Source organism: Capricornis sumatraensis, chromosome 18, assembly GCF_032405125.1.
Source record: "Capricornis sumatraensis isolate serow.1 chromosome 18, serow.2, whole genome shotgun sequence".
In the NCBI taxonomy this organism is placed as follows: domain Eukaryota; kingdom Metazoa; phylum Chordata; class Mammalia; order Artiodactyla; family Bovidae; genus Capricornis; species Capricornis sumatraensis.
In genome coordinates this window covers 51,767,651-51,839,739 of record NC_091086.1, presented here as the reverse complement: position 1 = coordinate 51,839,739, position 72,089 = coordinate 51,767,651, and positions in this window count along the sequence as shown.

Below are 72,089 nucleotides of genomic sequence, written 5' to 3'. Positions count from 1 at the left end.
TCTACAGTCTTCTTAACTTATTATAAAATGTATTTCCTAAATCACCAGTCTTATGGAGGATGAAACATATCTGTTTACATAATTGTACTTGCTCAGTTTTAATCAGTCATAAGTGCGTGTCTTGGCAACAAGTTGACAGTATGAGAAATATATTTCTAGTAATATTTATTTCATGACACAATTATGTCTCACATAAATAAAATGAAAATAGTCAATAAAAGTTAGGAAATAAATACAAAATAAGCACAAATATAACATGTATAACCCAAAGAAACTCAGTGTTTTAGAATTGCTCTGGCAACTAATATAGATCAAATGCTAAATTCCCTCTCCCTTCATTCTGTGACTCAAGAGTATGGTAGTGTAGTGATGATGAGCCAAGTCTATCTACTATGACACTCTGTAACTTTCATTTATATAAATTTTGATCTCTGTCAAGTTTCTTAATTTTTTTCATCAAACTATTCACTGAAAACAGAGGAAACAACAGTTTTTAACTTATCTATTATAGTGATAATTAAATGAAAATCCAAATAAAGCACTTCAACACTACTTGGGTCAGATAGTTTGCATTAATGGTGGCAATCATTATCATTGTTTATATTATTACAATTACCACTATTGGTGTGGATTTTATTATTCTAATTATGTTTTAAATTTTCCCAAAGGAGTCCTATTCCAGTTCAACAGGAAATCACCAAATTTGAGGCTTATCTTTTGCAATTGTTGACATTCTACCACTAATGTGTCCTTACTCTCCAAATTGTTAAAAGCAAATTGATAACAACTTTGATTATATGAAATAAGGTTGGGGCATAAGGTATTGGGCTGCAGTCTGAAGGCCTGCAAAGGCTGTACTTGTTCAACTTCAAGATTAAAAAAAATAGAGTCCAAAATAAGTGATGGAGATGGCAACAGTTTTTGTTCTGAAGCAAAGTCCTGGAGCAACACCCCATCATGTGCAGTAGATAGCCAGCAGGACATGGTACAGTCATTGTTCCTGGGTGGGTGGGAAGGAGGGATTACAAGTTACAGGGAGAATTTACTTCAGTTTGGCTCGTTGATTATCAGTGAATCTAAAGTTAGGGCATGCATCCTCCCCTTTCCTTTGATAAGAACAATCTCTAGCTGGAGCCATTGTTTCCCCATGTATTTGCCGTGAAATGATGAGACCTGATGCCATGATCTTAGTTTTCTGAATGTTGAGTTTTAAGCCAACTTTTTAACTCTCCTCTTTCACTTTCATCAAGAGGCTCTTTAGTTTTTCTTTGCTTTTTGAAATAAGGGTGATGTCATCTGCATATTTGAGGATATTGATATTTCTTCCAGCAACTTGATTTCAGCTTGTGCTTCATCCAGATCAATGTTTCTCATGGTGTACTCTGCATATAAGTTAAATAAGCAGGTTGACAATATACAGCCTTGATGTACTCCTTTCCTGATCTGGAATCAGTCTGTTGTTCTATGTCCAGTTCTAACTGTTGTTTTTCGCCTGCATACAGATTTCTCAGAAGGTAGGTCAGGTGGTCTGGTATTCCCACCTAATGAAGAATTTTCCACAGTTTGTTGTGACCCACAAAGTCTAAAGCTTTGGCATAGTCAATAAAGCAGAAATAGATGTTTTTCTGGAACTCTCTTGCTTTTTTGACAATCCAGCAGATGTTGGCAATTAGACTTCTGGTTCCTCTGCCTCTTCTAAATCCAACTTGAACATCAGGAAGTTCATGGATCACATACTGCTGAAGCCTGACTTGGAGAATTTTGAGCATTACTTTGCTAGTGAGATGGGTGCAATTGTGCGGTAGTTTGAACATTCTTTGGCATTGCCTTTCTTTGGGATTGGACTGAAAACTGACCTTTTCCAGTTCTGTGGCCTCTGCTGAGTTGTCCAAATTTGCTGGCATATTGAGTGCAGCATTTTCACAGCATTGTCTTTCAGGATTTCAAATGGCTCAACTGGAATTCCATAACCTTCACTAGCTTTGTTCATAGTGATGCTTTCTAAGGCCTACTTGACTTTGCATTCCCGGGTGTCTGGCTCTAGGTGAGTGACACACCATCGTGGTTATCTGGTTCATGAAGAACTTTTTTGTACAGTTTTTCTGTGTATTCTTGCCACCTCTTAATATCTTCTGCTTCTGTTAGGCCCATCCTATTTCTGTCCTTTATTGAGCCCATCATTGCATTAAATTTTTAGTATCTCTAATTTTCTTGAAGAAATCTCTAGTCTTTCCCATTCTATTGTTTTCCTCTATTTCTTTGCACTGATCGCTGAGAAAGGCATTCTATGCTGAATGGAGGGTGAATTAGACAAATGATATTTTTAAATTAGCTGGTTAAATGAAAATGATTTTTATGATAAAATTCATAGAAGTCTTAAGCCATTTAACAAAATTTATCATTGGAGCAAAGATATTTTGTGTAGTAAGACAAGCACCACAAAGAGGAGAAACAAAGACTAAAGAATTGGGAGCCACAGTAATCCAGGCAGGCTCTACCAAATAGATGGGGGAAACAACAGAAACAGTGACAGACTGTATTTTTTGGGGTTTCAAAATCACAGCATCTGGTGAGTGCAACCATGAAATTAAAAGATGCTTGCTCCTTGGAAGAAAAGCTAATATCAATCTAGACAGCATATTAAAAGCGGAGACATTACTTGCCAACAAAGGTCCATCTGGTCAAAGCTATGGTTTTTCCAGTAGTCATGTACAGAAATGAGATTTGGGCCAAAAAGAAAGCTGAATGCTGAAGAATTTATGCTTTTGAACTGTGTTGTTGGAGGAAACTCTTGAGCATCTCTTGGACTGCAAGAGATCAAACCAGTCCATCTTAAAGCAAATCAGTCATGAATATTCATTGGAAGGACTGATACTGAAGGTGAAGCTCCAATACTTTGACCACCTGATGTAAACAACTGACTAATTGGAAAAGGCCCTGATGCTGGGAAAGACTGAAGGTGGAAGGAGAAGGGGCCGACAGAAGATGAGATGGTTGGAGGGCATCACCGACTCGATGGACATGAGTTTGAGTAGACTCCTGGAGTTGATGATGGACAGGGAAGACTGGTGTGCTGCAGTCCAGGGGATCACAAATCATCGGACACAACTGAGCAACTGAGATGAACTGATCAAGCTGGAACCTGAGGCCAATATGTAGGAAAATCACAGTCATCTGAGTGGAGTGTAGGTGAAGCAAGTACTTGTCTAGCTGGAAATAGCCAAAGAGCAACAGAAGAGCTGCCCTAGTGGCCTGACTACACAGGAGGGAACTCATAATCACACACAAAACAGCAAATGACTTAACTGTGGAATCTCTATTGTCCTTATCTTACTCAATTAATTTGTAGAACCTAGTCATCTCCTTGTAATCCATCACAGCCTTTTGCATTCATATATATATATATATTTTTTCTTATTTCAAGTTACTCCACATTCTAGGCTTCTCATTGGTTTTGTTCAGGCACTAAGTCATGTCCTATTCCTTACAACCCCCAAAATTGAAGCATGCCAAGCTTTCCTGTCCTTCACTATCTCCCAGAGTTTGCTCAAACTCATGTCCATTGTGTTGGTGATGCCATCCAATTATCTCATCCTGTCACCACTTCTCCTCTTGCCCTCACTCTTTCCCAGTATCAGGGTCTTTTCTAATGAGTTGGCTCTTTGCCCCAGGTGGCCAAAGTATTGGAGCTTCATCTTCAGAATCAATCTTTCCAATGAATATTCAGGGTTGATTTCCTTTTGGATTGACTGGTTTGATCTCCCTGCAGTCCAAGGGACTCTCAAGAGTCTTCTCCAGCACCACATTTAGAAAGCATCAATTATTCAGCAATCAGCCTTCATTATGGTCCAACTCTCAGATCCATACATGACTACTGGAAAACTTTGACTATGTAGACTTTTGTTTGACCTTAAGCAAACAATTAGCAGGAAAATGACACATCTTTTTGGAGATGGACTGGATATTAGATGAGTGGACTGCTGCTTCCCTTTCGCTCACCCTTCCTTGGAGATGGAGATAACTTCCATTGGGAATGCCTCAAAATTCTTGAGTGCAGGGCAGTCAAACAGCAGCTGGTAAATTCATGCTTTTCACAGACTAGAGGAAAAAAAAAAACTTCTTTTAGAAAGAAAGTTAATTTAATATGTATTATTTCTTCCAAACATTTTTCATTTCTTGATTTACTTAAAACAAACTCCCCCTGTCCCCCACCACAAAGGGTAGTACTGTCAGAAAGCAGGCTTTATTGGAGAGGAACACATCTCAGGAGCAGGGTGCCTGGGAGGCAGAGCCTGCCTTGATTACTATGGCTCCCAACTCTTTAGTCTTGGTTTCTCGTCTTTGAGGTGCTTGTCTTGCTTCTCAAAACGTTTTTGCTCCAATGATAAATTCTGTTGAGTGACTTAAGACTTCTATGAATTTTAACATAAAAATCATTTCCTTTAGCCAGATAATTTAAAAAATATCATTTGTTCTATTCAGCCTCCATTCAGTGTAGAACTTTTTAAATTTGAATTTTTATATTCATGTATTTTATTAGCAGCAATTGGTTCCCTTGAGATAAATCCAGTTCATGACAAGCATCTCAGGCTACAAGAAAACTGGCTACACTGTGGTAAAATGTTTCATCTCTACTGAGGTAAGGTATCAAAAACAAATGATTTCTCATGATGAAAATTATATGTAGGAACTGTTATAGCTTTGTTCCCAAATTCCAAAGCTCCATTCTATGAATCATTTATACCAGCCTGCAAAATGTTCCATACAACATCTGCCATAGGCACTTTTCTGCCATAGACACTTAAGCAGAATTGGATCTGTTGGGTCATATGGTCCAAGTAGCAGAACAGCTTTGTTGGCAGATGGACTTTTTTGCAGAAACTTATTCTTAGCCTCACTCAAAACTGGCAGCTTTTCAGGATACTCAGTAAATGGGCAAGAGTAATACAGCAAAGTGAGATATATATGGCATTGCAAATCTAAAGAGACCCATAGACTGCTAAAACTTTTCTTAATAATAGAAGAACAAGATAAAGCAGCTTATCTTTCATCTCAGAAGGGAGATTTCAACATACCTATGAGGTGGACCCCTCAGAAATGTAACCCAGGTGGCAAGGTCCCTGAATTTTGTGGGATGCATTTCCCAAACTCTAACATACATGTCTTACCAAAACCTCGAGAGGAGCTGTCACTTCCTGTTCACCAAATTATTGTATCATAAGTATAATGGATAAACATGACATCCTTTTGAATTGAGAGATGTTTCAAGTCTTTACAGACTGATCTATGATAGAAAGCTTACTAGTTGGTGTAACCCAGATCTAGAACAGTACAGTTGTATATCTGACTCTGCCTGCTGAAAGTAAACTACTTATTCTGTTCTTTCCTCAAAACTTAACAGAAAAAAAAAAAAAAAAACAGCAAAACTTTCCACATCTATCATTGACTATCAGTTGACAGGGGATATAATAGTTTGCTCCAGCAATGAAACTGCATTTTGATTCAGTTCAGTTCAGTCATTCAGTCATGTCCAACTCTTCACAACCCCATGGACTACAGCACACTAGGCTTCTCTGTCCATCTAGATTAACAGATAGAGTTGGAATCACTGCATGATTATATTTTCAAAAATCTCATTTCATAATAGTAATTTACATCTGTCCTCTGTACAAGCAAAATAGTTAAGTGGAATGAGCTGTGGTAGGAATTGACATCAACATTTTAGGAGCTTGACAGTGGTATTAATCTCTGAAATTCCTCATGGGATGTGGTGTTGTTTCTGGTCTTATATTGCTTATATAAAAGAAGATCTAAGGGTTTCCATTTTGCTTTCCCTTTCATAACAATGCCCTTTCCATGGTTGAAAGAACCAGGTCAGTTACTGAAAACGTTAGCCAATTATGTATTTTTGAATTCAGAAACTGGCCATAGAATGGGTTTTAGGTGCCTATTGGGTCTACTATGAGATGGTCATATGCCCGTGATTATTTGACCTTCATAAGCCTCTATTCTGACTAGCACATCACAGTGCTATTTTAATCACTAGGAGTCAGTGAGAGTTCAGAGTCAGTGTCAAATAACTTTGAACCATCTGATGGGTTCAGATCAGAGTAACTACAGTAAGTAATTGCAGATCTTTAGGAGAAAGCTAGGAGAAATATTAACAATATCCATGTTTGGCCATATAGCCAGGTCTTTCCTCAAGAAGACTCAATTTTCTCTTCATTAAAATAATTTTGGTTACTGTAATTTTGTTGAGTCTCATATGTAGCTGTATTGTGCTTTAACACTTTACATTTAACACACTTGCAGATTTTTACTTTTACAAAATTAATAAACTACTCATTTATTTTTGTTCTAGGTACCTGATAATAAACTATTCAACATCAAAACCTTTGCAGCGTAGACTATTGTGATTCCTGCTTCAGCTCTGCCCTTCATTAGAGCTACTATTATTCTTTTTAATCCAAGGATTAAGTGCCTCTGTTTGGAGTGCCATTATCCCCATTGAATTCTGGAAGCCCAGTTCCATTACAGTAGTTCCTGCTTATATTTCTGGCCTATAGAAAGTAATCACAAAGGAGTTCATTAAGAACACTGAGGACTCCCCATGAATACATTTCTTCTAGACTTAATGAAGGAAGTGTATTCTGGTCTACCTGAGGGGTAATTTTGAAGATAAATAATCATGAAATAATAAATCTATTCTACCATTTTGATCTCACTAAAAGGTTATATCCCTCAATAATATGATTGAGAGCTTCTAGCATTTAGTAAAATTAAATGTAAGCACTTTTTGGTCCCAGATGCAAAGCAAAATGCTAAAGCTATTTCTATTTTCTTGATTTAAAATATAGAATCCAGAATCTTTGCTAAGTGAGACCTTATTAATCTACTAAGTCTGAGCCAAATTTGTATTTCTTCTACCTTAATTGAAAAACTTTAGGATTGTTTCTCACTTGTTTACTTAGATTTTTAAATATAAATGTTAAAATCACACTTGAAAAAATTTTGATATTTATAATATATATATATTGCTTTGGTGAATGAGGCCCCAATAATTTTATTTTTTAAAAGGACTTTTATACCTTTCTCACAAATGATGTTGTGTACATTATCTTCTGGCCTTGAAGACCTGTGAAACATTTTAAGACCCTCTTTTGATAAAGGCTGCTCAACCAGAAAACTTATTTTCTCTTGAAGTGTTTTTTCTTTATATTTCTAATCTATGTCAGCCTCAGAAAGTATCAAACAAAGTTACATTTTCACCAAGCAAAGGTGCAGTAAGTTACAAGAAAGAAAGAACCAATTAGCTCAAAAGTCTGATGTGGTCAGTTTCAAGGCTACACTTGTTTTTTCTTACATTCTAACTATGTTAACGAATGTGCTCCCAGGTGCACAGTGGATAAGAGATATGGGAACTTAGCAACAAGTATTAGCTCAATAATGAAATCCTACACCAGCACTACTCTAATAACTTTTTTTTTGAAAGTCATCAAATTTTATTTTATTTTATTATTTCTTTTATATATTTTTTAATTTTAATTTTTACTTTATTTTACTTTACAATACTGTATTGGTTTTATAATATATATATATATTTATGTTACACTTTGTGCATTGCCTTCTAGGCCTTGTTGGAACTTGAGTCTGGTTATGGATCTATGAGTATTAACAATGGTTGGACATAGGATATGGATAGAACCAGCAGTTTCTTCTTGCAAGGAAACTGTCTGTGGGGAGGAAATTATAGTTTTTTTTTTTTTTTTTTTTTAATCAAGAGAAAGCTAATCTCCTCAGACAGAGGTTGAAGAGATAATTCTAAAAGAAAGAAAGTTTATGAGAGTTTAAATGTTTAATTTTCCAAGCATATTGGGAATCTTTCCATATGCCTCACTCTTAATATTTAAGGCCCTAATCCTTCCCAATCAAAGCTCTAAATGTTTTATCATAACAATTCTTGCAAACTTGGGAATTCAATTTACATTGTGATTCAGCCACCTGGAACTTTATAATTTAGGTATGATTTTCACAAATATAAACACTACAGCTATATAAGATGATGCTTTTTTATATGGTAGTCATAGAAGTTTTCAGTTCCCTTATAGGAGATGTGGGCAGGAAAATTAGTACTGTGAACACGTAGTTTTTTTTTTTTTTTTTTTTTTTTTATTTTTGCTCCAAGTTTTACAGTCTAATTTTGAGTCCATAAAAACGAAGAAACAAAAACAACAACAAAAAACTTCTTAGTGTAAAAGTAATAGTTTGCTACATAGTTCTGTATTCCAAATTTCTTGCCAACTACTTCATTTAGCTAAGCTATAATTATGTAGGGAAGAATTTTGGAAAAAGACAGTGTCAGTCCAGCTGAATTGGCACAGAAAAAATCCACTATGCAGTGGTCCAACTAGAAATACTATTTGATTGAAGAGATTGGTGGGGGGGGGGGGTTGTGGAAAAGCGTAGGGGCTTCAGGATTTTTTGATTTGTTACCATGAGTAAAGAATTATTTAACGTTTTAATTTCTTCTTTTGTTAATTTTTGTAGGCTATGTTTTTCCAGAAATTAACAAAAAATAATCTTAAATTGATTTACTGACCTAGGGCATTGGATCTTACATGGGGTGGGGCGGGGGGCTAATTTGTTCCCAAGACAACATTTGGTGGTGTCTGGGAACATTTTTATTTGTCACAACAGAATTTTTCCTGTTAACATTTAGCATATAGAAACCAGGACGAAGCTAACTTTCCTGCAGTGTGGAAGACATCCTTCCCATCAACCAAACCTTATTTTGATCCAAAGTGGTATAGTGCCAAGGTTGAGAAACCTCAGTCTAAAGTGTTTTGTGATATATTTCAATATAAAATTTTAAATCTACTGCATATTTGTATGTTATCTTTTTCTTTGTTATCTCTGTGGCTTTTTATTCTACTTAAATCTTTATCTAAAAATTTTTGATTTTTTGGAAATATAAAAACATCTCTGACTTTGTATTTATAGAAAAAACTTAATATAATATACACAGTTGTAAATGGAGTTATTGCTCTAGGGCTTAGATTCCGATAATTTTGTCACTTGAATCTCTATAGAAATTAATTTCATCTTGCTCTAAAAGGATTTCGTTTGTGTCAAAAGCAAATCCTACATGAATTGTAGGATATCTATGAAGGTGGATAAAGGCTAGAAGGCTAAGAACTTACTAAATCATTAGAACAGACTGTATAAGTTTTTTTGTCTTTTTTACTCATAAATATAGGTATGCGTGGTGGTGAGTTTTTCTGTTACTTGCTTTAATTTTAGTATCCACTTGGTAAAGTTTAAGGGAGAGAGGAAACATACAGCTCTCGTCCAACTATATCAGTGATACCATCTTCCACAAAGAACCTTGTAATTTGTTCCAGTTCAAATGTGTGTGCACTAGGAAGGAAGGTGGGGCTTGGGAAAGTATGCCAAGAAATGATTACAATATAAAGTAAGAAAGATAATATATTAATTTATAGTTTTCTATTGTGAAAGCAATGGAAAAAAAAAAAGTTTACTACTGGGGAGATGCATTTTAAACTGAGCCTTGAAATTTATTTCATTGGAGAAAGCTAGGAAGAATAGAGCAGTGTGAAGGAACAGATAATGAAAATGTATGAAAACATCTGAGTATTCTCTTTATGGTAGATTTCACAGATTCAAGCTTCCAACATTTTTTTTTTCTTTTTTCTTTTAAGTAGAGTTATAGTAAGTTTAATGCATATTCAGCAGTAAAACTGTTTAGATAGTAATATAACAGACAGATATCTACATTTTAACTTATGAGCTTACACCTCGATTTTAGTTAGAGTTCTGATGAAACTCTCTAACTGTATTCACTATTGTCCTTTCTGATTAGCATGAATTGGTGTTAGTGTTAGTGTATGCCCTGAATATTCTTTGGAAGGACTGATGCTGAAGCTCCAATACTTTGACCACCTGAAGTAAAGAGCTGACTCTGGAAAAGACCCTGATGCTAGGAAAGATTAAAGACAAAAGGAGAAGAGGATGGAAGAGGATGAGATAGATAGCATCACTGATTCAATTGACTTGAATCTGAGACAACCTCAAGAGATAGTGAAGAACAAGGAAACTTGAAGTGCTCTTGTCCATGGGGTTGCAAAGAGTTAGATGTTAGTCAGCAACTGAACAACAACAACAACAAATGAATGGAAATGACATAAAACCTTTCAAGAACTTCCTCCTTCCTTTCCCATACCTACCATTTCTTCCTTTCTTTCTCTCTCTCTCTCTCTTCACAATTTACTATAAGCAGGTAACACAAAACATGATAGGAAAAATGTAACTTCTATCTTGGGAAACATTTTCAAATCTCTTGGTTCAGCATTGAGATTACTTGCCATCATTTTCAGCTACAGCTCTAGTGTTCACTTCCACACTGTTATTCTATTTACACCCTGACTCTCAAGTGGTTTGTCAAATTCTTTTTTCCGTCTTCTTAGTTAGGTTTATGTCATTTGGGGGAATCTTACAAAAAAATTGTATTTAATGCTTCATTTGTTGTTGTTGTTGTTTTAATAATCTGGAAAGCAGCTCTGCACTTAGAAATTTTTGTTTTATCTAGAAAGATTTTTGGAGCATGGATTAGATGTTAGGGATTCTTCACAATTACTTTGACAACAATTAGATGCCCTTAATAAAGTGACTCTGATGCTGGGAGGGATTGGGGGCAGGAGGAGAAGGGGACGACACAGGATGAGATGGCTGGATGGCATCACTGACTCAATGGACGTGAGTCTGAGTGAACTCCGAGAGTTGGTGATGGACAGGGAGGCCTGGCGTGCTGTGATTCATGAGGTCGCAAAGAGTCGGACACGACTGAGCGACTGAACTGAACTGAACTGAATAAAGTGACATAATTTACTTAGAAATTCAATATCACCACCCAGGAATAGGATGACCAACCAAAGACACCATCCAAGACAGGAAAAACATAATTAAGTAAACCCCATTTATAGAGCATCCTTGAAGATTTTTGGCCTGTGAAACCTATAAAGATCCAGTAAAGTAGTTAATATATGTCTATTTGCAACTTTTTTCCCTCCAGAATTCTTTCTTTATTTTTTAGAATGATATTTTTGTATTTTTAATATATGTATTAGGTCACATGATTTTTCTTTTCAAAAACTGCAGTGAATTCTCATTGGAATTAGAACTTTATGAGAATTCTCAAGGAGATTAAAATTTAAACATATCTTCCAAGGCCCAATCCAACCTGATCTGACCTGTTTTACTTCTCTGTTCTCACTTCATTTCCCCTTTTCCCATGGTCATTGTTCAATATATTATTCCACTGTAAACATATATTTTCTGTATCCTTCTGATGGAATAGTCTGCCACCAGACCTTCCTAAGGCTGACTCCTTCATTTGTGTATCCACTTCACCTTTCCAGCAGGAACAGGTCTTTTTTTTTTTTTTTTTTTGATTGCAGTAAAGACATTCAACATGAAATCTACCTACTTAATAAATTTTTAAGTGCACAATACAGTATTTCTAACTATAGGAGATGTATTGTACAACAGATCTCTAGAACTAATTCATTTTACATAAACTATTCAGGCTTAAAAAAGGAGGAAGTTCTGCCATATGTGACAGCATGAATGAACCTGGAGGACCTTATGGTAAAGAAATAATCCGGTCACAGAAGGAGAAATACTGCATGATTTCACTTACATAAGGTACCTAAAATAGTCAGACTCAGAAGCAGAGAGTAGAACTGTGGTTATGAAATTCCAAGGGAAGTGGGAAATAGAGAACTGTTGTTCAACAAGTTTTTCTTAACTGTCAAACTTCTGCTCCTTTATCACTCTCTGGAATATGTGATAGTTTATTTTTTTCTCAGCATTTATGCATAGGTAATATAAAATTTAAAAATGTTTTTAAAAACCAGATATTTGAGAATTTGTATTTTATAATTTCTGTTCTAAGTAGAATTTGTATCTGATTTTTTAAGGTATGAAGCCTAATCAATTTATAATAAAAATGATAATCCCCTACTTCACCATTCCCAGCAAGTAGCCCAGTTTCCTAGAGGAAATGCTTTTAATAGTTTCTGTTTTCACTTCTTCCTTCTTCTAGTGGTTACTCAAATAATCTTTTGTACATGTGAAGACTTGATAGTACTAAAATGAACTATGATTTTTGAGAAACTTGGTGAGAAGGATAACTAATTTTTTTAAATATGAAAAGAAAGGAAAATATTGTGTTAGGTATTTGTTATACATTTTTCCTTACCAACCCAAAGCAAATTATTTATAATGTTTTTTTTTTCAAATATAAAGGAATATTTGATATCATATAACAAATATTCAAGCAGGTGATGAAATATTATCAGACTTTATCTCTAATATCCAGTTAAATCATGTTATGTGTCAAGAAAAGTAGCACTTAGGTGGAGATAAATTGAATTTAAAGAGATAAATCCAATCAACAAAGAGTTCTTGTAATAGACTGAAATTACCAAACCTAATATGATACATGAAGGAGACTAGCTTTGCAAATATAACAATATTATCTTCTTCTAGAGTGCTTAGGAATTTTAGAAATTTTATTCCAGCAGCTAGTTTAATGCCTTACAGGTGATTAAGAAAAAATAAATAAATAAACTAAGCACCCTATATTTAAGAATGTTGTAAACAATGTCATTATAAATATAGCATATTAATATCAAATGAGATCAACCATAGTATTGATAAAATAAAATGTAACTCAAGAATATGTATATTCATAGGTAGTTTTCATTATTTTTAAAGAGAAGAGTGTTTTTTTTTATTATTATTTCTCTAACAAATTTGTGAGTAATTTGTGGGACATTATAGTTGGAATTTAAGTGTTTCAGTTGGTAGTTTTGGGCTTCCCCGATGACTCACATGGTAAAGAACATGCCTGGCAGTGCAAAAGATGCAGGAGACGCAAAAGACACACGTATAATCCCTGTGTCAGAAAGATCCCCTTGAGAAAGAAATGTCAACCTGCTCCAATATTTTGGCATGGACAATTCTTTAGACAGAGGAGCCTGGCAGAATATGGTGTGTGGGATTATAAAGAGTCATTCAAGACTGAACACGTATGGTATGGTAAGTGTTAATCAGTAATTTAATATCACTTTAATTTAATATTAAAAGGAGCATGATATATTTCGAATGCGGAAGTAAAATATTAAATCTGGTTTAAAGTCTCAAGTCAGTGAATTTTCAATCTATAGAATTTTCTTTAGCTAAGAAGAATGGAACTTTTATTAATATAATAAATATGCATATGGCTTTACTCATAATTATTATTTACAAACATAAACAATGACAGGATAGAAATTTAACTTAACTTTATTTCAATAAAGATTATTGGTTATTTCCAATAGCATGCTTCATGTTTCAAATTAGAACAAATTTGAGCTCTTTAACTCTTGAGCTCTTTAACAGTTTAAGAATACATAAATGAAACATATTCATATTTATTTCAAAATATCAATTCAGGTTTATAGTGAAAGAATAAAAAAGATAAATCAAATTCCAAATTTTCAATGTTACACAAGACAGTTTTCAAAGGAGAGTTATTTAGTTTCTATAGATTATATTTTAGCAGGAATTCCAGCTCTAATGTTAGATTTATTTATGTATTTACCAATTATTATTCAGAAATAATTGTTAGATATATCCTGTTATCTGGTTAAATTTCCTAAGTACCTACTTTTTGTCAATTACTCTTGTAAATAATGAAACCATTGTCATTCAAATTCTTAGTCATGTCTGACTGTTTTGCTACCCCACGGCCTATAGCCCACCAGGCTCCCCTGTCCGTGGGATTTCCCAGGAAAGAATACTGGAATAGGTTGACATTTCCTTCTCCAGGGAATCTTCCCAACACAGGGATAGAACCTGTGTCTCCTGTATTACAGGTGGATTCTTTGCCACTAAGCCACCTGGGAAGCCAAATTAATGAATCTACAGTGTTTAAAAAGCCTAAAAAGAGAGAAAAATCCTGCTTTCATTGAGATCACAATTCTGGGAAACAATAAGAAATATAATTTGAAAGGTAATAAAATGCAATTCATAACAATTGCTTAGCAGAAGATTAAACACCTATTATAAATATCCAGTTTTTAACAAAATAAGCAAATTTCCATTAGAAGAAATTCTTATATTTTCCCATTTTTGAGTTTTTAAAACTTTTTATGTTTCAAAATTTACTTCATGACAATTAAGACTAAGCCTATGAAAGTACAATTATATGACAATAAAGTTATCATATCATGATATTCATAATATACAAAGGTGCAACTATGTTTGTTGATCAAATTTAGCTTACATGTGTTTAGTTAAATTTTTAGAAGGGAAGATCAAGAAATTTATGTGTTATATGTACAAAAGAGAATGAAAGGGAGAAAGGGAGTTGAAAGAAAGATTGATTTAAAAGGGCTAGGGTATAAAACTCCCAACAGTATTCAGGACTGATATCTATCAACCAAGGAAGTTGACAGATGTTTGTACCCTGTTCATGTCACTTTAATAGACTTCATTACATAGAACTAATAATAATGTATAAAGTAAATATAAGTGTGTAATGAAAAGTATAAAGAATTTCCAGATTTGACTTATTCCTGATATTCTTGAAGATAAATGAGATAGAGGTAATACAACTGGGGAGAAAATTCAAACAATGTGAAAATACATTTTTAAAAATAAGCCCTCAAAAAAAAAAATAAATAAGCCCTCTTAAGAAAATAATGCAACTAAATCCATGCAGCATAACATTTTGCAAAAGTCCTTTCATACAGGCAACAAGAATACATATTTGAGTATTAATGATGTTCTCATATTTTAAGTTATTAAAATTTCAATGTCATATTTAATATAGTTACAGTTGATTTCATATTTATTTCATATATATATTAAATTTATGTTTACATTTACTATTTATAATTAAAATTCATTTAAAATATTCTCATAATTTAATTTTTTGATTTCTGGAAATTAAAAAAAATCATATAAATAAAATTAAGTAAATTACTTCATGGCAAATAGATGAGGAAACAGTGGAAACAGTGGCTGACTTTATTTTTCTGGGCTTTAAAACCACTGCAGATGGTGATGGCAGCCATGAAATTAAAAGACACTTACTCCTTGGAAGAAAAGTTATGACCAACCTAGATAGCATATTAAAAAGCAGAGACATTACTTTGTCAACAAAGGTCCTTCTAGTCAAGGCTATGATTTTTCCAGTGGTCATGTATGGATGTGAGAGTTGGACTATAAAGAAAGCTGACTGCTGAAGAATTGATGCTTTTGAATTGTGGTGTTGAAGGCTCTTGAGAGTCCCTTTGACTGCAAGGAGATCCAACCAGTCCATCCTAAAGGAAATCAGTCCTGGGTGTTCATTGGTAGCACTGATGTTGAAGCTGAAACTCCACTCATTTGGCCACCTGATGCGAAGAGCTGACTCATTGGAAAAGACCCTGATGCTGGGAAAGATTGAGAGCAGGAGGAGAAGGGGACGACAGTGGATGAGATGGTTGGATGGCATCACTGACCCAATGGAAATGGGTTTGGGTGGACTCTGGGAGTTGGTGATGGACAGGGAGGCCTGGCGTGCTGCAGTTCATGGAGTTGCAGAGTCGTACACGACTGAGTGACAAAACTGAACTGAATGTCTTAAAACAAAGTTCTAATAGTACACAGTGTTTTAAATTTCCATGTCTTAGATTCTTTTTTCTTCAGTGCAAAATACCAATTTTTGCCTTGCAATAAATAATTAGTGTTTACTTCATGTTCAGGTAATAAGATATAAAAACATGAAAAATAAGACATATATTAGTGCTGCTGCTACTGCTACTAAGTCATTTCAGTCATGTCTGACTCTGCGACCCTATAGATGGCAGCCCACCAGGCTCCGCCATCCCTGGGATTTTCCAGGCAAGAACACTGGAGTGGGTTGCCATTTCCTTCTCCAATGCATGAAAATGAAAAGTGAAAGTGAAGCCCCTTAGTAAGTGTCTGACTCTTGCAACCCCATGGATTGCAGCCTACCAGGCTCCTCTGTCCATGGGATTTTCCAGACAAGAGTACTGGAGCGGGTGGCCATTGCCTTCTTTTGCCTTGCAATGAATATTTAGTGTTTACTTCATGCTTAGGTAATAGATATAAAAACATGAAAAATAAGACATATATTAGTAATTGACCATAATTTTAAATGAGTAATGTGTATTATTTGATATTGAAATTATGTCAAAATTATTTACATTACTATTATTATTTTAGTATTTCACCACTATCAATATCTTTGAGAAACTTTAATTTGGTTGAAAGAAGACTTTGTTAAAGTTGATACTTAAGTACTCAGCACAATTTCACTATTATGGAACAGTAAAAGTCATTAATACTTTCATTTGATTTTTTTCTTAACGTCTCTAAGTAAGTGTTAGTTGCTCAGTTGTGTCCAGCTCTTTGTGAGCCCACCAGGCTGCTCTGTCCATGGGATTCTCCAGGTAAGAATACTGGAGTGGGTTGCCCTTTCCTACTCCTCAGGATCTTCTGACTCAGGGATTGAACTCAGGTCTTCTGTATTCCAGGGAGATTCTTTACCATCTGAGCTACCAGGGAAGCCTGTAACATCTCTATCACCCCATTTGAAATAACACTGTATTTCTTCTTTTCACATTAAGTGTTTGTCATCATTACCTTATGAATTTTTTGGTTAATTGGTGTATTTGGTAGTAAATTCTTTTTATTTCAGAATCCCTCTCAATGTGGTTAAGTCAAATACTCCAAAAAAAATTTAGATTAGTAAATTTCATTAGCCTCCCTCTGTATGATTTATAGTCCTTCCTCTTGAATAATGTAGTTTGAAACAGTATGTAAGATCCTTCACAATGAAGGTACTTTTCTTCTCCTGCTACATATAAAGTATCATTTATTCCTTCTATGAATATTAAAACACTAGCTTAAATTATAACAGAAGTTTAGGGGTTATCATTAGTGTTTTAAGAACAAATTTAATATCTTTCATGGTAGATGATCACAATAAGAGAGACAGTAACTAAAGAATTCAAAAAAAAAAAAAATGTGTGCCATATCCAATCTGTGACTTTTGACCCTAAATCAATTCTTTTGCTCAGCATGGTAAGAACCGATTCACAGGCTTATGTAGGAAAACTGATACATAAGATGATCTTTTAAAATTCCATAATGATTTTGAGAAAATTTAGCTACAGTATCTATCTTCATATTCCCATGAAGCTTAGCTTTTGGAAACACAATCAAGTCTATTTCAAGCCTTGTTATTGCTTCCTATTCACTGTAATCCTGAACATGAATTTTGAGCTCTGTGACCTTCAATTTCCCCATTTTAAAAATAATGATAATTATCCTTTGAGTTTCTTTGATATTACATAAAGAAGGAAAAAAATGAAATGTAGGAAACAATACATGTGTTGATTATGAGTTTCTAAAAGGATGTACTGGCAGGTTCTCATTATTTGGAAGAGTTCCTTCCATAAAGACTAACACTTGGTAAAAAGACAGATCCGTTAGTGAGGAATTATGAGCCAAAGCATCCTTAATGACTAATTAGATGGCAAATTTTGCAACCAAGTCTACCATGTGCTTTTAAAATTTCCACATCAAAGTTTGTCTGTTTGTAATTTTAATATTCTTTTTATCAAGTAAGGAATCTCACAATAGAATAATGCTCTCTGAGAAGACTCTGTTAATGACTGATATTTTTCAAAAGGTGAAACAGACATGTGAAAATAAATGCTATGTCTGAAGAGACAGGCTGTTTTCTGATAATGAACTTGACTTGCTCTAACTGTGCATTTCTCTTTGAACATAACTTTGAAATGGCATACCTATGTAAAGTTCTAGATCATTTGGCTATTCTTTAGTGTTCAAATATCATTGTGGAAATATTTGATTATTTTCTTGCTATTGTTTTATGTACATAAGTCTACACTGCAAGCATTTATATAGCAAGTTCTCTAGGAGACTATACTTGATACTATTTCTATTATATAATTTATCTTCAAATTGATTTTTAAGAACAAGCTGAACCTGTTTTATTTCAATGCTTCCTGTTGTTGTTACTCGGTAAGTCCTGTCTGACTTTTGGACTCTTGTGGCTCCACTGACTATAGCCCATTAAGCCCTCTGTCCATGGAATTTATTAGGTAAAAATACTGGAACAGGTTGCCATTTCATTCTCCAGGAGATCTTCCTGACCCAGGGCTTGAACCCACATCTCCTTCATTGACAGGTGAGTTCTTTACCACTGAGCCACCTGGGAAGCCAATGTGAATGGTTAGGGACAAGAATAAGGATATATTATTTTGATAATAAAATATTTCTTTTTGAATATTCCATTTCTCAGGGGAAAAATGAATTTGTTTATAGGAGTAGTTGCATGAGATACATTTTCCACATTTGTAAGTATTCACTTGCTTTATTAAAATTAAGGGTCAAAATACATATAGTAAATTGAATGAAATGAATTAAATCTACAAATATAACATGATGATGTTTACATGAGTATTTTCCTATGTAACAACCATTCAGAAGATATAGAACTCTTTCAGCACCCCATAATGGCAGTTTGTTGCTCTTTTCAGTCAAAACTAGCCCCTAGTTCAGTTCAGTTCAGTCGCTCAGTTGTGTCCGACTCTTTGCGACCACATGGGGTATACAGTCCATGGAATTCTCCAGGCCAGAATACTGGAGTGAGTAGCCTTTCCCTTCTGCAGGGGATCTTCCCAATCCAGAGATTGAACCCAGGTTTCCCTCACTGCAGGCTGATTATTTACCAGCTGAGCCACAAAGGAAGCCCAAGAATACTGGATTGTGTAGTTTATCCCTTCTCCAGGGGATCTTCCTGACCCAGGAATCAAGTCGAGATCTCCTGCATTCCAGATTATTTTTATGATCTGAGTCCTACAAAATAAACACATAGCAAGTGTATAATTTCTTCCACTATTTCTTTGGTGTTTTCACTTTATTCATGAGGTTTTTGATAAAGGAAAAAATCTATTATAAACCCAATTTTTAATTTTTTTGTTTGTTTTATGACTAGTTCTTTATGTTTTTGACTCTTGTATTAGAGATCTTTATCTACTGAATGTGTGCATGTTCAGTTGCTCAATTGTGTCTGACTCTCTGTGACTTTATGATCTGTAGCCCATGAGGCTTCACTCTCCATGGGATTCTCCAGGCAAGAATATTGGAGTGGGTTGCCATCTCCTTCTCCATGGTATTTTCCCTACCCAAGGATTAAATCCATGTCTCCTATATCTCCTGAATGTGTAGGTGACCATTCCTTACCACTGAGTCACCTGAGAAGCCCTTAGCTACTGCAATGTCATATAGATATCCCTCTGTGTTTTCTCATAGATACTTTAGATTTTTTTTTTTCACACTTATCCCTATGAACTAAGTTTTGTCAGTTTCATTGAGTGGTATAAAATAGTTGTCAAGTTTTATTTATTTTTTTACAATTATAGAGATAAAATTACATGACTTGACATCTTTTAATAATTTAAAGCTTTAACATAATTTTCCCTGTTTAAATTTTTATAAAAATCAAGTGTCCAAATGTATGGAGAGCCTGTTATAGACAGTAAAGTCAGAAAGAGAAAGACAAATATTGTATATTAACATATATTTATGGAATCTAGAAAAATGATACTGATGAACCTGCTTGTGAGAAGCAGACAGAGAGAGCAGACTTGTGGACATAACAGGGGAAGGAGAGGGTGGGACAAATTGAGAGAGAAGCATTGAAATATATATACTATCATGTGTAAAATAGGAAGCTAGAGGGAAGCTGCTGTATAACACAGAGAGTTCAACCTGGTGCTCTGTGACAACCTAGAAAGAAGGGAGGCTCAAGATGGAAGGGATACATGTATGCTTATGGCTGAATCATGTTATTGTATAGCAGAAACCAACACACCATTGTAAAGTAATTATACCCCAGTCAAATATATATTTTTTAACATGAATAAAGCACATACTTTATTCACTGATTTGAGAGGACAACAGTAAGGCTGACAGTGGTGGGGAGGGGCAGACATTGATTTCAACAGGAGCGTGGAGCAGGTCAGCAGCACAAGCACAGCATCTCGGGCCCAGGGCCATCCCCACCTCTGTGCACTGGCATGTGGCACTCAGGACACCAACAAACACCCACACACTTTCACGGCAGACATGGTTCATCTTTTAAACAGCAGTTCTTCCAAACATTTGCTTTCATATTTCTTGAAGGGGAGAGACGGCAGGAAGAATAGCATGCCTTCCAACAAAGTTGCCAGAAAAAAAAAAAAAAATTTCCATCAATCCCAACTTCAAAATGAAAGAACTGCAAAAGTTTCAATGCAGGATTGTTGGCAACTCACAGAAACCACACACTGGTTTATTTATTACTGGACGGGTCTGTACAGAACACCCCAAAAGAACACCGATCCCGTGGACACTCATCTTATCTTCTGAAATATTAACTTAAACAATAACCAAAAAGGTAAATTTTGGTACTATTGATATTGTTTGTCTATTATTATGCCAGTACTTCATGATGCTAATAGCTAGATTTTTCAGTAATTCATTAAATCTGGGGTGTATGTCCTCCAGTTTTATTCTTCCTCAAGAATATATTGACTATTGTAGACTGCATTTTAAACTAAATTTTAGAATTACCTTCTCACTTTCTACAAAATGTTTAAAAATCTTAAATACTTTCATTGAGAAAATTTCTGTCATTTATGCTGCCAATCTATGTTATTTTCCTATTGTAGCCCCAGTATAAATAGGAGAGGAAATACTTTCCTTCTACCCTCATGGGTTCAATAGTTGTTGAAATAAATTAATGAGAGGCAGACTAATAAGACAAAAGATACATAAGTTTATTAATTTTTAGTACCACATGCATAAGGGAATTGCAGAAGGTGACTAACTGAAAAAAGCAGAGACATGGAAGAGCCTATATACCATCTTAGTAAGGGAATGGGTGTCCTAGTGGTAAAGAACCATCCTGCCAATGCAGGAGATGTAAGAGGCACGGGTTTGATCCTTGGGTAGGGACAATTTCCCTGGAGGAGGGCATGGCAACCCACGCCAGCGTTCTTGCCTGCGGAATCCCATTGACAGAGGAACCTAATGAGTTACAGTCCATAGGATCACACAGAGTCGGACACAACTGAAGCAACACAGCATGCAAGGGAGTGGGAGGGGAAATGGAGGCAACTCAAGAGACAGTATATCACTTTTAGGAAAGACAAATGGGCCTTTAGATGATAGGTGATATAATAGCTTGTGACAAAGCTTGTCTGCATGTGTGTTCAACTTCTAGCCCCCTCTTCTGTGATGAGTCACTCTTTCCTGTTGATGAAACTCCCAGAAAGGGTATTTGTGACATTTTTCTTCCAATAGAGAATTTGTCTTTGAACCAATAAGAGGAACTGAGAGAAAGGTTTTCCCTGTATTTGCTGGGTTTTTGTTTGTTTGTTTGTTTGTTTGTTTGTTTTTCAAATATCTTCAGCTAAAAATCACCAGTAAAGTAAAGCAGCAAGTTTTGAGGTGGCATATCATGAATTCTTGCCAGACTAATGCATGTACCTATGAGTATTTTCCCTATCTCTTATATATAAAATTTCTTCTGAATTCATATGCCATTTTTTTTTTTCATGAAGACTTCACTGAGTGTAGTCTATCTTCTCTATTAGTGTTAACCTTGCCTTCCTGTTTCCTTTATCTGAAATATTTTAAATTTTACTTGAGAGAATTATAATTGGGTCTGAAATGACTGTCTCAGCTCTTTCACTTTTAAACATACAGTTGAGTGTGAGTTATCAATTATAGAAAGTGAAACATGTCTGTTATAATTAAATTAGGAGAAACCTGTAATAATCTGATCTTCAACAAATGCATATAAATATATTTGTGGAATATTTTAAAGGTGCATGCCTACTCAGTTTCTCAGTCATATCTGATTCTTTGAGACCCCATGAACTCTAGCCAGCCAGGCTCCTCTGTCTGTGGGATCTCCCAAGCAAGAATATTGGAGGAGGTTGCCACTTCTTTCCCCAGGAGATCTTCCTGACCCAAGGATCGAACTCAGGTCTCCTGCATTGGATGGTGGGTTCTTTACCACTGTACCACTTGGGAAGTCATTTTAAAGATAAGTAGAGTTATATGCAAATAAAACTCTGTCATTTTAATGAGTACTCTATGCATTATGTTTATCATTGTATTAAAAATAAAATTTTATTTTATAAACTCAAAACTTAACCTATCAAACATTTTATAATCACTATCAAAATACTACAGATAGAAAAATAAGCCTGCTGTAAGTCTTTTAAAACAATTTTAAAAAATTTCCTTGACAACTCATGCTCAAGAGACTTACCCCAGGGTCAAGCCAAGCACTTTTATTTCATTTTTTAGGACTAGATACAAGTACATGCTTTAGTACAGTTTGTGTTACATTGATGTTCTATGTCATCCAAGGATTATTAGTGATTAGGAGCAATATTAGGTCAACATAAAGTTGATGTTTCACTTCAGAATGGCATGGCACACCTGAAATGCATCTGTCAAAGCTTGCTAGGTGTTCTATTTTAAAATGACAGAATCTTGGGTTTTGTTGCATACTTTTACAAGCAATGAAAAAAGTTGTAAACTAGTTTAAAATCTCCCTTGATCCCAGATCTATTCATTTCTTACATAATCTAAAATGTGAGAACAAAATGTTACTAGGGCTTCACAAAATATCAGAGGGCAAGTGATATATACCATCCTACTTTCAACATTTAAAAATAAATTCATTGAGTTGTCCTTGGTAAGGTTGAATGGTTATGATAGAACAATAGATAGAAAGAGCATGGAGCTCCTACCCTTCACAGTGACTGGATTCTATCATTAAAAAAAGAGCATGTGTGAAAAATGTGCTGCTCAGCATAAGTTTGTATATGGATATGTTAAGTATCATGGGTGAGCCTGGCAAAGACACAGAATAATGGACCTGTGCTAAGTCAGTTGATCCTCAAGAAATAAAAGGATATGGAAAAAATTCTTTATATGACCAAAAAGAACTGTAGTGAAGATGGAAAGTCTGAAGTCTGGGCAAACAAGACATCATCAAGAAGGACATGTAGTAAATAGGTGTTTGTAAGAAAAGATCAAAGATCTAAGGTGGAGATCAAAACCAAATTTCCCCTCTCCCTCCAAACACACAAACACAGACACAAAGCATACATCAAAACTAAGTAAAGTGGAGGAGGAAAATTTAGAATAGGGCAAAATTTTGATAAACTATTTTATTTAGGAAAGTGACCAAATCACATGATAGAATTTGAATGAAGTAAACAAAATGAAGCACCAAAATTAAAAAAAAAAAAAGATTCACTTGCAACTAACTTAGTAAAGAAGGAAGCTGATGAAAGTCTGTTTTCATATATCACACATGAACACAACATCAAAAAAGATTAACAATAATAAAAACAGTCTATAAAATTTTCCCAGAAAAAAGTTACATTATGCTAATAAAACAATCCAAAAGAATCTCAACAATTTACAAAAAAAAAGTAATCATCATTCATCCTATATGCCCATTTTGCAGTAGCAAATGGAGCTCCCTCTCAATACAGACTTCCATAATTTCAGAAAAAAAGGAAAACAAAATGTGGTAAATCATTCACTATTTCTTAATCCTCAGTCTGTAAATAACATATGTCATTTCTCCTCTCATTCAATTGGGTGAATTATGTTATAGCTGTGTGTAAGATTCAACACGGAAACATTGTATAATACTCTTATGTGGACTGGTACCACAGAAAGGGTAATGAAGATGAATGAGCACTAATATATTCTACCATGCTACAGGCAGAGCAAAATGATGAGCATGTATCCTTGGGCTTAGAGATTCATAGACCAAAATCAGTTGTAAAAATAAGAAATAACCTAACACTTTATGTAGTCTAAATAAGGGTACATGAATTTATTGTTGTTATTTTTGTTGATAATCAAACTATACTTATTGTCATTAAAGACCTTTTTTTGATATTATATTTTTGATAAAGAGAGTATTTTTTACATTTATATAAAGCAGTTTCTATATAATTGCATTTTCTTCTGTAACAAAGGGTCATATATAGTGCTTATTCAAAATGCAAAAACAATTGATATGTTTTTCAAAATCACCAAAAGGAACAATATTTAAATGTAGCTGAGATTAAATGGCTTTCTGGCTATTTTTCATTTTAAACATTCTATAAGGAATGTTTTGCAATCTGCCTCCTAATTCCCTGTCAAATATTATCTTTTAAGTAATGGTAATAACAACAGCTGTTGATAAAGCAGAACATATTTTCTCAATTAAAACACAATCAAACCAGACAAAGCACCACCTGCTACGTAAAAACAAAGGCAAGTGGAAAGTTTCTGAATCACCTATTTTAGCACTTGAAATCATATTTATTAGTTTAATAGTAGTTTTATTTTGTCTGTCTATCTGCATCAGGCAATGTTTTCCAAGCTCATCGTCATCTGTATTTGTATACACTTTTTTTTCTTTGCCATTTGAAGTTTTTTAACTATAATCTTTGAGAAACGTTTCAAGTTTTAAAAGATGTAAAGCTAAGCCATACAGAAACAGCTCATTTTTTAGCTTACTTCCTAGTGAATCGATACATAAGCCCACTCACAGAATTTGAGTCAACATGTTATGGCCCCTAAATTTCAGCTAAGCAGCCAAATTTAAGCAGCATCATAGTCAACTCTGGATTGATATGAAAAAATGAAAGTGAAAGTAGCTCGGTCATGTCCAACTGTTTGTGACCCCATGGAATATACAGTCCATGGAATTCTCCAAGCCAGAATACTATAGTGGGTAGCCTTTCCCTTCTCCAGGGTATCTTCCAAACCCAGGGATGGAACCCAGGTCTCCCGCATTGCAAGTGGATTCTTTACCAGCTGAGCCAGTGTTGACCAAAAAGCTGCAAAATATGAGAATTGAGAGTTGAGAATTAACTTTTATCTGGGGCAAAATGAGCACTGCAGTCCAGGAGACAGCACCTCAGATAGCTCTAAGAGACTGCTCAAAAGAGGCAGTGAGGGAAGGTCAATATATAAAATTTTGGTGAAGGAGGAGCTCGATGCAATCAAGTGCTTATTTTACAAAAGGTTTTCTGCTAGGAACTTACATCACCATGAATGAATTTACTGACTTTCTAATCATGAAGGGACGCAAGGACTAGGATCATTTTCCACCCTGAATTCCCCTTAGAAGCTATTGAAGGTCTGCAGCCGTAGCAGCACAGGGTTCAGTCTCTACACAGGCAAATGGCAAATGCCTTTGTTGTTGTTGTTGTTGTTCAGTTGCTGGCAAATGCTCTTGGCAAGTGCCAATTTGTAGTTAACATGAGAAAATGATCCCGTTTTGAAATTTCTTTCTTTCCACTCATTACTGCTGGTTAGTTCTTGTCAAGAAAGTCAAGTAGAGCTCTCTAGAGTTATTTACATAATTATGCTTTTTAGTCTATGGAAATTATTTAAGGGATAAGTCCTATGCCTGATTAATCCCTCTGGATTATGTCCACCTCCACTCTTGGCAAATCATTAGTCAACATCTGCATTGTGATCTTTCAGAAAAGTACTGAGATGTTTCTAGAAAACTGCAAGTTGTAATTCATATGTAAATTCCTAGGACCAAAATCAATATAAATCATAGAGCCCCAACAAGTATGACTTTAAGTCACACCTCTTTGCACTTCCAAGGTGGCACAGTGGTAACAAATCTTTCTGTCAATGCTGAAGACCCAAAAGACATGGGTTCAATCCCTGGGTTGGGAAGATCTCTGAGTAGGAAATGGAAACCCACTCCAGTATTCTTGCCTGAAAAATTCCATGGACAGAGAAGCCTGGTGGGCTGCTGTCCATGGGGTCACAAAGAGTCAGAAACAGACATGCCTAAGCACACATCTCCTCTCTTCTCTTCCACTTTAAATTTTGCTCTCTTGGACACGTTAATTAACATTTCTTAGACTATTTCCTGACTTATCAAATCATAAACTTTTAAGATGGTGAGTTTGACAAAAATGTTCAAAAGTATCATATACTTAGTCACTCCAATTCTTGCTTCTTATAGTTTCTGATTAAAAGTATCCATTGGTGATAGATTGAATATATTGCCAGGTTCCATCATGGACAATAAATGCTCTTTTGCAACTTAATATAGATGCAAGGCATCTTATTCAGTCTTCCTGAATTGTGGCCCCTAGAACTATGCAGTGCATGAAACCTGCATGGATACACAGAGCAGCCTTGGGAATGACTGATTCAGGAAAAAAAAAAAAAAATCATTTACTTTCCACTGAGCCCAAGTGACATTCTGAGTTGTGGAATTACAGACAAAGTAGAGTTACTCACTGCCTGTGATGTGGTCCAAGGCCAGCCCACGTGGCAGATGCTCTGACACAGTTACTGTTCAGAGTCAGGGGAGGAGGCAACCAGCTCTGTCAGTTGTACCTGAGCTAGAGTTTGAAGGTTAATTTATCATTATGCATGCAGAAAAAGCAAGTGAGCCATTTTGAGCAGAAGAAACAGAGAGGTAAATTCCATGACACATTGGGGAAACTATCACAGATATATATGGCAATGATTTAGGTAAAGCTTTTGGAAGAAATGAGATAATTGCTGATACTTCCCATAAATACAACCTGAAATATATTCAACTTTCAAATTAGCAATTATTAGTAATATTTTTCATTTATATTTGTCAGATCTAAATCAAATCCCTTGTGATTATACAGTGGAACTGAAAATAGATTTAAGGAACTTGATCTGATAGACAGAGTGCCTGATGAACTAGGGACAGAGGTTTGTGACATTGTACAGGAGATAGGGATCAATACCATACCCAGAAAGAAAAAAATACAGTAGGCATAATGGCTGTCTGAGGAGGCCTTACAAATAGCTGTGAAATGAAGAGAAGTGAAAAACAAAGGAGAGAAGGAAAGATATACCCATTTGAATGCAGAATTCCAAAGAATAGCAAGGAGAGACAAGGAAGCCTTCCTCAGTGATCATTGCAAAGAAATAGAGGAAAATAATAGAATGGGAAAGGTGAGAGATTTCTTCAAGATAATCAGAGATACCAAGGGAACATTTCATGCAAAGATGGGTTCAATAAAGCACAAAAATGGTATGGACTTAACAGAAGCAGAAGATATTGAGAGCAGACTTTTGCACTGTGGGAGAGGGAGAGGATGGGATGATTTGGGAGAATGGCATTGAAACATGAAAAGCAAGAGAGTTTCTTACTATCATGTAAGAAACAAATTGCTAGTCTAGGTTTGATACAGGATACAGGGTGCTTGGGGCTGGTGCACTGGGATGACCCAGAGAGATGATAAGGGGAGGGTGGTGGGAAGGGGGTTCAGGATTGGGAACTCACGTGCAACTGTGATGGATTCATGTCAGTGTATGGCAAAACCAATACAGTATTGTAAAGTAAAAATAAATAAATAAATAAATAAACCAAAAAGGGAAAAAAGAAGAGGTGGCAAGAATACACAGAAGAACTGTACAAAAAAGATCTTCATGACCAAGATAATCACGATGGTGTGATCACTCACCTAGAGTCAGACATCCTGGAATGTGAAGTCAAGTGAATCTTAGGAAGCATCACTATGAACAAAGCTTGTGGAGGTGATGGAATTCCTGTTGAGCTATTTCAAATCCTGAAAGATGATGCTGTGAAAGTGCTGCATTTAATATGGCAGCAAATTTTGGAAACTCAGCAGTGGCCACAGGACTAGAAAAGGTCAGTTTTCATTTCAATCCCAAAGAAAGGCAATGCCAAAGAATGCTCAAACTACCACACAATTGCACTCATCTCACATGCTAGTAAAGTAATGCTTAAAATTTTCTAAGCCAGGCTTCAGGAATATGTGAACCGTGAACTTCCAGATGTTGAAGCTGGTTTTAGAAAAGGCAGAGGAACCAGACTTCAAATTGCCAACATCCGCTGGATCATGGAAAAAGCAAGAGAGTTCCAAAAAACATATGTTTCTGCTTTATTGAATATTCCAAAGTCTTTGATTGTGTGAATCACAACAAACTGTGGAAAATTCTGAAAGAGATGGGACAAGACCACCTGACCTGCCTCCAGGGAAATCTATATGCAAGTCAGGAAGCAACAGTTAGAACTGGACATGGAACAACAGACTGGTTGCAAATCAGGAAAGGAGTATGTCAAGGCTGTATGTTGTTACCCTGCTTATTTAACTTATATGCAAAGTATGTCATAAGAAACTGTGGGTTGGATGAAGCATAAGCTGGAATCAAGATTGCTGGGAGAAATATCAATAACCTCAGGTATGCAGATGATACCACCCTTATCGCAGAAAGTGAAGAATAACTAAAAAGCCACTTGATGAAAGTGAAAGAAGAGAGTGAAAAAGTTGCTTAAAGCTCAACATTCAGAAAACTAAGATATTGACATCCGGTCCCATCACTTAATGGCAAATAAATGGGGAAACAGTGGCTGAATTTATTTTGGGGGGCTCCAAAATCATGCAGATGGTGACTGCAGCCATGAAATTAAAAGACTCATATTCCATGGAAGAAAAGTTATGATCAAACTAGACAGCATATTAAAAAGCAGAGAAATTACTTTGCCAAAAAAGGTCCATCTAGTCAAGGCTATGGTTTTTCCAGTAGTCATGTATGGATGTGAGAGTTGGACTATAAAGAAAGCTGAGTGCTGAAGAATCGATGCTTTAGAACTGTTGTGTTGGAGAAGACTCTTGAGAGTCCCTTGGACTTCAAGGCATTCCAATCAGTCCATCCTAAAGATCAGTCCTGGGTGTTCATTGGAAGGACTGATGTTGAAGCTAAAACTCCAATACTTTGGCCACCTGATTCAAAGAGCTACTCTTTTGAAAAGACCCTAATGATGGGAAAGATTGAGGGCAGGAGGAGAAGGGGAAGACAGAGCATGCTATGGTTTGATGGGATCACTGACTCAATGGACATGAGTTTGGTTTAACCTGGAAGTTGGTGATGGACAGGAGGCCTGGTACTCTGTGGTCCATGGGGGTTGCAAAGAAACAGAGATGAGTGAGATACTGAACTGAACTGAATGATCTGTATAGTGGAACAAATACTTCCCAAGTTCAAAGGTCTCTGATGATCAAAAGAGTTCATGTATCAAATAAGGTGAGTATCACTACATAGCCCATTATAAAGTGGAAGAGGTTTCTTCAGTAACTCAGGTGTTCATACAAGTGAGATGCTTCAGCACAAAGATAATTTTTACTTGTGTTCTGAAATCAAGGGCTTTGACTCTGAGGGTTCTCCACATTATGTCTAGAAAAGCGTACATATGATATATGAAAGATATCAAGTGTCTCCTTGTATTAAAGAGCATGGCTCAGTTTTTAAAAGATGGGTCCTGACAGATCTTAAGCTTCACACTTTCCTCTTCCCCTCCCCTTCTACATTTGGGCAAGTAGATAATAAATCCTAGGCATCCCTTCCTTTAGCCCTTGCACATGGGAATGCTACCCCTGCCCCAGCTTCTAACAAGCAGAAACAAGGTAGTTTTCTTCCCTGCCCTCTCAGTCTGTTTTTCAAACCATGTGGGAGTTACCCCTGCATCACAGAAAGAATCTTTATGTCAGTAACAACTCATCACACCTACTTGATCTGCATGTGTGACATCATTAGTTTCAGTGGATAAACCAAATTTGGGGTGGGTAATCATCTTTTGGAGAAGGCAATGGCACCCCCCCCCCCATAACTCTTCCCATGGACAGAGAAGCCTGGTAGGCTGCAGTCCATGGGGTGGCTAAGAGAAGGACATGACTGAGTGACATCACTTTCACTTTTCATTTCCATGCATTGGAGAAGGAAATGGCAACCCACTCCAGTGTTCTTGTCTGGAGAATCCCAGGGATGGTGTGGCCTAACGGGGTGCCGTCTATGTGGTCGCAGAGCTGGACACGACTAAAGCAGCTTAGCAGCAGCAGCAGCAGCAGATCATCTTTTATCTTCAAATAACTATGTGCATGCTCTTTGTCACTTCAGTCATATCTGACTCTGTGTAACCCTATAGACAGTAACCCCCCAGGCTCCTATTACGTCTTACCTGCCCTTATCATGAGTTTAACAGTTACTAAAACCAATAAGAAAAGAAAAAATAAACCAAGACCAAAAAGCTCTAAAATCACTGCAGATTGCGGCTTCAGCATTGAAATTAAAAGACACTTGCTGGCTGGAAGAAAAGCTATGACCAACCTAGACAGCATATTAAAAAGCAGAGACATTACTTTGCTGACAAAGTCCATCAAGTCAAAGTTATGATTTTTCCAGTCGTTATGTATGGATGTGAGAATTGGACCATAAAGAAAGCTGAGCACCAAAGAATGGATGCTTTTGAACTGTAGTGTTGGAGAAGACTCTTGTGTCCCTCCAACTGCAAGGAGATCAAACCAGTCAATCCTAAAGGAAATCAGTCCTGACTATTCATTGGAAGGACTGATGCTGAAACTGAAGTTGCAATATTTTGGCCACCAGATGCAAAGAACTGACTCATTGGAATAACTGACTTATTGGAAAAGACCCTGATGCTGGGCAAGATTGAAGGCACAAAGAGAAGGGGGGCAACCGAGGATAAGATGGTTGGATGGCATCACCGACTCAGTGGACATGAATTTGAGCAAGGTCCAGGAATTGGTGATGGACAGCGAAGCCTGACGTGCTGCAGTCCATGGGGTCACAAAGAGTCAGACACGACTGAGCGACTGAACTGAACTGAAAGATGAGTTTCATTTTTCACAGATACATAGATATTTAATGGGAAAACTTGTCAAATATCACAATTCTTATTTTTAATGTAAGGAAGTTATGCTTAAGTTAATGCAATATATTAATATATAATCATTACAGCTTCTAATCAAAAGTCACATTATTATTCCAAGTCTGATTTAAAAGATGAAGGAGGTAACTATAAATAACCTAACTACTTTTACAAAGCTGACTTGCCATAATGTTATTAAATGCATTTTAATAAATGTCATAATGCATGTCCTATTAAAGAAAGTTTTGTATAGTGCCTTTAATGGTAAAATTAAAAAAGATAACACATATTCATGGAATAGGAAATACATTGTTATGTAACCTGGACATAAAGACACCATAGAGTAATTCTTGGGTCTGAGTTCACAGTTCATATTCTGTTATGTATATGTGACATACACTTTATTTGGAATTTTTAAGCATCTTCATAAAAGACAATACAGGGCAGGTGCTTCTAGGGGTCATGTGTAGGTTTTTCAGTATAGGACTCTCGTTGACTCCCCAGCTGAGAGAAGACATCAGTTGCCAGGCACACATGTTTGTGAACATTCATCTGAATCCTGCATCCAACCATGCTTTCGTTCACCCTTGCTGACACTAACAAGCACACAGGGAGCTTCCTCTAGCAGCCTTGTTGACAATAAGTGAAAAATAAAATATTGCTCTTTGGAAATATATTAATTATGACTCTTTTTAGATAAACGGCAGGTTTCAACCCTGTACCCATATATATTTACTTACCATTTAAATTTTAATATATATTATTTTAAAGGTAATACGTCTAGGCTCTGAGGACACATTGGTGAATAAGTTGAGTATGAATTTGTCCTAATATATCTTCACATCATAGGTACTATACATACCAGATAGCATCGCCATCAATACAAACACTAAATAGCTAGCACACACCCACACTCAAGCATGAGTGTTACAAACAGACCGGTAAATATTAGCTAAACAATTGACAAAGAAAGGGACTCTTTTTTTCTTAGCTAAAACAAACAAACAAAAAAATTTATCCAACTCGAGCTGCAATATAATAAACTCCAATTTTCAATTCTATTTTAAAATATTTTTCATTGTATTTCATTTATTTTCTTTTTCTAACTTTGAAACACATAACAACCAATTCTCTAATCTTTGTTTAGGCTTTCGCTTAGAATTACTTTTGCATTACTAGTTTTGGACTTCTATGGCCAGGTTACTGACCTGGTCATGGCAAGAAAATTTGTCTTGAAACCTTATTGTTACCTGCTAGCACCAAGGAAGTCTTACAAATTCTATAGTGTGGTTCACCAAAGCTTTATAACAATAATTTTTGCCTTATGTATAAAAATAAACAGAAGCTTTATGGGAACATGATAGAAGATGATGTAATTTTTCCTTTCGAGAATCAAGGACTCCATTTCTTAACCATACACAGATTTATATAGTTTGTTTCTGTTGAAAAACAAAAGTTTTATTTTTTAGTAAATTGCTAATATCACATAGATTATTGTATTTGTTGCCGTCAGCATCTCATGCAGCAACTTTAAAAGCATTCCATGCACAATAATTCATACCATTTTTCAAATGTAAAAATTTTCACTTTATATTTATTCCTCAAGTATATATAATTCTCATTTTTCACAAAATAGGGTATTTTTAGTTTGAACTACTTTCATAAAATACCATAAACTGTGTGGCTTCTCAATGATAGAAATTTATTTCTCATCTCTGGAGATTAGGAGTCTGAGACCAGGGAGATCAGGGTGCCAAAACAGGCGAATGAGGGTACTCTTCTGGGTTTCAGATTGTATATCTCCTAGATAGAACATTTAATAATGCAATTATACTTGCAGCCAGTATCAAAGACAAGAAAGAGTGTCCATGCTTCTCTCAGAAAGAGGGAAAGTTTAACCATGCAGTGACTAGAACTGGAAGCCATGGGAACTACAAGGAGCCCTGAACGGGAGAATTGTATCTGAAACTTGAGAACAGGTGCAAGGGTATTATATACTATGTTTTTCAAGCGTTCAAGAATGGAGATCTGAAAAATTCTGATCACCAGCCCAGATTTGTGGTAGAATATAGTAGTCAAACCTGAGATGTGTGTGCAAAAGTACCATGAGAAAGATAGGAAACCATCCTATAGCGTGTGGATCTAGAGCCTGCCTTTCACTGTAGACTATAAAGTTTGTGAAAAGAACAGCAATAAATAATTAAGAAAAGCCTAATAAAAACATCTGGTTTTAAAAGCAATGAACCCCCTCAACCCAGATCCAACTGAAAAAGATAACTTTTGTAGAAAGTAAATTCACACACACACACACAAAAACAATTATAAAATGCATTATAGAATTAAAGATAGTGGGTGTAGGTGCTATAAGAGAAATCTCTGTACCTTTCTCTCAATGTTGCTTTAAACCTAATGCAACTCTAAAGAAATAAATTATTATTTTTTAAAAGGGAACATATTCATGTCAAAAGGGAAAAAATATTAAATAAGAAAACAAAGTAAGTTCAAAGAAAATAAAAGGTATGAGATAATGGATCTGAAAATAATAAGATAGAAAATAAACATAAAATGGTGAAATTTTTTAAATAAACACAATTGCTAATGGGTAAAAGATAAGATGGGCTTCCCTGGTGGCTCAGTGGTAAAGAATCCACCTGCTAATGCAGGGAACTTAGGTTCCACCACTGGGTTGGGAATATCCCCTGGAAAAGGAATTGGCCACTCACGCCAGTATTCTTGCCTAGGAAATTCCAAGGTTGGAGAAGCCTGGTGGGTTACAGTTCATGAGGTCACAAAAGAGTCAGACATGCCTTAACAACCAAACAACAACAAAAAGCAAAGGACAGGTGCTCAGAAGTATGCACCATTAAAATACAAGAAAAAAAATTAAAAGATAGTTTGGAGGATTTAAGTTGTGAATTAGGTACCAGAAAAAGAGAACACGAATGTAATCGCTAAGATTTTTCTACAATTAAGGAAAGGTATTTGTGTTTATATAGAAAAACACATTGAGTCACTAATGGTAACTTAAATAAAAAAAGAAAAACTACTATCAGATTCTTTTTTACTAGTGCTTTTTGCACAATCTTTCATTTTAGTTTTATTTTCTCTGATGTTGAATAGGTAGAGGGAAGAATTGTTACAAATATGCTCTCATCATGTTTGAAATTTACTCTGTCTTCATTATAATGTCTACTTCGGTATGGAATTCTAGCTTGACAACTATTTTCTTTAAGACTTTAAATAGATCAATCTATATATTTTGGTTCCTATTAATGTGTATGAAAAGTTGCTGTCAGCAGAACTGTCATTCAATTATATAAAATCTATCTATTCTCTGTAGTGTCTTGCAAGATGTTTCCTTTTTTAATCCCTATGAAAAACTTACAGATAAATTTAATATAAAGCAAAATAATATATGAATATAGCAATGGATACAAGGAGCAAAGATAAAAAGATACATTGACAAAATGTCAGTAAAATTTTGTCTTTAATAATAGAACATAGTAATAACTATTTATAATTTTTAAACAGTGCAAATTAACTACCCAAAACAATATTATAGAAGATAGGAAAAAGACAAGGACAGTTTAAGTTTCCTAAAATTGTGGCATGGCTGAAAAATGTAAAGTTATGAATTAACATTACATGTAAAAGGAGACCTAAATCAATGCAGATATTTATAAATATGTGGTTAAAAACTCAGATCATGGAGACTGACTTGATAAATTCAGTCGATCAATGCAACTCAAATATTCTAGTGAGAGCTGATGTGGAATTGATCATTATTTCATATCAAATGTTAGATTATATATGCATATATATGTTAATATATTTAGTGAGATGTCATTTTATAATCATTAATGTAAAAAAAAATTAGGTATAAGCAGGATTTCTCACCTTGGCATTATTGACTTTTTGGGCTAGGTATTCTTTGTTGTGAGACTTTTCCTGTGTACAGTAGTATATTTAACAGCATCTTCAGATTGTATCCAGAGATATCAGTAACATCTATGATCATCAAAAATCTGCAGATAATGAAGACTGCTATTAAAAAAAAAAAATGGCCACCAAGAACATAGTATTAATGAGGATGTGGTGAAACTGGAATACTTGTGCATAGTTGCTGGGATATAAAAAGGTGCAACCACTTTGAAATAATATGTAGTTTTCTAAAAATTAAACTTAGAATTACCAAGTGATCTAGCAAATTCACTTCTGTGGTTATATCCCAAATAATTGAAAGTAGGGACTTGAACAGATATGTGTTCACCTCTTTTTTTTTAAAAGCATTATTCACAATAGCCTAAATGGACACCCAGGTGTCCATTGATGAATAGCTAAACAAATGTTGTATATTCACACAGTATAATACTATTCAACCTTTAAAAGGAAGAAGATTCAGATAAATGTTGCAACATGAATAAAATCTGGGTATATAATGCTAAGTGAAATAAGCTGGGAATGAAGGACAGTTGCAATTTGATTCCACTTAAGTACTTGGAAGCATCAAATTAATAGAGATAGAAAGTAGCTTGGTGGTTGCTAGGGGCTGGGAAGAGGTAAAAATGGGGAGTTAGTATCCAATGGGTGTAGAGTTTCAGTTTATGAAGATAAAACATTTTGGAAATGGATGGTTGTGATGGTTGTACAATAACGTGAATATTCTTAATATCATAACATTTCACACCTAAACATGGTTAAAATGGTCAATCTTATGTTTTGTATATTTTGTGCAGTTAAAAAAGTACTTCTAGGGACCCGGTCCCATCACTTCATGGGAAGTAGATGGGGAAACAGTGTCAGACTTTATTTTGCGGGGCTCCAAAATCACTGCAGATGGTAACTGCAGCCATGAAATTAAAAGACGATTACTCCTTGGAAGAAAAGTTATTACCAACCTAGATAGTATATTCAGGGACATTACTTTGCTGACTAAGGTCCGTCTAGTCAAGGCTATGGTTTTTCCAGTGGTCATGTATGGATGTGAGAGTTGGACTGTGAAGAAGGCTGAGCGCCGAAGAATTGATGCTTTCGAACTGTGTTGTTGGAGAAGACTCTTGAGAGTACCTTGGACTGCAAGGAGGTCCAACCAGTCCATTCTGAAGGAGATCAGCCCTGGGATTTCTTTGGAAGGAATGATGCTGAAGCTGAAGCTCCAGCACTTTGGCCACCTCATGCGAAGAGTTGACTCATTGGAAAAAATTCTGATGCTGGGAAGGATTGGGGGCAGGAGGAAAAGGGGACGAAAGGGGATGAGATGGCTGGATGGCATCACAGACCTGATGGACGTGAGTCTGAGTGAACTCCGGGAGTTGGTGATGGAAAGCGAGGCCTGGCGTGCTGCGATTCATGGGGTCACAAAGAGTCGGACATGACTGAGCAATTGAACTGAACTGAACTGAACTGAACTGAAGGGACCACATTAGGAAAAAAAAGAAAAAAACAACTCCAAACATTGTCAAATATCTCAAAGGCAAGGATTATCCTTCACTGAGAATGACTGAAGTATGACAATACTAAATGTTGTCAAATACACAGAAAAAGGAAAAGATCTACACCCTAAAGCTTCAGTGCTAACTGTCTCAGCTTTTGGAGGATGACTGGCCATATCTGGCATGTTTAAAAATACTTTTACTCTAGAAAATAGCTATTGCACTCTTAAGACTATAATTTAAAAGAACTCATATTGTCTCCAAGGAGAGAGTCACAGAAATGTTCTCAGTAGTAATATCTGTAACAAAAAAATACTGACAATCTAAATATTAATCAACATAATGATTTTTAATAGTTATGACATAGAATAGACAATTATGACATGAAATAAACTATATTCCTGGGTAGAAATCAGAATGTTGCACATGATAGAAAAAGAAGGGCACTCCATTGTAAATAACATAGCATTTAAATGCTATTTACAAACATACTGAGCAAGAATCTATAGAAATTTAGATGAATAACAAATGCACATTCTGGAGAACACTTGTTTACTTTGGGTGGAACAGGATGGGGAGAGAAATCAAGGAGATCAGGGAACATTGCCTTCCCAGATAGCTCAGTTGGTAAAGATGCAGCAGACCCCGGTTCGAATCCTGGGTCAGGAAGATCCACTGGACAAGGGATAGGCTACCCACTCCAGTCTTCTTGGGCTTCCCTGGGTTCATCTGGTAAAGAATTCATCTGCAATGTCAGAGACCAAGATTTGATCCCGAGGTTGGGAAGACCCCCTGGAAAAGGGAAAGGCTACCCACTCCAGTAATTTAGCTTGGAGAATTTGATGACCTGTATAGAAAAAGTTGGCTTAAAGCTCAGCATTTAGAAAACTAAGATCATGGCATCTGGTCCCATCACTTCATGGGAAGTAGATGGGGAAACAGTGGAAACAATGTCAGACGTTTTTCGAGGGGGGGACTCCAAAATCACTGCAGATGGTGACTCCAGCCATGAAATTAAAAGACGCTTACTTCTTGGAAGGAAAGTTATGACCAATCTAGAGAGCATATTCAAAAGCAGAGACAAACTTGCCAACAAACTTCTGTCTAGTCAAGGCAATGGTTTTTCCAGTAGTTGTATATGGATGTCAGAGTTGGACTCTGAAGAAAGCTGAGTGTTGAAGAATTGATGCTTTTGAACTGTGGTGTTGGAGAAGACTCTTGAGAGTCCCTTGGACTGCAAGGAGATCCAACCAGTCCATTCTGAAGGAGATCAACCCTGGGATTTCTTTGGAAGGAATGATACTAAAGCTGAAACCCCAGTACTTTGGCCACCTCATGCGAAGAGTTGACTCATTGGAAAAGACTCTGATGCTGGGAGGGATTGAGGGCAGGAGGAGAAGGGGACAACAGAGGATGAGATGGCTGGATGGCATCACCAACTCGATGGACATGAGTCTGAGTGAACTCCGGGAGTTGGTGATGGACAGGGAGGCCTGGCATGCTGCGATTCATGGGGTCGCAAAGAGTAGGATACGACTGAGCGGCTGAACTGAACTGATAGTCAATATGGTTGCAAAGAGTCAAACATGACTGAGCAACTTTCTTTACAGGACACATTACATAGAAAAAAAATAACTATTTTTTATCTTGTCATTTAAATTTCAATGATAGGCATATTGAAGTGTGTTATATCTTTGATTATCAGTTCAGTTCAGTTTAGTCACTCAATCATGTTTGACTCTTTGTGACCACATGGAGTGCAGCATACCAGGCTTCTCTGTCAATAACCAACTACTGGAGCCTACTTAAACTCATGTCCAATGCATCAGTGATGACATACAACCATCTACTCCTCTGTTGTCCCCTTTTCCTCATGTGCTCAATGTTTACCAGCATCAGGGCCTTTTCCAATGTGTTGGTTCTTCACATCTGGTTGCCAAAGTGTTGGAGCTTCAGCTTCAACATCAGTCCTTCCAATGAATATGCAGGATTGATTTCTTTTAAGATGAACTGCTTGGATCGCCTTGCAGTAATTTTTCATGGGAAATAGATGGGGAAACAGTAGAAACAGTGTCAGACTTTATTTTTTGGGGCTCCAAAATCACTGCAGATGGTAACTGCAGCCATGAAATTAAAAGATGCTTACTTCTTGGAATAAAAGTTATGACCAACCTAGATAGTATATTCAAAAGCAGAGATATTACTTTGCCAACTAAGGTCCGTCTACTCAAGGCTATGGTTTTTCCTGTGGTCATGTATGGATGTGAGAGTTGGACTGCGAAGAAGGCTGAATGCTGAAGAATTGATGCTTTTGAACTGTGGTGTTGAAGAAGACTCTTGAGAGTGACTTAGACTGCAAGGAGATCCAACCGTTCCATTCTGAAGATCAATCCTGGGATTTCTTTGGAAGGAATGATGCTGAAGCTGAAGCTCCAGTACTTGGCCACCTCATGCGAAGAGTTGACTCATTGGAAAAGACTCTGATGCTGGGAGGGACTGGGGCAGGAGGAGAAGGGGACGACTGAGGATGAGATGGCTGGATGGCATCATGGACTTGATGGACGTGAGTCTGAGTGAACTCCGTGAGTTGGTGATGGACAGGGAGGCCTTGCGTTCTTTGATACATGGGTCGCAAAGAGTCCAATACGACTGAGAGACTGAACTGAACTGAACTGAAAGATAAAGTCTGCCATGTTTCCAGTGTTTCCCCATCTATTTGCCATGAAGTGATGGGACTGGATATCACGATCTTAGTTTTCAGAATGTTGAGGTTTAAGTTGGCTTTTCACCCTCCTCTTTCACTTTCACCAGAGGCTCTTTAGTTCTTCTTCACTTTCTGGCATAAGGGTGGTTTTATCTACATATCTGAGGTTATTGATATTTCTTTTGGCAATCTTGATTCCAGCTTGTGCTTCATCCAGCTCATCATTTCACATGATATACTCTCCATATAAGTTAAATAAGCAGGGTGACAATATACAGCCTTGACGTACTCCTTTCCTGATTTGGAACGAGTCTGTTGTTCCTTGTCCAATTCTAACTGTTACTCTTGACTCTTGACCTGCATACAGATTTCCATGGAGGAAGGTCAGGTGATCTGGTATTCCCATCTCTTTAAGAATTTTCCACAGTTTGTTGTGATCCACACAGTCAAAGGCTTTGGCCTAGTCAATAAAGTAAAAGTAGGTCTTTTTTCTGGAATTCTCTTGCTGTTTGATGATCCAGCAGATGTTGACAACTTGATCTCTGGTTCCTCTGCCTTTTCTAAATCCAGCTTGAACATCTGGAAGTTCACGGTTCAGGTACCGTATAAGCCTGGCTTGGAGAATTTTGAGCATTACTTTGCTAGCCTGTGAGATGGGTGCAATTGTGCATATAGTTTGAACATTCTTTGGCATTGCCTTTTTTTTCGGCTTGGAATGAAAACTGACCTTTTCCATCCTGTGGCCACTGTTGAGTTTTCCAAATTTGCTGACGTATTGAGTGTAGTACTTTCACAGCATCATCTTTTAGAATTTGAAATAGCTCAACTGGAATTCCATCACTTCCACTAGCTTTGTTCATAGTGATCCTTCCTAAGGCCCACTTGACTTCGCATTCTATACAGTCGTCAAAAACAAGACCAGGAGCTGACTGTGACTCAGATCATTAAAGTTTATTGCCAAATTCAGACTTAAATTGAAGAAAGAAGGGATAACTACTAGACTCCAGGTATGACGTAAATCGTTCTTTATACAAGTCTGTATTTCTAAAATACTGCATCATGCACTAAAAGTGACATAAAATAAAAATCATTTGTAAATAAAATCATTTCATCATTCTACAGTGTAATAGTCTCTGATATATCTTTTATTTTGATACCCATTAACCTGCTGAGAAATAAGACAGAACATTATGTTTATTTGGGCAGATGCTATTTTATAACTCTTCTCTCATGTTTTTGAAATAATATGAGTAAAGTTTTTTTTTTTTATGAAATAACACTTTAGTATAAAGCAATTCTATGATTTTAAATGTCTGTCATGTTTCATTTGTCAAGATCGTTAATGATACATTCTAACATTGTCTACCTAGTTAATAATATGCTGTTCCACTGTTAGTTTAAAAATAAAAATAATATAATACAGATTTAATAGGTTTAATAGTGAGTGTTCCCTACCTTTTTATTCATTAGATATGAATGCAATATATAATGTATCTAAAAGGAAGCATGATACCAACATGGATATTATTAAAGTATAGAAAATAAGACTGGGATTGTTGTGGGAAGAGTGTATTTAACATAAACTATAAAAAACAGTCTCATGGTGTTTTTTCTACACTATGTGTTGTTGAAACTTATAGTGAGCTCGAATGGAAAATAGAAGCAAAGAAAAGGACCTTTCCCCAAGTTTAAACCCAATAGAAATTAAGACAATGATTGTTTTTGACAAGGATGACAGCTCATTATTCTATAGGTTCATAGAATAGAGTGAATTTAAACTTTGATAACTTGCCATTTTTCCTTCATGTTGATAAATATGAATTTTAAGTTTGTCAGATGAGAAGATGTCTAATGCATTTGGTAGGAAAATATATCCATTTATTTTTAAATATCTCTTACTCTAATATTAGATCATAAATTACTTGACAGTTGAAGATGGCAATGCATTTGCTGATAGAGTTCCTGGCCAGATGAAAAACTTTTATGGAGTTTTACAATTAGAAATGCTGAAGAAAGAGTCAAAGTGATTTGGATTCTGAAAGAATGTCATTGTCAGAGTGAAGTGTCTGTCATTACCTTCATATTATCTGCCAAGAATATTTAACTTTAACTCAAATTTCAACTTTTTGAATGACTTGAAAAGTTAGCTACCTTACTATCAACCAGCACTAAATGATAAACTGGCATAACCAAATTATTAACTAGCCAGTGAGCCACCCTCTAAACTTAGTGAAAAGCTATGGCAACTTCTTTATAAATATGGAAATATGTGCCTTGAAAATAAACACAATTTTCTTGTTAATTTAATTTTTACTGAGTGAATATTAGAAGATAAAATGAATCACTTTTCTCTGTCATGGGTATAAAAATATCTGTATCGCATCCACAATAGCAGAAAGAGAGATAAGATATACAGATTTTAAAAATGTATGAGATGAAACTCGTAACTGTGGAAAATGAGTACTGATATAAAGACTTAAATATTGCACACCTTTGTGTTGAAAGGATTTTGTAATCTATAAGAACAAAAATGCCCACCAGATATATACTTCTCTGTTATAACTCAATCACACCTTCTCTGGTCTAAGTTTCAGTTTTAAGTCCTCATCTCATTCTATTGAATGACATTCTAATGAACTAATGAGTTCACATTTTTTAAAACAAACTGAAAACTTAAAGATCACCCTTTACATATTTTCACTTTGCAAGAATCTATATGAAAATTTACTAGTTTGTCATTATTAGGAAGATTACATTTAATAAAATTAACAAAATCAGACCATTTATTTAAGGAAAATGGTGAGGAAAAACTGAGCAAAAAATAATCATTGCTTCTCTTATGTAAATGGACAAGACACCACTCCTCAATTTCCTTATTCATTAAAAACATTTAACTGTGGTACAATTCACATAAAAATTACAGTCTTAACCATTTTAAGTTCAGAGTTCTACATTTTTAACTACATATTGTATGCAAATAATTTCTAGAATTTTTTAATCATGCAAAGTTAAAATCCTGTACCCATTAAATATCAACAATCCATTCCTTTCTCCAGAGCCACTGACCATCATAATACTACTGAGAAGGTTAATAGGTAGGAACGCTAGAGGTGCCCAAGTGGCAGGAGGAAATAAAGTACAAGTCGTAGACTTTTTTCCCTTCTTTACAGAAAAATTAAAAGAGGCTTCTTTTAATTCTGTGTTGACACCTGGATCCATCTGAACTTAAGTTTTCTCAAACTTTGAGTTAACCAATGTGTTTTTCTTATGGAAATCTTTTTTCTTTTCTTTTCAGCAATATGTGAACTGTGAAATTCCAGATGTTCAAGCTGGTTTTAGAAAAGGCAGAGGAACCAGAGATCAAATTGCCAACATCTGCTGGATCATCAAAAAGGAAGAGAGTTCTAGAAAAACATCTAGTTCTCTTTTATAGACTATACCAAGGCCTTTGACTGTGTGGATCACAAAAATCTGTGGAAAATTCTGAAAGAGATGGGAATACCAGACCACTTAACCTGCCTCTTGTGAAATCTGTATGCAGCTAAAGAAACATCTAGAACTGGACATGGAACAACTGGTCCCAAATTGGGAAAGGAGTAAGTCAAGGCTATAAATTGTCACCTGGCTTATTTAACTTATATGAAGAATACATCATGAGAAATGCAGGGCTGGATGAAGCACAAGCTGGAATCAAGATTGGCGGCAGAAACTGAAGAGGAACTAAAGAGCCTCTTGATGAAAGTGAAAGAGGAGGAGTGAATATGTTGGCTTAAACTCAACATTTGGAAAACTAAGATCATGGCATCTGGTCCCATCACTTCATGGCAAATAGATGGAGAAACAGTGGAAACAGTGGCAGACTTTATTTTTTGGGCTCCAAAATCACTGCAGATGATGACTGCAGCCATGAAATTAAGACACTTGCTCTTTGGAATAAAAGTTATGACCAACCTAGACAGCGTATTAAAAAGCAGAGACATTACTTTGCTGACAAAGGTCCGTCTAGTCAAGGCTATGGTTTTTCCAGTGGTCAAGGATGGATGTGAGAGTTGGACTATAAGAAAAGCTGAGGGCCAAAGAATTAATGCTTTTGAACTGTGGTGTTGGAGAAGACTCTTGAGAGTAACTTGGACAGCAAGGAGATGCATCCAGTCCATCCTGAAGGAAATCTGTCCTGAATATCAATTAGAAGGACTGATGCTGACTGATGCTGAAGCTGAAACTCCAATACTTTGGCCACTTGATGAAAAGAATTGACTCATTTGAAAAGCCCCTGATGCTGGGAAAGAGTGAAGGAGGGAGAAGAAAGGGAGGACAAAGGATGAGATGGTTGGAATGCATCACCAACTCAATGGGCATGAGTTTCAGTAAATTCCGGAAGTTGGTGATGGACAGGGAGGCCTGGTGTACTGCAGTCCGTGGGTCACAAAGAGTCAGACACAACTGAACTGAGCAACTGAAGTGAACTGAACTGAGCTAACCAATGTGTTTTTCTTTCGGAAATGTTTTTCTTAAGCTATGTATTTGCTTTGGAATCTGTCTTTCTTCAGATTGGTTCTGCCTAAGACTAACTTTTTTTATTTTCTCAAAGCTAGGGTTCATAATGTCTGGACAACCAGTATTCATGTCAATTGTTTTATCTTGGGATGACACATCTTTTGCCAATGTATCTCAAAAATGCATATTGTGGGAGAGGGACCTGGTGAAACTCCTTCAGCCTTGAGCTAATTTTTTTTTTTTAAATCTGATTAGAAACTTGCTACAGACATAAAATGCCTTGCTAAAATCTAGCAAGGGTGCACACTTTCTGTCTCCTTCTGATGTCTATGTCAGAAGATTTCCCTATCTCTATTATATGTTAATAAAACTTTGCTGCAGAAAAAGCTCTGAGTAGTCAAGCCTTGTCTCTGGCTCTGGATCAAAATCCTCTCCTCTGGAGGTCCGAATCCTGGCATAGCACATGGCTTGCAATGACACCTTTCAGTACCTGGCCTCTATGAACTTGATAACTCTCAGTAAGTGCCATATATTATGGTGGGTTTGTTTCTTAAGTTGCATCTGATTCTTGCGACCACATGGACTGTAGACTTACAGGCTCCTCTGTCCAAGAGATTTCCCAGGCAAGAATACTGAAGTGAGTTGCCATGTCCTCCCCCAGGGGATCTTCCTGATCCAGGAATCAAACCCTTGTCTCCTTCATTTCAGGCAGATTCTTTACCACTGAGCTACCAGGGAACCCCAGTATGGTATATAAGTGGGGTCAAAAAATAATTATCCTTTTGTGCCTGGTGTATTTTGCTTAGCATAATGTTCTCAGAGTTTATTCAATTTGTAACATGTCAGAATTTCCTTTATAAAGGATTAATGAAATTCCATTGTGTGTATATATTATATTTTACTCATACATTCATCTGTTGATGAATACCTGGGCATTTCCAACTTTAGGCAATGGCAAATATTGAACATCTTTGTACAAACATCTTCTTGAGACTTTGCTTTTGATTGTTTGTGTATATACTCAGACGTGAATCTTGGTGCTGCACCCATCTGCACATCCAGGAATTGGGGATGTGACAATGGCACCCCACTCCAGTACTCTTGCCTGGAAAATCCCATGGATGGAGGAGCCTGGTAGGCTGCAGTCCATGGGATCGCTAAGAGTCAGACGTGACTGAGCGACTTCACTTTCACTTTTCACTTTCATGCATTGGAGAAGGAAATGGCAACCCACTCCATTGTTCTTGCCTGGAGAATCCCAGGGACAGGGGAGCCTGGTGGGCTGCCATCTATAGGGTCACACAGAGTTGGACACAACTGAAGCAACTTAGCAGCAGCAGCAGCAGCAAAGACCCATAGAGGGTTTTTAGTTCCTCTTCACTTTCTGCCATAAGGGTGCTGTCATCTGCATATCTGAGGTTATTGATATTTCTCCCAGAAATCTTGATTCCAGCTTGTGTTTCTTCCAGCCCAGCGTTTCTCATGATATACTCTGCATATAAGTTAAATAAGCAGGGTGACAATATACAGCCTTGACATACTCCTTTTCCTTTTTGGAACCAGTCTGTTGTTCCATGTCCAGTTCTAACTGTTGCTTCCTGACCTGCATATAGGTTTCTCAAGAGGCAGGTCAGGTGGTCTGGTATTCCCATCTCTTTCAGAATTTTCCACAGTTTATTGTGATCCACACAGTCCATGGCTTTGGCATAGCCAATAAAGCAGAAATGGATATTTTTCTGGAACTCTCTTGCTTTTTCCAAGATGGGAAACAGTGGAAACAGTGTCAGACTTTATTTTTTGAGGGGCTCCAAAATCGCTGCAGATGGTGATTGCAGCTTTGTGGGAAATGAAGCCATTTACCTCTGAGGTCTCATCAGAATCCCCAAAGACCTGCTGTTAGTCATAGCACAGATGTGGGCAAATAGATCTAGCCTGCCTGCATTGGCAGCAAGAGTACCATGGAGCCAGATGACAGGTATCATCTTTAATCTGGAAAAGACAGAGCAGAAAGGCCAAAAGGTACAAGCATTCAGTTATAAAATAAATAAGTTCTGAGGATGCAACATATGATGAAAATACTTTAAAAAAGATGTATACACACAGAGAGACACTCACATACACATACACATACACACACACACACACACATATATATATATAGTGAAAAATGAAAGTCACTCAGTTGTGTACAACTTTTGTGATCTATGGACTATACAGTCTACGGCCAGAATACTGGAGTGGGTAGCCTTTCGCTTCTCCAGGGGATCTTCCCAACCCAGGGATAGAACCAAAGTCTCCCACATTGCAGGCAAATTCTTTACCAGTTGAGCCACAATGGAATCCCAAGAATACTGGAGTGAGTAGCCTATTTCTTGTCCAGCAGATCTGGACACACACACACACACACACACACACACACACACACACACACACATATATATAATTTTAAGAGAGACATATTTCATTAAAAATTGAACTGAGCATGAATAAGATTCTAGGTAATAACTGTGATATTATTCAGTTCAGTTCAGTCATTCAGTCGTATCTGACTCTTGTGAACCAATGGACACAGCACTGCAGGCTTCCCTGTCTATCACAAACTCCTGCAGCTTGCTCAAACTTATGTCCGTCAAGTCGGTGTTGCCATCACACAATCTCATCTTCTGTCATCCTCTTCAGCACCTGCCTTCAATTTTTCCCAGCATCAGGGTCGTTTCCAATGAATCAGTTCTTCCCATCATGTGGCCAAAGTAGTGGAGTTTCAGCTTAAGCATCAGTCTTCCAATGAGTATTGAGGACTCATTTCCTTTAGGATTGACTGGTTGGATCTCCTTGCAGTCTAAGGGGCTCTCTTGTTCAGTTCACTTCAGTCACACAGTCATGTCCAACTATTTGTGACCCTATGGACTGCAGCATGCCAGGCCTCCCTGTCCATCACCAACTCCCTGTCCATCACCAACTGAACCAAACTCATGTCCATTGAGTCAGTGATGCCATCCAACCATCTCATCCTCTGTCCTTCCCTTCTACTCTCACCTTTAATCTTTCCCAGAATCAGAGTCTTTTTAAATGAGTTAGTTCTTCTCACTGGTGGCCAAAGTTTTGGAGTTTCAGCTTCAGCACTAGTCCTTCCAATGAATATTCAGGACTGATTTCTTTTAGGATGGACTGGTTGGATCCCCTTGCTGTCCAAGGGACTCTCAAGAGTCTTCTCCAACACCACAGTTCAAAAGCATCAATTCTTCAGTCCTCAGCTTTCTTTATAGTACAACTTTCACATCCATACATGACTGCTGGAAAAATTATAGCTTTGAATAGATGGACTTTTGCTGCAAAATGATGTCTCTGCTTTTATTATGCTGTCTAAGTTGGTCATAACTTTTCTTCCAAGGAGCAAGCATCTTTTAATTTCATGGCTACAGTCACCATCTGCAGTGATTTTGGAGTGCAAAAAAATAACATCTGGCATTGTTTCCACTGTTTCCCATCTATTTGCCATGAAGTGATTGGACCAAAGGCCATGATCTTAGTTTTCTGAATGTTGAGTTTTAAGCCAATTTTTTCACTCTCCTCTTTCACTTTCATCAAGAGATTCTTTAGTTACTCTTAAATTTCTGCCATAAGGGCGGTGTCATCTGCATATCTGAGGTTAGGTGATGGAAATCCATTAGCTGATGAAACTATTTCAAATCCTAAAAGATAATGCTGTGAATGTGCTGCACTCAAGATGCCAGCAAATTTGTAAAACTCAGCAGTGGCCACAGGACTGGAAAAGGTCAATTTTAATTCCCATCCCAAAGAAAGGCAATGCCAGAGAATGTTCGAACTACCGCACAATTGTACTCATCTCACAGGCTAGCAAAGTAATGCTCAGAATTCTCTAAACCAAGCTTCAACAGTATCTGAAACATGAATTTCCAGACATTCAATGTAGATTTAGGAAAGGAAGAGGAACCAGAGATCAAATTGCCAACATCCATTGTATCATCAAAAAAGCACGAGAATTCTAGAAAAACATCTACTTCAGCTTTATTGACTACCCCAAAGCCTTTGACTGTGCGGATCACAACAAACTATTGGAAATTCTTCAAGAGATGGGAATACCAGACCACCTGACCTGCCTTCTGAGAAATCTGTATGCAGGTCAAGAAGCAACAGTTAGAACTGGACATGGACAACAGACTGGTTCCAAATTGCGAAAGGAGTACATCATGGCTGTATATTGTCACCCTGCTTATGATATTATACAGAACTATATAGATAAGTGGGCATTTCTCAAAGGGAATGAAGGTTAGAAATATCGGATACCTTGGAGTAACACATTTTCTTAACAGAATATGTCTTAAATTTGAATAACTGAGAGCATCGGTGCAATGTATTTTCACATAAGGAGAATAGAATTACCAATTCATAATAACAAGAAAACAAAATTTTAACTTTACCTATTTTCATGGTATAGTTAACATTTACACTATTTTATAATTATTAATAACTACTGCATTTAAGGAACATAAGTATTCTTGCTCATTAACATTTTTCCTTTATTTACATTTAAATGAGACTTGAAATGTTAAGAAAGATTAGGGTTTGGTAATTACTAAAATAAGCATTTCAAATAACAGTAAAGTTCATCAATTTTATTAATGTTAGTTGTTTATTATGGTATCTTAATGATAGAAATAGTTAATCTTTAGGTAACAAACTGAAAAAAATGTTTGCTTCATCATGCTGCAACACACATTCTAAATGATACATGATTGGCTAAACATCTATTAATACTGACATTTTAAATGAAACTGTTTATAACAATGAAATGCATAGGAAAGGGCTCTTCCAAAGTATTTGTCTACTAATGTTTACAAAACTGATAAGCCTTTAATATATTAACTCATTAAATATTAAACATGAAGCACTTTTTGATAAGAGGAAGTTTCCTTATGCCTTTATAAGTCAAAGCTCCATCAGATAAACCAAATGTGAAAGATACTCCCTGGTGGCTCAGACAGTAAAGAATCTGCTTGCAATGCAGGAGACCTGGGTTGGGAAGATCCCCTGGTGGAAGGCATGGCAACCCACTCAGGTATTCTTGCCTGAAGAATTCCATGGACAGAGTCGCCTGGTGGGTTATAGTCCATGGGATCACAAAGAGTCAGACATAATTGAGCGACTAACATCCACACACATCCTATACATAAAATTTACTTTTGAACAACATGGGTTGAGGGTTGCGGGGGTGGGTTAGGGGAACCCACCCTCCACTTGGTGGAAAATCAACTTGCAACTTTACTATTGGCCCTCCATGTCTTAAGCTGAAGCAGAATTTGCAGATTAACTGACCATGGATCACCCAATGTTATAGAAAGTATTGTTTGGAAAAAAATAAATCTGTCTGGGTCATAAGGCAGTTCTATTTGCAATTTTTTTAAGGAATCTCCACACTGTTCTCATAGTGGCTGTACTAGTTTGCATTCCCACCAACAGTGTAAGATGGTTCCCTTTTCTCCACACCCTCTCCAGCATTTATTGCTTGTAGACTTTTGGATTGTAGCCATTCTGACTGGTGTGAAATGGTACCTCATTGTGGTCTTGATTTGCATTTCTCTGATAATGAGTGATGCTGAGCATCTTTTCATGTGTTTGTTAGCCCTCTGTATGTCTTCTTTGGAGAAATGTCTATTTAGTACTTTGGCCCATGTTTTGATTGGGCCATTTATTTTTCTGGAATTGAGCTGCATAAGTTGCTTGTATATTTTTGAGATTAGTTGTTTGTCAGTTGCTTCATTTGCTATTATTTTCTCCCATTCAGAAGGCTGTCTTTTTGCTTATAGTTTCCTTTGTTGTGCAGAAGCTTTTAATTTTAATTAGATCCCATTTGTTTATTTTTGCTTTTATTTCCAGTATTCTGGGAGGCGAATCATAGAGGATTCTGCTGTGATGTATGTCGGAGAGTGTTTTGCTTATGTTCTCCTCTAGGAGTTTTATATTTTCTGGTCTTATGTTTAGATCTTTAATCCATTTTGAGTTTATTTTTGTGTGCGGTGTTAGAAAGTGATCTAGCTTCATTTTTTTACAAGTGGTTGACCAGTTTTCCCACTGCTGGGCATACACACTGAGGAAACCAGAATTGAAAGAGACACGTGTACCCCAATGTTCATCACAGCACTGTTTATAATAGCCAGGACATGGAAACAACCTAGATGTCCATCAACAGATGAATGGATAAGAAAGCTGTGCTACATATACACAATGGAGTATTACTCAGCCATTAAAAAGAATACATTTGAATCAGTTCTAATGAGGTGGATGAAACTGGAGCCGATTATACAGAGTGAAGTAAGCCAGAAAGAAAAACACCAATACAGTATACTAACACATATATATGGAATTTGGAAAGTTGGTAATGATAACCCTGTGTGCGAGACAGCAAAAGAGACACAGAAGTATAGGGCGGACTTTTGGACTCTGAGGGAGAGGGAGAGGGTGGGATGATTTGGGAGAATGGCATTGAAACATGCATACTATCATGTAACAAATGAATCGCCAGTCTATGTTTGATGCAGGATGCAGGATGCTTGGGGCTGGTGCACGGGGATGACCCAGAGATGATATGTGGTGGGAGGTGGGAGGGGGGTTCAGGATTGGGAACTCATGTACAGCCATGGTGGATTCATGTCAATGTATGGCAAAACCAATACAGTATTGTAAAGTAAAATAAAGTAAAAATAAAAGTAAAAAAAAAGAAATCTGTCTAAGTGGATTTGTGTTGTTCAAATGTCAGTATATACAAGGGTCAATATATATTCAAGAGTCAATATATACATATATTCAAACATTTCTGATTCAGAGGAACCTGAATAAGTGAACAGATCATGTTTTGTTATACTTTTTGTACCAGTGCTGATATTAAATGCATTCATGTAAGTGAAAATCATTTTAACATAAAACAATTAAAAAAAAACTGAAAGGTGTTCTTACTATTTAATAATGATTTGTAAACATTTATCCTCTGTCACAAATTTCCCAAATTTGAGAAAATACATGGATATACAAACCTAAGAATTTCAACAAAATCTAAATAAGATAAACTCCGAAAGATCGACAGAGAAACATATTATAATCAAATTGTTTACTGCGAATCATGAAGAGAGAATTCTTGAAAATATCAAGAAAAAAGTCACTTGTTAAATACAACATATTTAACAGTAAGATTATCAATGAGTTTCTCAGCATTATCTTTGCAGGCTGGAAGTCAGTGGGTGATACATTTTAAATACGGAAAGGAAAATTCAATCAAGTATTCAAAATCAAATCAAAGCATCCTTCAAAAGTGAGGGAAAAATTAAGAAAATTCTTAATAAACAAAAGCTAAGAAAGTTTAGTAGTAGCTCAGATGGTAAAGTATCCACCTGTAATGCAGGAGCCCAGGGTTCAATCCCTGGGTCAGGAAGATCCCCTGGAGAAGGAAATGGCAACCCATTCCAGTATTCTTGCCTGAAGAATCTCATGGACAGAGGAACCTGGTGGGCTACAATCAATGGGATCACAAAGATTCAGACACGACTGAGCAACTAACACACACACACACACAAGGAAGTTTAGTACCACTAAATCTTCCTGATAAATGTTCTTCAAGTTTAACTGAAAGAATGTGTGCTAAATCACTTCAGTCATGTCCAACTCTTTGTGCCCCAGTGGACGGTAGCCTTCCAGGCTTCTCTGTCAAATGGGATTCTTCAGGCAAGAAAGCTGGAATAGGTTGCTCTGCCCACCTTCAGGGGATCTTCCTGCCCTAGGGATCCAACCTGCATTTCCTGTGGCTCCTGCACTACAGGCAGATTCTTTGCTGCTGAGCTACTGGGGAAGCCTGAACTGAACTACTGCTACACAGTAATTCAAGACCATGTAAAAATATAAAATCCTCCAGTACAAAAAATCAAACAAACAAAAAAACAACTGTAAATACATGGATAAATGTCAAAGTAGTATTACCGTAATGTCGGTGTGCTGCACTTTTTAATAATTATAAAAGCTTAAAAGCAAAAGTGCAAAAATAATTATAAATTACCCTCCCAGGTCACGCTAGAAGTAAAGAACCCACCTGCCAATACAGGAGACATAAGAGACATGGGTTCAATCCCTGGTTCTGGAAAATTCCCTGGAGGAAGGCATGGCAACCCGTCCCAGTATTCTTGCCTGGAATCCCATGGACAGACGAGCTTGGTAGGCTATAGTCCATAGGGTCACAAAGAGTTGGACATGACTTAAATGACTTAGCACACACAAATGAATGGATATGTACTATATAAAGATATAATCTGTGGCATTGGTACCATAAAGGGGGAGAAAGGGCTATAAAATAATAGAATTTTTTATGTAATGGAAGTTAGTATCAGCTTAAAATAAATTGCTACAATTTTAGACTATTATACTTACTCACTAATGATAATCACAAAGAAAATATCTATAGAACACACACAAAGGGAATGAGAACAGAATCAGGATGCATCACCACAAAAAACCCAACTAAACACATAGGTAATCTATAAGGGAGGAAATGGGAGATCAAAAACGCTAAGACAGAGAATTAATAACAAAATGACAACAGCATGTTTCTTACCTATTTTTAGTTACTTCAAATGGATTAAGGTTCTGAATTATTACGCATTACTGTAGATGATTTACCCTCCTGAATCAAAAGACATAGACTGGGTGAAATGGATTGCAAAAATGGATCCAACTGTCTGATGTTTACAAGAGACTCACTTTACATCCAAAGCCATGCAGAAGTTGAAAGTGAAAATCTAGAAAAAGGATATTTAATTTAAATAGTAACCATAAGTGAGCAGATAGGGTGTATCTAGAAAGGGGAAGCATCCAGAGGCTTCTAGAATGTCCCATGCACAAGGAAAAGGAGAGTAAATTTATTTGGAAACTCAGGTCATTGTCTGGAATGTCTAGTGCTGCTGTCTGAGGTTAAGCGGAAGTTCTAGATTGACTATAACATGTAAGCTGAAAATATGGTAGCTGTGGTGATAGCATGGATAGTGTTGGCCACAGAAACCACCTTGACCTCTTGGGACACGTGAGAAACAGTTGCACAACCTAAGAGATGAATTGCAAAATGAAAATGATTAAAAAGAAATCCTATTACGACTGAAACTTTGAGAGCTTTTATTGATAAGAATGCATAGTGGGAATAAGAATCTCTCACATAAATAAAATTTAGGCTATAAACACAAAAGTCATTTATCCCTCAGGAGCAAAAGAAAGCTCAGAGGGTGGATATATGAGTAAGAAAGCCATTACACACACACAGGAAAATTGTATCTTTCAAATTTAAAGAGCCACCAATTTTGCTCAAATATGTGTTTCAGGTAAAATAAAATATATACTTATTAAAACATTTTTATTTTAAACTTCAGATGATGTCATACATCATGCAATTTATAGATCTATTACACTTAAGACCTTGAATTGATTAGAGAATATATATTCTTAAGGAGTACAAGATACTGAATTAAGTGCAAACTTTTTTTTTCTTGGGCTTCCCTGGTGGCTCAGATGGTAAAGAATCTGCCTGTAATGTGGGAGACCTGGGTTCTTATTTCTTCACTGCATATAAAATGCTTTGATATTATATACTTATTAGAATATCAATAAAACATATGCATTGTATTAGGCTAATAAAGTCAGTTTTATTGAAACTAAAACTTAAAACTCAGATAATATTAACTTTAACAGGTATATTATGATTATGCCCTGTGCTTAGTTGCTCAGTCATGTCCGGCTCTTTGGGACCTCATGGACTGTAGCCCTCCCTGCTCCTCTGTCCGTTGAATCCTCCAGGCAAGAATACTGTAGTGGGTTGCCATGCTCTCCTCCAGGGCATCTTCCCAACCCAGGGATCAAACCCAGGTCTCCCGCATTGCAGGTGGAGTTTTTACCATCCAAGCCAGGAAGGAAGCCCATTATGATTACATGTGTATTTAAATACATACATATACTGGTACACTTATATCAGTAAAAAAAAAATAAGAATACAACATAAATGAGGCAAGAGACAATGCAAAGGAATAGAAAACTCATCCTGAACTATGATCTGCCCTCCAAATGGCAGAACACATAATTATCCATTATCTTCTCTGTATTCTACTCAGGTAATAAATGTTTTATTCCCTATTCCCTTGGGTGTGCTCAGTCGCTTCAGTTGTGTCCAACTCTTGCAGCCGCAAGGACTGTAGCCTGCCAGGATCCTCTGTCCCTGGGACTCTCCAGGCAAGAATACTGGAGTGGCTAGTCCTGCCCTCCTCCAGATGGTCTTCCCCACCCAGGGATCAAACCCACATTTACCTGTCTCCTGCATTGCAGGCGGATTCTTTACCCGCTAAGCCACTTGGGAAGCCCTTTATTTCCTTACCTATACATCTACTCTCAGTTCTCAAATCACTTAATTAATTTCTGCCTTTTTTTTTTTTGTTTCTTTTAACTATGAATAAGTTGCTGTTCAGTCGCTAAGTCAAGTCCCACTCTTTGAAACTCCATGAACTGCAGCACACCGGTAGTCTCTGCCCTCCACTATCTCATGGAGTTTGCTCAAATTCATTTTGGTTTTCTCAGATCACACACACACACAATTACTTTGGGAGAACTGAACATTTTAATGATTATTACACTTTCTGCCATGTTTAAGGAGTGTGGCAGGCAGTAGTCTGTGAGGTCACAAAGAGTTGGACATGACTTAGCAATAGATTTTCACATTTTTTTCATAGTTGCTTTATAACGTGTTGGTTTCTGCAGTACAACGAATCAGCTATATATATGTATACATATATTCCTTTCCTCTCACCCCCTCCACCACCCATCTAGGTCACCACATAGCACTGAGCTTATCACCCTGCACAATACTGCAGATTCCCACTGGCCATCATTTTACACCTAGTAGTGTATATATGTCAGTCGCAAACTCCCAGTTCATCCCACCTACCCCTCTCCCCGGACCCATGCCCACGTGTCCATTCCCTACATCCGCATCTCTATTCCTGCCCTGCAGATACGTTCATCTGTACCTCTTTTGTAGATTACACCTATATGTGTTAATATATGATATTTGCTTTTCTCTTTCTGATTTACTACACTCTGCTTAAGTTTTCATGTTGTACTATAACGCTGGTTAAGGAATTATGCAAGGTTATAATTCCTTATACACTAGCACCAATAATCTTCACTTGGCTGAATGACATTTTTTTCTGAAATATTTCCCTCTCGAGATCAGAAAATTTTAATATGTCAATACAAATAAATATTTTTCCTAAATTTCCCTGATGATACAAATTATGTGACTTGCAATCACAGATTTTTAAATTTGTAAGAATAAACTCTTGAGGTTTCCTTGCCAAATAAATTTTATTAGATGCTATCCATATAACAGCTATTCAGCATTCAAATGTACTTCTTCATTTTATAAAAGGAAGGAAAATAAAAATAGATATTTGTATTGAACTTCATTTGTTTTACATTAACTTAAAAGTATTGGAATCCTGCCTATTTTTTTGAAATCCAGTGTGGGAAGTCTCTCAAATGAGATTGAAGAGGCAAGATCAATATTTTGAAGCTAATTTTATGTAGGTTAAGTATTATTTAGACTATGGTTCAGTTATTCTTACCCCTTCTTTTTTTTGAGCATAGTGACATATGAATATTTAAGTGTAAACAAATGATTACAATAAAAATTGCATTTATAAAATATTATTGCTAGTCTAAAATATCTTTCAGTGGTGATTGTTGCTCAAACCTTTTAGGATATAACAAAATACTCTAGAGATCTGCTAATTCTTTCAAGTCATAATATAGTCTCACATCAAAACCCTTGTCTTTAAAAGTAATTAGAGTTATATCCACATATTTACTCCAACAGAGGATTCCACTCTGTGTTATTAAGGTATTGTCAGTGAATGCAGTAAAATGTACAAAATAACAACACAACCCATCCATTATTTCATTACTAGGTAGTTTCTGTTCTCTCTCACCTTGCCTGAGGCTCCCTGTAATACCCCAGAGGCCAATTATTAATTCCTCCGAAAGAAACATCTAACAAATAGAGCTTTAGAACTTCAAAATAAAGAGCAATACCTAGGATTCTAAGAATCAAGATCTGCAGCATTCCATCTGTACAAAAGTGGATGAATTCTTGATGCGCAGAGCAGGCACTCAAAAGCAGCGAAACGAGCAGATGACTGAGTGGTAGCCTGCTGACCCCAAACTGTCAGACAAGAATTAATGACAGAAAACTGAGTCAGAGGTATCAAAAAATGTTTACCTGAACTGTTTTCCTAAGGTTGTTTAAGATCCTTTTTAAAATATATACTAAATGCATTATATCATGAAGTCTTATTTGTTTTCTGGTTGTATTTATAACTCTCAGTTTAACAGTATAGTTGAAATTGATTGTTCTTTTAATAATCCTCACCTTGATTACTTGTTATTTTTGCTGCTATACTCTAAAGACATACTTCAAAAGCTCTCTCCTAGAGAGATGATAGAAAACAAAGTGAGTTGTAGCAGTTTCAAGCTGTAGTAAACAGAAGATTCCAACCCAGAAAGTAACAGAAAGTATATAGGATTTACCTATAACAAAAATGAAATTTAACAAACTATTTGGAAAGCTAGCAAGAATCATCAGAAATTTCAAATTTATTTACCCAACATGACAATACATATTTACTGAGCTGAGGATGTCCCAGAGAGGCCAGCACAAATTACAAAGTCATAAATAAGAAAACCAGTTAGTTGTAACAAGTGTTTTGGCCCTAAAATTAGCCTCATGTGTTGTTACTAATTATGAGCCATCTCAGGAATTAAACTATGAGCATTATTATATCTTTTTTTTCATTCAGTTGCTCTGTCTTGTCTGACTCTGCAACCCCATAGATTGCAGCATGACAGGCTTCCTTGTCCTTCATTTTATCTCCCGGAGTTTGTTCAAACTCATGTCCATTAAGTCAATGATGCCATTCAATCATCTCATTCTCTGTCACCCCCTTCTCCTCATACCCTCAATCTTTTCTATCATCAGGGTCTTTTCCAATGAGTCAACTCTTCTCATCAGGTGGCCAAAGTATTGGAGCTTCAGCTTCAGCATCAGTCCTTCAAATGAATATTTAGGGTTGATTTCCTTTAGGATTGACAGGTTTGATCTCCCTGCTGTCCAAGTGACTCTGAAGAGTCTTCAGCACTTTACAAGTCTTTTTGTTTTGTTCTAGTGAAAATAGCTACAGATATACCCTTGTGGTTATGAGTGATTACTTGCCCAACTCCCCTTCCTCCTGCATTTCAGTGTTTTAGGCATAATATTCTGTATGTTGATTTTTAAAAAAACATTCTCTTTTTCTGTCTGGTATTATTAGTTGTTGTATTAAAACTTTAAGTTATTTTGTGAAATTTCAGTGCTTTTTTTTGCTTAGATAGGAAGTGTCAAATGACTAAGAATGGCCATATTAATACATCTCTATGATTTTATAATATAATAAATTCATCATTTCCTAATATTGTGCTTACTACAGTTACCAACATTTAATGAACAACATGAATACATTTACCTAATTGAATAGCAATATTTACATCCATATTCTTGATAAATAATAGAAAGTGAAAAGAGATTTTTCTTTTCAAAAAACTAATACTGAAGGCAGCTAAATTTTTCATACACAGATGAACAGTCATTTTGGGTAGATTTGCACTTTAAGTTGCATGTATCACTTATATTACATCAAATGCATGATCTTTAACAGCTTTGTAATCTGAGAATATATTATAATAACATTTCTAAAACTGAGTATACCATTTTCTACTTAAAAATATTATTTTTGTTGAAAAATAAAGTTTTAGTTCATTTCTCAATTCATTATTCTTTAAGTAACTTTTACAGTTCGTGCACTTGTTTGCCTAATAAATTCATTTAATTTGAATTTCTTTAAAAAGATGTATTTTCACATAAACACACATAAAGCAATCTTTCCTTTAAAAATCTTGTGATTTTTATTTTTTTAATTTAAGAAAGACCTAAATGGCAACCCACTCCAGTATTCTTGCCTGGAGAATCCCATGGACGGAGGAGCCTGGTGGGCTACAGTCCACGGGATCGCAAAGAATCGGACACGACTGACCGACTTCACTTCACTTTCACTTATGGGTCAAATGCTGTATTTCTAATTTTTATAAAAATGTGGACCCAAGGAAATTTTACCTAACTTTTCTCTAGATAATAGAATGTAATTACGACAATAAAAGGGCTTCCCAGGTAGTGCTTATGTTTAAGGACCTGCCTCCCAACGCAGTAGACGTAAGAGATGTGAGTTTGATGCCAAGTTCAAGAAGATCCCTGGAGGAAGACCTGACAACCCACTTCAGTATTCTTACCTGGAGAATCCCATGGACAGAGGAGACTGACAGTCCTTAGGGTTGCAAAGAGTTGGATGCACTGAAGCAACTTAGCATGCACTCATGATAATAAATATATTTGATAGTGTGAGTTTAACTTAGGAACATGATACAGATTGGTGCAAATGATGGAAAAGTAGAGTAAAGAGCATGATTGTTTACCACATGGATAACATTGATTCTTGCCTTTCATTAGGAATTCAGACTTGTTACCTGATAAATCACTTTTATCAGGAGCATTATATAATTTTTTTTTAATATGGCACAAATCAATTTTTATTTTAAAATTATTACTTTTATAAATTAATTTAATTAAATTAATGTTAATTAATTAATTTAAAAGATTGAGCCAGACACATCTTCAGGGTTAGTATGGTCTATATTCCACCACCTTACAATCAGTTTACCATTCAGATTTCTAGTTGAAATGATGTTTATATATTGTTCCTTCTTCAGTTAGCAGTTTTAGATACGGTACTTTGAATTCTTGCTATAAAAATTAATAGCTGAAAGATGGTAGTATTGAATCAATTATTTTAATTTATAAAGTAAAAATTATGTTTCCTTTTGCATTATTACTTATCATTTTGAATTTGACTATTACAAAAATCTCAATATATAGGTTAAAATACATCCTGGAAAAAACAAGATTTTTCTTTAATTATTCCCATTTAAGGAAATTAATAACAATTGCACTAAAAATTTGTTTTCTTCTGACAAAATTATAACAGTTAATAGTTCAGTTGTCCCTCAGAATTTCACTCTAGGCAACAAAAAATAAAATAATATTAAAATGCAATGAATTATAGTTCCTAAACTATACTTGCATTTTTTTGAGTTTTAAGAAACTTAAAAGGACAACATCTTTAGATTTTTTTGAAAATTTTATGAGTGAAACATATCAATTTTTAAAGACAAGTGCTATGTAGTAAAATCTTTTTGTAATTTTCATCAGTTATGATGGCTTTATTCTACTTGAAATTTTGCATCAATTTGTTTTTTTATATATGCCTTTAGGGATTATATATTACAAAAACATGATCTGGTTAAATGAATGCTAAAATATTAAAATTACATGTTAGAGCTTAATTTGATTTATCCCTTAGTCTATACTTTTTAAAGCCTAAAACTAAAAACTAAATTGGATTTAGCATTGATTTGAAACACTATACAGCTGGTTATAATCTCATAATTATGTATGTGTTCTGCATTATTTTTTGTTTCGTTAAGGGTTTTCTCAAGCACTCTATTCATAAGACCCACATAGATGACTGAGTCTTTGAATTATTGTCTACTTGTAAATACTTACTTGATAGGAGAATGCTAATTTAGATGAACATAGATTCCTGACAACCTTGCTTTATTTTAATAAACTATGTCCCCTTTCCTAACTTTTATATAGCAGTTGAGAATTCTAGTGGCAGCCTGATTCATTACTGTAAAGTTAATTTATTGCATTATCCTAGAAGTTGATATTTTATTTTTCTTTTAAAGAGTGGATTGCAGTCTTTCCAGCACCCTCTCCCCCACCCACCCTGCCACCATCAGTCTGGTTCAGTTTTCTTTCAGTGTGAAAGGTGACATCTTTCTTCAGTTAGGGAAAATCTTCCATTGTATACTTAATTATTGCTCTTTTTTATTAACCACTTATTTCCCTATTTCTGAAACATCAATTGCTCCTATGTCAAATGTATTGGATATATTCACTAAATCTTTAATCATTTTCCTCATTCTTTCTTTTTTACGTCATTTTATTCTGTTTTGAGTCATTCCTTGCCCTCAGAGTTCAGGCTACTAAGTCAGAACTCAAGGATGGTTGCCTTATCTAGTAAATTAATTAGCCTTTAGGTCTAGGAAATAATTTATGATATGTAATTGAATCTAATTAAGCTTTTGATTATTTACTACTCTTGTTGCTGTCTTCTCCTCCAGCAGTTTTAATTTGCCAAGTTGTTTTTCTTTTTTTCTTTTTGCTATTGTTCCTAAGATTCTTTTTCTAAATCCTGTGTACTTTAGAAGGATACTCATTTTTATTTGTCAACTCATTTTGGCTCATTTATGAGTACTGAAATGTACAAGAAAAACTGGTAAAAGGAATTAAAGACATATACGGCTTCTAACTCCAGTTGTTCATATTATATAAGCAGACAGACTGCAAATTCTCTGGTTAAGGCATTCTACCCCCTGACAACTATGAATATCCTAATTGTACAGAAGACAGGTAGATTAGGGTTAAAATCCCATGGAGAAAGAAGATAAATTAAAATTTCAAACTTCTCAAAATCTTCCCATCCTTTCCAAATAAACTAATATAAACAAAATGATATGTCATATTAATCTACATTCATATTGCAAAATTAATATTCACACATTCATTCACATTGGTAATGGATTGACTCCTTAGGTAAAACTGCACTTTGTATATTTAAAGAACTTTATTTTCAATATTTACCATATAAAATTTAGTTAATTGTAAAAACTCTCTTTTTTGTGAATGTCCTCAAACGGATGTTTTAAGTATATGCATGTCTTTCCAGGTGGCTCATTGGTAAAGAATCTGCCTGCCAATGCAGGAGACACAGGAGATGTGGGTTTGACCCTTGGGTAAGGAAGATCCTCTGGAGAAGGAAATAGCTACCTGTTCCAGTATTTTTGCCTGTAAAATTCCACGAACAGAGAAGCCTGGTGATCTACAGTCTAAGGGGTCGCAAAGAGTCAGACATGATCGAGCACACGTGCACACACACGCGCACACCGACACACACACACACACACACACACACACACATTTATACATGCCTTCTACATTATCTTTAAGAAAAATCCATTAGTTTTAGGTAAAAGCAAAAAAAATTTCAAAGTTAACTTTCATAAAAATTAGCTATCACTGAAAACTTCTTATTGAATGGAGAGTGAAAAAAGACAATTTAACCTTATGTTGGCATCTGTCAAATCATTTGCTTGGATGGTGTCAATCAAAGACTAGAATATTCTGCATTAGGTAGAGATTTAAATATAACCTTCACATTCTGCTGATAATCGACTGTATAATGCAGGTTTTCCATATATTACTTTGCTTTCTAGGAATTCTTTGGGGATTTCATAAAGAGATTTTCAAAGTTTAGAAGAACTCATGTTTAATTAATTAGTTTTAAAAAAACCATTTCCAGGGCTAGAGAATGGGCAGCAGAATCATTATGAGTAGATTATACTAGGAACATTCCAGTTGAATAGAAGATGTTTTAGACTTGGATTAAGCATCTTCACACACACTACAGCAGTATTTACTGAATGTGACTTGGTAGATGAGAATCTGTGACTATAGTCTCTGCCTAACAAAAGAGCTTCAAAACTAATAACTCTAAAACAGCTAGAGTATTAACAAATTATTAGTTTCACATTTTCAAAATCAAAGCTTCAAAAATATCCTTTAATTCTGTCAAATAATAAACAAGTAAAAATTATCTTTGGAATTATATCTTAATGGAATAGATTATTATTTACTGCTCAGCTTCATACATTTTAGAAATAGTTTGTTCAATTGGAAGTATTTTGTGCAATCATGCTGGGGAATATCAAAGTAAGCATTATTTACAATTATAAATATAATATATGTTATTATATATAAAATATTATATACACATCACAATGTAAGGCAAATCATTTCATTCTCTTAGTTCAAGATGGCATATGCAACATAGATATACCCTATTTTCCCTTCCCAAACGATATAGCTAAAATATTTAGAATAACTTGTATACACACACATGCATAAAAGAAAAATAAATTTAAAAGGCATATAGTTTAAACTTTCCTTTTACAGTGCATTAGAGCTGTCTTTCTTGAATGTATATGTAATTACAGCACTATTCTGGTCAGTTGATCTTTAAAACAATTTCCTAACAGGCTATTCAAGCTTTTCATTTGACACACAGGGCTCTGTTTTACTGCTTTACCCAAAGATTTGATTCCCAAACACATTTGAGACATACAAATGTGCTTCTAATTATTAACTATGCATAATATTTCTATTTTCTTTGCATTTTCTCAGGTTATTCTCCATTATATATAACTCACTCTACCTCATTATTCAAGATGGCAAAATCTGACTCATTCTGTAAGATTAAGATGTCAGATCCAAGTTTAGTCCAATTAAAAAAAAAAAATCCATCCTACAATGCTTCATCAATGACTCCAGTCAGAGATAATAATTTCATTTGGTATGAATATCTTATAGAGGTAGAAAATGTGAGTACAGAGAATTGTTCTTATAAAGCTCTCATTGCTCAGAAAAACCTGAGCCTTATGCTCCTAAATATATCAATAGGCTTTAAGAAGGTTATTAGTGAAGACATTTAAAGTTTGGCATATTTTAGTGCACATTTTCTGTCTTCCACTACATTACAATATAGTGTTTATTCTATAGAATTCTAACAAAGACATTCCCTTAGCTTAAACATATTTCAGTTATTATTTTTCAGGAATAGAAAATTTAAAAAATATATTTTAGGTTAATTTTCAGAGTGCAAAGATAAATATTTAGCTATAATTTGTTTCTATCTTTCCTTCTTAATATAACTTGCATATATGATTATCAAAGCATATTAGAAATAGAATGAACATTAAAGAAGAATATAAAAAGCAGCATTTCTCTCCCTCAATTCAGCCTCTAAATATTTCTGAGTCTAAATTACTGAAAGCTTTTGACTCTTAGCTATAATTTGAAGGATATCTTCCTTTCTGCTTCATAAAAACTTAGTTTTTAGCTTTCACAGCCTCTTGATTTGGGACAGATAAATTAATTTTAAAATTCCACAGTTACAGCATTTCTTCAGCAAAAAAAAAAAAAAAGTCATTTTGAGTTATCAAAAGGAGATCTATACTTGACCTTTCCAGTATAGACTCAAATTATTTTTCAGATGCAGTGACTAAGATTGGAAGATATGACCACAACTGTGAGTCTTAAAATAAAAATGACTTTAAAACAATTGGATCAAACTACTTGTTACCAGAATTTTCTGAAATTTTAATTCTAGGGAAGTAATCATTGAGCTGATGTTAAAATTAGCAACAGAAATTATATAAGAAGCTTTTTTTTCCAATATGGAAGCCATAAATGTATCCTGGAAGATTTGAAAGGTGCTATTGGAGTTAGGTACAATCAAGCAGTTATAAACAACATTGATTTTATACTATCAACTGTGTCTGACTTGCAAACTCATGGACTTTAGCCTGCCAGGCTCCTCTGTCCATGGGATTCTCCAAGCAAGAGTACTGGAGTGAGTTTCCATTCCCTTCTCCAGGGGATCTTCCCGACCCAGGGATTGAACCCAGATCTCCTGCATTGCAGTAGATTCTTTACAGTCTGAGCCACCAGGGAAGCCTTATATAATCTAAAAGATCATTCAAATTTTAATCATGGTAAATCATAAGACAAAGAAAAAAGGTGAATTTGAATTTATAAGAATTTAAATCTATTTCTATAAGATACATATAGCTTACAGAAAGAAGGAATGCTAATGAAACTGTTTCCTATACCATTTGGATGAACTTAGAGAGCTGAAATTTACATATATCTCACTTGTTGCAGAATCAACATGGTTGGGTGACTCTGAAGGAAATCTAAGGAGCTGGGTTGCAGAGTACACCACACATCTAATCCATCAGACTAAGCACAAAATGAGACCATCCTAGTGTTCAACCACATAATCCCTGCCATTTTCAAGAACACATCAGAAGAGTAAATGTAGTACTTGAGTTACTAAAGGTGACTTTGCCCTTGCTTTAGTTGTACAGTGCATTTCCTAGGACAAATAATGTATTTATCTTTGAAAGGAAAATAATTAAATGCAAATGCTATTGGTCCTATAAAAATCAGTTTTTCCTCAGACAAAAGATTTATAAGAAGAAAAAGTGATAGCCACAATAGCTATAATGCTTGTCTAGAGAAAATTAGAAGACTTTTATACTTTTTAATGTGTAAAGTTAATACCATATAAGTAAAAAAAAAAAAAAAGTATTTTGCTTGAAAAACTCAGTTCTCAATGATTGTCTGATATAAGAAATTTTTGCAGACCCATTGTATCAGTTGTAAATTAAATATAAACTAAAATAACTTTTAAAACAAAATTAAAAATAGCCTCTTGCCATTAACCTCTTGTTTAAAAGTATAGTTAATTCACTTCATTGTAATATGTGTGATATTATGCAGGGTAATATCAATGATAACAAGTGTTTCTTGGTCCTGTAATTTATTTCATATGCACATGAAATGTGTTTGTAATTTGAGGGTACTGATAGATGACATAATTTGAAATTTGATGTAATTTGATCTGGAAACACTGATCTGTGGAATATGTAATCAACCAGCATTATTAGAAGTCAAGGGTTCCACCTTTCCATTCCCATTCTTCTAAAGAGGATTCTGGTTTAACATAGCTATTTTCCTTCTTCACTCTTCAAGTACAGTCATTCTAAACCTGGAATTTTTAAAAACTACTCATGCAGAAAAGAGGAAGGAACATTAAATATTGCAGCATGTCAGAGTGGATAATGTTGTTCAGGAGTTTTGAAGGCAAGTTGAAAAGAAGCTATACTGTGAGCAGAAAAATAATAGGGATCATAGGAGCGGTGTCAGAGAGATTGCCTGTGTGTGCATGTGGATTAAGTTCTAGAAAAACAAAAATTAGTTTATTTTTATTTTGTACTTTGTTTCCTAGATTAAATTATTTTAATCTCAATATGAGTTCAACTTGAAACTAAAAGTACCATCTCTACTTGTATTTTTTAAACAGTTCTACTTAAATACATTTTATAGACATATGTGGATAGTCAACTAGATAATATATCAACTAATATAAAAGAACAATAAGATTTTGAACTTACTTGTTCATGTTCCTCATGATAATATTAAATGCAATGAAAGGTAGAATAGATGTCCTTCACATAATTCTAAAATATTATTAATGTTAATTCAGTAAATCTACCCAAAATTTACTTTTAAGATATAAGAAAATTTCCAATCTAGTTTGAGATACAACTTTCTTAAATGATAGATTCCTAAATACTTATAATTCTAAACTGTCAGTAAGAAGTCTTATATAATGATATTCCAAATAATCTTATCTCCCTTGATATAGCCATTTCTGACATCCAAATGAGTGTGGTGCTCTAGAAAGCCATACCTCAAGCACTATTCTGTTTTCAGTGGTATTATCTTACCTATTTTGATGCAACCAACCTCGTAATGTGGCAGCATACAAGTCCATAAGGCAGATATCACGCTCTTGAGACATATTCTGGTTTAGAGAGGATTGCTGTATTGAAGGTAAATTCTCCAATAGAATTCAGAGCCAATATAAATGAGGGTAGTCTATACACTAAGAACTATTTTTACTTAATTAGACTGAGAAAGGAGTTAAATCAGTTGGCCTCTGATTCATTTCTCCCCAATTTATAGAAAAATAGTAATCCAGTAGAAAACAAGCAAGCAGTAGATATCTCCTTATAAACATACTGATAACAACTCTTTTACTAAATAAATGAATGGTATGTGTTAGGAAGAGAATACTATCTGTGGATTTCTCTGAAGAGAATGATCCCAGTTTAGCACTGCTGATATGTAAACAGACCTACAATCTATGGATTTATAAGGCATGAATCTCTGAAGAATGTCACGTAAGCTACATAGCTCTCTGGGATGCAAAATAAGGATGTCTCAAAACTTACTGGTTCTCATAGTGAAAGATTATCCACAGAGCTCGTTTAGGGTCTTCGGCTACTCTGAGTCAGAAAGCATGTGTCTGATGAGAAGCAGAGGATATGGGGAGCTGCCCTGGATTTCCTGAACATCTCGTATTTGACAATGGCCCTGGATTTTTTGTACACTTCAAATTATTAACAAGGCTAGATCCCAGGCAAGGTCTTAGACTCATATGAATCTAATTTGACAATTCAATTATTTGCGTTAGTACAATGATACTTTCCCAGGTTACTCAGAGCTTATGGAGGTCACTGCATGTTACAAATCACCTGAGTTATATCACTGATGTCTACAAAACTGCGGTAGTCTTTTCTTTTTTTTTTCCTCCTAATCTCTCACTTTACAGTTTGGTGATGGTTGAAGTGATGCTGGCTATAGGATTCTATAGTGAAGTATTGAAAATAAGGCTACACACACTACAAGAAAAAAGAAAAAGAAAATATCTCTTGTGCAGTACAGGATTTAAGCATGGAGAACTAAAAACCCTTCCACAAAACTATATGCTACCTCTAATAATTAGAAGGATACTACACATAATTATTTCTGAAATTTTAGGAAAATAAAAACAATAAATCATTGCTAGTCAATGAGATAACTTATTCTTTTAAGGACAGAATTATATTAAAGTTTAGAGAAAATTGTGTTTTGCCTTTTAGAATATTCTCTAGAGTGAGTGATGTGTGTGTCTGTGAGTGTGTGTGCATTTCTGTGGGGATGAATACACGAGCTTACATGCAATCTTACATCAAATAAGACAGTTCAAGGTTGAAGATGGTAGCATTATCTAGTTTTTGAAATGAGAAAGATTATTTTAATCTTTCATCAAATTCAAAAGTATTCATCTGATTAAGAAGTTCTTACTGCTAATGAACACGTTGTCCTAGAAAATCTGAAGTAGTACAAAGATCACAGAGTAAATGGCCATTATACTATAATTTATATTCCATAAAGCTTAGAAGTGAGTTGTCGAAAGTAACCAATATCATTGATGAAGGGAATCTTCAAAATTATGAGATTTTAGTTCCAAATGTTTTGTTTTAGATGACGCATCAATGAAATATAATAAAAATGAGGGGAAAAAACTATTTTAATCCATCATGAAGTAATATAAATTTTATTTAATGAAAAATACAACTTCTAACTTCTTCCAATTTGCCAGCAATTGAAAATAATGAGAGACATGTTTATAAGTAAAGTAGATAATCAGCAAGCTATAGCTCTACTCTCAACTACCTTGAAGCATATCTGAAGTTTCTAGGAATGTTTTACAGGTTATTCTGTGAATAAAAAAGAAGAGCCTTGTTAGCTGTGTTTTAGGACTATGTACTGCTTAATTATTCCACTGAAAGTAGGGTTCTTTATATAGAAATTATTTCATAAGTTATTTTTAAAAAAGCAAACTTGTACTTCCATATAAATTATAGAGACTTTTTCAATGAGCTTAACAAACTACTTAACAATAAAAATATTTTAAAGCTTCTCTCTTCCTATTAGCCTGAGTAAGCAGTTTGCCTTGTTAGGTAACTGCACAGACATCTTGAGGTAAATTAAAATTTAAAAAGCCATTAACAAATAAAGTACTTATTCATTTTCAAGTAAATATTAACTACTTAATGAAAGAATAATATATTTTAGGTGTTAAAATAAATTATTCTCTCTGAAATTGGGCAATTCTTTATAATGAGCTTGGTATAGGTTTTTCAACATCAAAGAATAAATTACCGTCTTACAAATTTTTCCCATTTTTCTCCAATTGAAAAACAATTAAAATCCAATTGAAATCGCCATAATAAAAAAATGATAACAGCAATAATAAGAAAAACAATATTTACTCTGATGTTATATGACTGGCACTCTGCTAAAATGTTGTTCATGTACTTATATTTTCAATCATTACTCTAACTTTCAGAACTATTATCCTAACAAAAATAACAAAGAACAGAAGTATATGCATTATATTATTTAGTCTTTAGAACCTCTAAGTGGTAGACAGTTTTACTTGCTTATATTGGAGATGAGTAAATTTTTCCTATGAGAAGGTAAGCAAGTGGTCCAAGGACATACAAATTACAGGTGAAATGTAGCTGAAATGAATGTGCTGAGCCACCATTTACATAATAAGGAATGAAACAGTATGTGTTAGTCACTCAATTATGTCTGACATTTTTCGACCCTGTGACCTGGGACCCACCAGGTTGCTCTGTCCTTGGAACTCCCCGAGGAAGAATACTGGAGTGGGTTCCTGTTTCCTTGTTTCTCCAGGGGACATTCCAAATCCAGGGATTACACCTGTGTTTCCTTCATTGCAGGTGAATTCTTTGCCATTTGAATCATCACGAAGCCCTATGAAACAATATCTATCCAAAATATGAAACAATACCTATCCAGAAAAACATCTATTTCTGCTTTATTGACTATGCCAAAGCCTTAAATTATGCGGATCATATTAAACTGTGGAAAATTCTGAAAGACATGGGAACACGAGACCACGTGACCTGCCTCTTGAGAAACCTGTATACAGATCAGGAAGCAACAGTTAGAACTTGACATGGAACAACAGACTGGTTCCAAATAGGAAAAGGAGTATGTCAAGGCTGTATATTGTCACCCTGCTTATTGAACTTATATACAGAGTACATCATGAGAAATGCTAGGCTGGATGAAACACAAGCTAGAATCAAGATTGCTGGGAGAAATATCAATAACCTCAGATATGCAGATGACACCACCCTTATGGCAGAAAGTGAAGAGGAACTAAAAAGCTTGTTGATGAAAGTGAAAGAGGAGAGTGAAAAAGTTGGCTTAAAGCTCAACATTCAGAAAACGAAGATCATGGCATCTGGTCCCATCACTTCATGGGAAAGAGATGGGGAAACAGTGGAAACAGTGTCAGACTTTATCTTTCTGGGGTCCAAAATCACTGCAGATGGTGATTGCAGCCATGAAATTAAAAGATGCTTGCTCCTTGGAAGGAAAGATATGACCAAACTAGAAAGCATATTATAAAGCAGAGACATTAATTTGTCAACAAAGGTCCATCCAGTCAAGGCTATGGTTTTTCCAGTGGTCATGTATGGATATGAGAGTTGGACTATAAAGAAAGCTGAGCACTGAAGAATTGATGCTTTTGAACTGTGGTGTTGGAGAAGACTCTTGAGAGTCCCTTGGACTGCAAGGAGATCGGTCCTGGGTGTTCATTGGAAGGATTGTTGAAGCTGAAACTCCAATTCTTTGGCCACCTGATGTGAAGAGCTGACTCATTTGAAAAGCCCCTGATGCTGGGAAAGATCAAGGGCAAGAGGATAAGGGGACGACAGAGGATGAGATGGATGGATGGCATCATTAACTCAATGGACATGGCTTTGGGTAGGACCTGGGAGTTGGTGATGGACAGGGAGGGCTGGCGTGCTGCATTTCATGGGGTCACAAAGAGTCGGACACAACTGAGTGACTGAACTAAAGCTATCCAAAATAAATAAGAGTCAGAAGGAAACTATAATAACCATAAAGCCAAATACAAAATTTATTGTTTTTTGAAATTATGTTTCTTCTGAATATTTGACATCTTCCGTATAACAAATAGAATCCAAGCTATTGATATAGTTACACACAGTACAAAGACATATTGCCAAAGGACTCTGAAATGTTTCATTTACATTCCTTCTGAGAAATTAAAAGGCAACAAGATCAAAATTTCCCTTATTTCAATTTTATAATCAATATTAGAAAGATCAGGAATGGATGATTCTTATTTAATCCTGCTGTATTATGTTCCCAGTGTTGTTGTAAAAATTACTACAATCTGGGTGGCCTAAGAGTACAGACATGTATTCTCTCACTGCTTGTTAGGTCAGAGACTGAAATCAAGGTACATCAGGGAGAATCACCTCCTTACCTCTTTTAGGCAGTGACTTCACGTGTTCCTATGGATTGTGAGCAAATTCTATCTCTGCCCTGTCTTCCATAGATCTTATACTCTGTGTGTCTCTCATAAGAACAGTTGTGCCACCTGGGAAGCCCTTGTTGGTTTCAGTTCAGTTCAGTTCAGTTCACTCTCTCAGTCGTGTCCAACTCTTGCCGACCCCATGGACTACAGCATGCCAGGCCTTTCTGTTCACCACCAACTCCCGGAGTTTACTCAAACCCGTGTCCATTGAGTTGGTAATGCTATCCAACCATCTTATCCTCTGTCGACCCTTCTCCTCCTGCCTTCAATCTTTCCCAGCATTAGGGTCATTTCAGAGGAGTCAGTTCTTCACATCAGGTGGCCAAAGTATTGGAGTTTCAGCTTCAACATCAGTCCTTGCAATGAAGATTCAGGACTGATTTCCTTTAGAATGGAATGGTTGGATCTCCTTGCAGTCCAAGGGACTCTCAAGAGTCTTCTCCAACACCACAGCTCAAAAGCATCAATCCTTCAGCACTCAGCTTTCTTTATAGTCCAACTTTACATTCATACATGACTACTGGAAAAACCATAGCTTTAATTAGATGGACCTATGTTGGCAAAGAAATGTCTCTGCTTTTTAAGAAGTTATCTAGTTTCGTCATAGCTTTTCTTCCAAGGAGGAAGCGTCTTTTAATTTCATGGCTGCAGTCACCATCTACAATGATTTTGGAGCCCCCCAAATTAAAGTATATCACTGTTTCCACTCTTTCCCCACTATTTGCCATGAACTGATGAGACCAGATGCCATGATCTTAGTTTTCTGTATGTTGAGCTTTAAGCCAATGTTTTTACTCTCCTCTTTTACTTACATTAAGAGGCTCTTTAGTTCTTCTTTCCTTCTGCCATAAGGGTGGTGTCATCTGCATATCTGAGATTATTGATATTTCTCCTGGCAATCTTGATTCCAGATTTTGCTTCATCCAGCCCAGCGTTTCTCATGATGTACTCTGTGTATAAGTTAAATAAACAGGGTGACAACATAAAGCCTTGACATGCTCCTTTCCTGATTTGAAACTAGTCTGTTGTTTCATGTCCAGTTCTAAGTGTTGCTTCCCGCCTGCATACAGATTTCTCGGGAGGTAGGTCAGGTGGTTTGGTCTTCCCATCTCTTGAAGAATTTTCCACAGTTTTTTGTGATCCACACAGTCAAAGGCTTTGGCATAGTCAATAAAGCAGAAGTAGATGTTTTTCTGGAACTCTCGTGCTGTTTCAATGATCCAAAAGATATTGCCAATTTTCTCTCTGGTTCCTTTGCATTTTCTAAATCAAGCTTGAACATCTGGAGGTTCATGGTTCATATACTGTTGAATCCTGGCTTGGAAAATTTTGCTAATATGTGAGATGAGTGCACTTGTGCAGTAGTTTGAGCATTCTTTCCATTGTCTTTCTTTGGCTTTGGGAGGAAAACTGATCTTTTCCAGTCCTGTGGCCACTGCTGAGTTTTCCAAATTTGCTGGCATATTGAATGCAGCTCTTTCACAGCATCATGTTTTAGGATTAGAAATAGCTCAACTGGAATTTCATCACCTCCATTAGCTTTGTTAATAGTGATGCTTTCTAAGGCCCACTTGACTTCACATTCCAGGATGTCTGGCTCTAGATGAGTGATCACATCATCATGATTATCTTGGTCATGAAGATCTTTTTTGTACAGTTCTTCTGTGTATTCTTGCCACCTCTTCTTAATATCTTCTGTTTCTGTTAGGCCCATACCATTTCTGTCCTTTATCGAGCCCATCTTTGCATGAAATATTCCCTTGGTTTCTCTAATTTTCTTGAAGAGATCCCTAGTCTTTCCCATTCTATTGTTTTCCTCTATTTCTTTTCATTGATAACTGAGGAAGGCTTCTTGGTTTAGCTCACTCTAAGTCTGACTCTATGGATATGATTTTGAGCAGCCCTGAGAGTTGATGATGGCCAGGGAAGCCTGGCATGCTGTAGTATATAGGGTCGTAAAGAGTCGGACACGAGTGAATGTCTGAACTGTACTGAACTTTAAATCCAGGAGGATGTTATCTTAAGATCTGTAATTTAGTTAACTTCTGCCTCTTTTCAAATCTGATCACATTCACAGCTTCTAGGAGATTTAGGATTTGGGCATATATATCATGGGCCACAATTCAACCACTATATACGTTTTCACAAGACTGATTTGATAATTGTTCATTTTTCTTTTACTTAAAACTAGAATAATAAATAACATCCAAAGTAAACATTCCTCCCTTTTTTGACAATTCCAGGAAACCCTAAGTCTTATTCAGTTTTCAGAAAAATAGTGTTGAGTCTTTTTTTTTTTTTCTTTTTTTCATTGTGCTGGAACTCAGATATTTGCCTTTTGAGTTCGGAGAGCATTATCACTATGATTGGAAAAAAAAAAGAAAACTACACTTATTGACTGGGGACTTGGTAATGCATCTGCCTTGAAAGAA